Genomic DNA, 68,367 nt, shown 5'->3' with positions numbered 1-68,367 from the left:
ATTTGCCCTGCCACCTCCGTAGTCCAAATTACTCTCATCTCTCACCAGGACTCCTACTTCTGACCCTTTCTAATTCATCTCCCCATACAATAGCTAGGGTTCTTTTCTTAAAATATAAACCAGATCATGTCATCACCCTGCCTAAAAACCTTAACTGCCCTCTCTATACACTTAGAATAAACTCTAAATTTCTATCTATCATCTACAATGTTCTAGCTTCTGATTGCCCCTGCCCCCAATATCATCTTCTACACCAGTGTTTTTCAACCTTTTTTGGGCAAAGGCACACTTGTTTCATGAAAAAAATCACGAGGCACACCACCATTAGAAAATGTTAAAAAATTTAACTCTGTGCCTATATTGACTATATATAAAGTAATTCTCTTAAATAGGAATCAAATAAACACAAAGAAAGTATTTTATAATTACTTTATTATGAAATATTAAGTAAACAAAATAGTGAAAAATTATAAAATTCTTGTCTTGTCTGCACCTACGGCACACCAGGCAACATCTCGCGGCACACTAGTGTGCCGCGGAACAGCGGTTGAAAAACGCTGTTCTACACTGACTCTGTATGTGCCACAGTGGCTTCCTTCAAGTCCCTGAACATGGTTTTCCTTTATGGTTATTTCACCTCTGCTCCCTCTGCCTGGCTTACTTTCCCCCTCACTCTTGCCATTGTTTACTCATCTGTGGATTTCCTTGTGTAATACTTGTTTCCTCAACTAGACTAGGAACAAGTCCATAATTAATCCATGTATATGGAAAGTCTAGTCCAAGGCTTAGCACATAGTAGGTGTTCTATTCATAACTTTTGTAGCTACATATTGGTAAGAACTGAAAATACCAATATATTGTTTTATTCCATGTAAAACACCCAACCAAATTGGTGACAAAATATGGAAATGTAGTTGAATATATTGTTTCTCCAACCTTTTCAATTCTTAACCCCTAGAATCTTACAATGCTCCTCCATATTCTTACTCAACCTTCAGGTTTCAGAGTTGAGAAAGGAAATATAATGTACTTTGCTTTGCTCCCACAGACACAGTTAGCCTTGTGCAAGAATGTGACTTCCACAACAGGTATGGTTGTGTGAGAGGTATGGTTGGGAATAGGTAGGGTGAAAAGAAAGAAAAAGGAATCAGTTTGGGGAGGTGGCTGCCCTATACAGCATGGTCATCATCCCAGCTCACCCACTCTGGAGGTGTTCTTTTTTTAATGTCATACATATCCAGGATTCTCTTCTTCCCACATCTAGGAATCCAAAAATAAATGAGGCTGATGACCTTGGGCTTGATGCCTTCCAAACTGGCAAATATGGGCAGATGGGCTCCCAGTAATGGGAGTTGTCTCTTGCTGCCACCTTAGCCCTTTGGAGACTGTTGTTCACCTATTCCTGCTGAATCTACTGGGTATTTTGTTCCACTTAGGTATCTGTTGTTGCAGATTACAGGAACTAGGATATATACCTGTATGGTCTAATACTTAATCTGCTTAATTATTGCCTGGTTCCCTTACCAGGGGAAAGCCTTTCTTTCATTCTCTCCTCTGTCCATGCTCATATTTTCTGTCTTCCTCCATATCAAGGCCAACTTGCTCTCAATCTCTTTCCATATTTATCTCAATATTTGGGGATCTGCTAAGCCTTTGTGGCAGAGACAGGAAGGATAGATTCAGGGATTCTCTTAGCTAGTGTAAGTTAGCCCAGGGCTCCCTATCATTCAGACCTTATTTTAGTAACTATAAAAATCTACCTGTTGACCCTAGAAAATGGCCTTGATAAATTGGGACCCTGTCTGTACCTTTCACTAAGACTCAAGTTAACACAAAACAAATAATCCCCCCCCCCACACACACACACACACATTTTGGTACAGAGGAAGGGTGTGGAAGGCCTAAGGTAGAAAGAGGAAAAAGAGGAAGAGGTATCTAAAAGGAGGATCTAATACTGGATTTCAGTTCCCACTACTGGGAAATGGTTCATTTCCAATTCTGCATTTCAAGAACAAAAAGACTTTCTGATTATCTTTTTCATTTTCTTTGGATCAGTATGAATCCTTAGCAGTAATTTATGTCCTCCTGTACTTAAAGGATTAAGATATTTAGGAAGTGAAATAACCATATTTAAGGATGGTTACAAATTCAAGACAAGGCATTTCAAATACATTGTTCCCCACATAGAATTGGAGTCACAGAATCTGTAATCTGTTCTGGAACAACCTGGTGGCTTTACTTAACTGTGATACTTTGTTCATTAGTTTATCCATTCATTCAACAGTCAGCAACCACTTTGAACTGTAAATTACAAAGTATTTTCTCCTCCATTGCACTTGATTCTTATGAGAATCCTGTAATAGAGTCCTTTAGCAGAAATTATTATTTTGGAGAACAAGAAACTGAGAACCACAGAAGTTAGTCAGTTGTGGAACTTAAACTGGAACCCAGATTATCAGATTTTACATCAAATTCTCTTTCGGTTCTACCTACTTTAATTAACATGTGCCAAGTGAGTACTATATGCTGTATAGAAATCAAAGAAAACAAAAATCAAATATTCTTGTCCTTGAGGAGCTTCTAGCCTATCAAAGAAAAAGCAGAGATCTAGGCAGGGATGTAGATTGGAAGTAAGCACAAAGGTCCTTCCTTGGAGAATGTTGAGAGACTGTTGTAGAAAATGGGGGTAGAAGATGAGACTGAAAAGAAGTTTGAGGGCCTAAAGTGCTTGATTTATTGACTCACTATTATCAAGTCTTCTCAATATACCTTCCCAAATGATGGCCTTTATTGATGTCACTGTTAACTCTTTTCTGTCCCATTTTTCTTTTCACCATTTTGCTTGGCATTTTACTACCAGGGCCTCCAATGAGTAACGTTGTTCATAGCAACTTGATGTTTAGATATTAAAAACTGCCAGACAACTGTAGATTGCAAAAATCTTGTCTGGTAGTTTTATGCATTCGTCATTATATGTAACTCATCCTTGCAAGATCATAAAAAGGAAATGGTCACAACTCCTGGTACATAGGCTCAACCCGAAGGCAGGTTGGGCCTTGGTGACTAGTGTGCTATGGAAACTCTCTGGATTCAGGGCTGGCACCTGGAGATATAATCTGACAGTGTATTACCCCAAAGTCTGGAAAACTTAGAGTCGTGGTCGGCAAACTTTGGCTCACAAGCCACATGTGGCCCTTTGGCCCCTTGAGTGTGGCTTTTCCACAAAATACCACAGCCTGGGGGAGTCTATTTTAAAGAAGTGGCATTAGAAAAAGTTTAAGTTTAAAAAATTTGGATCTCAAAAGAAATTTCAATCGCTTTACTGTTGATATTTGGCTCTGTTAACTAATGAGTTTGCCAACCACTGACCTAGAGGGTTGGAATGGACTTGAGCTTGAATAGGCATCAGGAGTTATTAGGTGTCTAGTTCATGTTAGGGATGGTGGTGTGTTCTGGAGTCTATGCTGTGGGCTGTGGAAAAGTATAAGGCTGGGTGATCTGTCTGCTCTTGGTGGAACTTGCTAGAAGATATAAAAATCAGGGTCCAAACAAAGCTCTGGCCTGTAGGTTAAGACAACCTAGTGATTATGGTGGTGGGGAAAGCTGAGGATCTAACTGTGCTCCGGGCCCTTGTGGATCTTCCTGCATCATGTATCGGGTGTTAGTGGATGGTACATTGAGATGGCTGTATTATATATATATATATATATATATATATATATATATATATATATATATCATAAATATATATATATATCCTATTCTAATTAACACTGGGTGAAAAACTCTGAGGTTGAGCCTACTCAGGGAGGGAATCAGTGCCTTGCACTGATATTGGAGTGGGATGTGGGATACAGCATGTGAGAAGAAGCTGTAGTAATGTATTGGGCTCAGAATCAGGATATTTGGGGCCCACTCCTGACTCAGTACTCTTGCATTACCCAAACAAGTTGCAGCACCTTTATGGGCCCTTTGTTTACTCAGTAAACTGTGTGCCTCCAGGGGCCAGGGGCCCCTATTATTATATATTTGTTTGTTTCCCCAACATCTAGCACAGTGTGTACCCCATACAAAAACGGCCAATGAATCATGTGTTGAACGATAAATGAGTGAATAGAGAAAGCTGAGCATGAAGAATTAGTCAGTGGCTTAAGGGAAGAGGGGCTTGTCTGAACCATGGTACTTACCCTCACCCCCTAGATTTTGATGTCTACTCTCATGCCTTTGTTGATGAACAGTGATTCAAATAAGGTATAACTCCCCAAAATTCCTATCGTCTTATGAGTCTCTAAAAAAAAACAACAACATTGATACAGTTTATTTTTACATTGTTTTCCTTAGCATTCATTAGTCAAATGTGTTATAAGAATAAAAAACACATCTTCTGGAGCCCCAGAAGGAGCCAATGAAAGTCTATCTGCCAGGAGAGCTCCTGGGTGGCTTCATAGAGACAGTGAAGTAACCAGGAAACCCTTTGACATTTGCAAATGCTATGAAACACCAACAAACAAGATAAGCATACTAAAACCAACAGGGTGTGGAAACAGATCAAAGATTTACAGGATTTGTTTAATCTCATTACGGTCAATATGCTCAAAGATGGTGATGTTTTGTTGGAGTGGAGACAAGTGTCTCCCAGAGTGAAAGGTCTTCTCCAAGAGTGAGTGGGCAGTTCTCACTTTTGCTCTATGCCCTAGAGATGTGGGAAGCTTTGACTTTAGGTCAAAAATCCAAAACTCTAAATTAGGGAAGTAATTGTTTGCTGGTAAAAGCCTTCACTGAGGGTTCTTCCATTTATATTAAGGGTGAGCTTGTGAGATATATATCAAATTAATATATATAAACTCTACACAATTTGAAATATAAAGGAAAAAAATAAAGGAGGAAAATATTCATCCATAATCCTACAACCCTAAAATAGCCTTTTTAAATATTTTTTTGTTAATTGTGTACTATTGTGTATGTGTAACCAGTCTAATTTCTATGAAAAGTATTGTTAAACAGTTACAAATACACTACTTACATATATTATTTGTCCCTACACTATATATATATATACACTTCACCTGTTATTATAAGTATTTCCCAATTCCAATTTTAACAAATTAGTTGTATTATAATTTAACTATTTTCCATCCAACACCCTTTCCCCCAAATAAATCATGATGGGACATGTAGGCTGTTGAAAATTTTTGTTGCTAGATATAATGCTTGAATGCAGATAGATATAGATATAGATATATAGATATATTCAATAAAAGATACTTTTTCCCTATATGTTGAACTGTGCCTTGAAGATAGATTCCTAGAAGTAAAATAACTGGGTCAAAGGGCATTACTATATTTATGACTCTTGAGATACATGACCTAATAGATTATTGAGTCATGCTAACCAAAATGGTCTATGAGAGAATTCAGTCTCACTGCATTTCACTAAGAATTATTTACATGTCAGCCTCCATAGTAAATATAAGGTTTGATTCAAAGATTTTATAACCACTTGGCAGAGAAGCTGGCAGAAGCGGGAAAAGATACTGGAAACTTAAGTGCAGCATTCAAACTAAACACCATTGATAACCGACAATTGGCTAGGAATTAATGAAGTACTTCTAAAATAATGTACAGTTTATCAAGGTAATAGTCCTCAGTTTACCAAAATGAAGACTGAAGCAAAATAAATAATTCAAGATGAACTGGTTGATGAGAATTAATTCTTCCACTAATTTGCTGGGTGATCTTTGTAAACCATTATCCTCTTTTGACCTTCCCAGTTTAGATTATGGGATCTTATCTAGAAAATGAATAAAAATTTCTAGAGTTTTAGTTCCAGTCATCAATTCTTTAGATACCCCAGGGTTATAACTCTGCTAGTCAACTCTGATGAGATCCAAAGTTCTATTGGAGTTGTACAATGAAAGAGCAGACAATCCACAAAGCTCTTTAGGCTTCCGCAACTTAAGTGATGAATTCCCAAATTCTATTGTCCTATTTGGACTGATGAAAAGATTTTTCTAGGCCTTCTTTCCATGAAGGTTTCCACAAAGAGACTTGGAATAAGTGGATTTATAAGGTCACTTGAGTCATCCACCATCATGACAACCTTTGGCCTTTGGTGTTTCCCTAGTGCTCTCCTCTTAGTTCTTTATACAGAAATTAGTTAAATTGCTTTCAATTTAGTAAACTAAATGAATAAATACAGTCTTCCTTATTTTCATGACTCTGTTTTGGGGGCATGGTTGGGTGGGAAGCAAGCCCTCTCAGTTGTTGAGAGGCCTGGCTCACTTTTTGGAGATTTCTGGTATTGAAAGGGAAAATAAAGATAGGCCCCTATTTTCCACTCCCCCCTCCAACTATATAGATAAATTGAGAAGATAGTACAGAGAATAACTATGTGCCCAGTTTTCACTATTATTAACATTTTATTGATATGATGGAACATTTGTGTCAATTAACAAAACAATATTGACACCATATTAACTTAAGTCCATCATTAATTCAGGTTTGCTTATGTTTACCTTATGTCTTTTTCTATTCCATGCTCCCATCTGGATCACTGTATTACATTAAGTTGTCATATCTCCTCAGGCTATTCTTGGCTACTTCACACTTTCCTTGTTTTTCTTATTTTTGTTTGTTTGTTGTTGTTGTTTTTTTACCTCAATGCTTTTGAGGAGTACTGATCATGTATTTTGTAGGATGCTCTACTATTATCTGATGTTTTCCTCACAAATAGAATGGGGTATGGGGAGATCATATAGATATAGAACCCTTTTCATCACCTCCTATCAAAGGTAGATACAATCACCATGGTTTATCACTATTAATGTTGACCTTGATGACCTGGTTGATGTACTCTGTTTGGCAGGCTTGTCTACATAAAATTCCTCTCTCTCTTTCTCTCCCTCCCATACTGTCCTCTTTGGAAGGAAGTCACCATGCACAGCTTACACTTTAAAGTAAGGAGTAATACTTCCTCTCCTTGAAGACAGTATATCTACATAAATTATTTGGAATTCTTTTATAAGGGAGATTTGTCACTTTTCTCCCATTTATTCATATATTCAATAATTTATTTATATCTGTGTGGATTCATGGATGTTCATTTTATACTTTGGCTTATAATCCAATATTACTCTATTTTGTTGCTCAAAACTTTTTAAATTTGGCCATTGGAACTCTTCAGGTGGCTTTGGGGTCTCTTTGAAATATCCTTCATTGAAACTGTTTTTGTTTTTAACAGTTCCTTACTCTATGCTACAAGATGTTCCATTCTAATTTTGTGTATTTCCTGCTCCAGGCCTAGAACTAGAATCAGCCATTTGTCCAAAAAGCCCTGCCTCCAAATACTGGAGAATGTATCAGATCATGATCTGCATTGGTGTGCTCACTGCTACTGCAGCATCGTTTTTTAGGCCAAATGATATTTAAGTGCAAAATTATTATCTTCAACATACACTCAACTATGACATGATTGTACCATTCATAAATTATAGATTTATTAACTATATTAAATCACAGTACCTTAGGAGCCTGTGGGGGATCATATACTGAGTCATATACTGGGACCCAAACACAAAACACGTGTAAAATGATCTTTCCATCCATCTATGTATGAAAAAATCGATGGAGAAACTCTGGAGAGATCATGTCAGAAGTCCAGGCCACAGAAAATGGCCATTTTTCAGGGCTACCAACTACCCACTCCATATCCTCTTTCCACGATAAGCCATGGAAAAATCATAGCCCAGATTTAAACCAGAGCATCCACATTCTGGATCCAGCTCTGTCAGTGATTCAGTATATGAGGCAAATATATTCTGCTTGGGCCTCAATTTCTAATTATACAAAATCAGTAGAATTGGATTGGATAATTGCTAAGGATCTAGTATATTATGTAACTAGCTCCACCTCTCCTTGCCCATGGGGTATGAATAATATTCCAGAAGGTCTAAGCCAGTGGAGAGATGGTGATGTTTCAGAGGTCACTGCTGTTAAAGGCCTTATTTTATCTAGACAATCAGATCTGAAAATTTTTAGACCTTTATTTTTCAAGAATGAAGATTTTAAAATTATAGGAAATATTTTTTTAAATATAGAAAATAGTAATTTTATAGAAAATATCTCTTTCATTGACTTTAAGTTTCTTCTGATAGGTCAAGCTTTTTTTTTTTTTTTTTTTTTAAGGGCAAACTCTCATCTATAATTTCCTCTGACTTCAAATAATTACATTCAATGCAGTGATTGCTGGGTTACCTCTGAGTTTCTTACCAGGAATCAATCAATCTCTCTCTCTCTCTCTCTCTCTCTCTCTCCTCTCTTCACATTAGGATATATTTAATTTTTGCACATGCACAGGGCTCAGTGGCTTAAAGACTGCCCAGTTTACAAGTTTTATCTCCTTTCTATCATTAACTAGGACAGTTTCCAAAAACAAACAAAACTACAGAAGAATTCTAGGGCAGAAAAAACACTTGGGAATTGTCACATCTGATTCTGAATGCTGGAGATCAAAAGTATAAGGTCTTAGAAAATGCCTCTTCCAACTCCTAACATTTGAAATCTTCAAATGGCTTTTGGACCCACTCAGCATAATCTCAGACTTTGGTCTACAATTGGTTAAAAATTGATAGAAGTGAGGATTCTGGAATTGCCTTCTTTACTTAGAAGTTTACAATCTAACCCTTTCCCCGACTCCAGGTACACAAATACACAAAGCTCCTTTCCATCTCTGCCCCCCACCCTAAAATTATGTAAATATGTATTTAGATACATGGGTATAGAATTTTGAACAAATAGATATCATGCATATCATCTGGGTTATTCCTTCACATAGTCAAGGAAACTGAGTCTTGACAAGTGGTTTTGCTCTAGGTCCCATAAGGACTTCCAGGCAGAACGTAATTAGAAACCAAGACTTTTTTGGCAATCTATCCAGTGCCCGCACTTACCCCCCCCCCCCCGCCCCGCCCCCCCCCTCCCGCAAATACACACACACACACACACACACACACACACACACACAAAACCTCATACTATGCCCCTGTGGAGTTACACGTTTGTGTGTGTGTCTATAGGTACATATGCAACCTAGACACCGACATGTAGGAAACATTCACCAAACATCTGTAGTCTGACCACAGGGAACAGTTTAATGACTCGAATTTCAGGCAGTAGAAAGGTTCCTGCGGGTGGAAGCTGAAATAAACAAGAAAAGCCACTGTGGAGATGTGAATGGAAAAGTACCAAGCACTCCCTCCCTCTGCACATTCTTCTGCTCTCCAGCTCTCCCCTGCCATCAAGCCGGCTTCAGATAGGCTTCTGCGTGGTCAGGTGTACAGAGGGCGGTGTGGAGAAGAAAGAAAAAAAAAATTCAGGCACAACATGCAAATCAAGTTTTTCCACTTCCAGCCTTAAGTAGTAAAGACAGCAAAGTACAGCATGGGGCAGAACTCCTCCACCCTGAGTTTACAAACACTCAAGCGCTTCCCTCCTCTCATCCTTTTCAGAGTCCAGCTGCTGCTTTCCTTCATGCGAAGGTTTCATAGGAAGTGAAAACCCTGCTATTCAAAACAGTGATCGAATGCAATAAACAAATGATTACATGCTCCCCCATACTTCTCTATTTTAAGCTCCCGATATTTATTTCCATTTCATGTAAATGGGGAAAGTGTGGAAAAATCAGTGTTTGGGGGGAAAATTCTGAGCTAGGATGAAAAGAAAAAAGTCTTAGAATAATACAGGCTGAAAGCAGGAAGCATATGGATCAAAATTAAACGTCAACACTTTTTCAGAAAGTAAGTGGCTGGATATCATCTTTTTTTTCTTCTTTTTTTTTATGTCTCAAAACTTTCTGCTCCCTATTTCTGAAAAATATCAAGAAAGCTCCTTTTTTTTCTCCAATGATAATAGACTGAGCTTGCTTGCCATAGCTCTAAATGAAGGATTTGAAATAAAATGAATAGGTAAAATTGTTCATGTCAGGTAGATAACATCTCTCATATCCATCAAAAATAGTGTCACTTACGGCAGCACAGGTTGCAAGCATAACCAAATTCAAATGACCATTAATACTCCTCATGATTTGGAGTTTGTTCTGAGAACCACTTTATAATTTACACAGTGCCCTAAGCAGCCTTGCTTCCCCTAACTCTGCCAGAAAACGAGATAACCTCCTCCAGATCCAGATAGTCATATCCTCTGATTCTCTAAAATGACACAGGACATAAAAACACAAAGACCCCCCTTTCAGCTGTGTTCCTGGGGTCATGCAAGTCTACAACTGAGGGCCAGCTTCTCCCGATAGAAGGAAACCTGGGGGAGTTGTGTTATTAATGGGCAAGGCTCCTTTCAGCTTGAAAGTCTGTAATTCTGTAATGTGGTAATTTATAGATCTGCCCAAGTAGATCTATAACAGGGAAAACAATTTCTCTGTTTGGAGCCCCCTTAGAATGAGACCAGACAATGTTTATTCCAACAATAGGTTCCTTTCCAGCTATGACTGAATTGTGAAGAAGATTTCATGAGTAGAACTGAATGCAAAAATCTGTTCTTTCCCTTAACTAGTTGTAACATTAGGACCACAATATTTTGTTTTATAACAAAGCTTATATTTACCCACTAGCTACAATTAGGAACCTATTACTATGGCCAGTCCACCGAGCAAAGGGGCTGCGCTGGTCCCCTATGCAGAGTATTAATAACCAGTAGAGTCATTAAATCATAGGACTGGTTGATACACAGTCCTCCATATATCGCCAGGAATCACACATACGACTCCAGACAAGGAATCTCTCTTTAGAGTTCCTTCAGGATGATTTAAAAGAATTTTAATATATTCAAGTCAATCCTATCTTTAATCCTACAACGGTAGCACTGCCGTAGTGAGGGAGACTCACATGGTGATGCAAACTGGTTATTAACGGGGAGTGATTAAAATGAGAGAAGAAAGAACATGCTGGAAGAAATATAATTGGTATAAAATTTGATAAAGTTTATTCCTAGGAATTGAAAAAAAAATGAGAGGTGGGTGCCCAATTTTTCCTTACTACTCATTCAATAGAGAGGAAGGGGCTTACCTAAAAGTAAATCTCTACCTTTGGAATATTTTCAATAATTTTTTTTCTTGTAATGGTCTGCTTTGACCAATTTCTTTGAGGGTAAACTGTTTGATTTGACAGGGGGGAAAAAAGAAGGAAAGAGAAAGAAAGAAAGAAAGAAAGAAAGAAAGAAAGAAAGAAAGAAAGGAAGGAAGGAAGGAGGAAGGAAGGAAGGAAAGGAAGAAGGAAGGAAGGAAGGAGGAAGGAAGGAAGGAAGGAAGGAAGAAGGAAGAAGGAAGAAGGAAGAAAGAAAGGAAGAAAGAAGGAAGAAAGGAAGAAAGAAAGGAAGAAATGAAAGCAGGACTCTGGAACTTGGTCTCAGAAATAATATGCTGAGAAGCTTTGAGGTCCCTGGTGATGAGGTTAATCATCTCTAAATCAAGCCTGGTGGGGTTCTCTGTCCTAGTGCTCCCTGCAGAGAATTAAAGAGGACTGAGGTACAAGAAGGGTGAATTCCTTCCCAGCCCCCATTCGTGTTAGTTCTATTGCCAGAGGGAGCAGATTTCCCTTTGCTCTGCAGCGCCCCCATGGGGCTAAGATTGAAGTAGCAAAGAGAACTCAGAAGGGACAAGCTTGAATGTGTTAAAAGTTAGGGTTGGGGGAGGGACCAATGAGACCAGAAGGCAACTTTTGCAAGAAAAATGTTCAAAAATCATAAAACCTCGTTGTACTATCAATAATAAGGCATATCCATACAATTCACATTCCAAACCATATAGATACTCCCAAGAGCCCCTAAAGTTCTTATTGCTCATAAAATAAAATAAAAAATACCACACATATAAATACACAAAGAAAACCCCTTCAGTAAACTTGGGGGTGTCATTTTGAATCCAGTAGGATTCATTTAAAACTCTTTAAAAATGAGAGGTAACAAGATGATAAAACAAAAACAAAAACAAAAAAGGGATAAGCCTCTGGCAGAATGAATCTGAGACTTGACAATATCATATGTCTTTAAGGGTAAAATGTTTACTTCAACAATAGTGATAGAATTAGGCCTATGCATATTTTTCAAAAATCTGTCACATGACATGCTTTTCCAAGAGGCTGTAAATAAGTATTAAACCATTCAGATTTCTCAGCGATGGACCTGCATATTTCCTAAGCTCCAGACTGTGTAGAAAAGAATCACCTCCTTCAGACCTCTTCTGGTACTAAAACCCCCAACATAGCCTTTAAAAAAAGGGGGCTGCATCAACCACAGCATTGTGAGCAATAGATATGAACTTCTAATACATTTCTTTTGGGAAAGAGATCCCAAATATCCCAGGAAACAGCCAGCAATCTTTCCTAGCTCTGCTCACATCTCCATTATAAACACAAATTGGAGGGATGGAGAGGTCGATTATTTTGGATGATATCGTTATTGGAAATTAATGTGCGCAGAAATTTTGTGAAACCTTTAAGAACTCGTCTGTAATTTAATGAGTTGCCGGAAGGACTCTCATAGCCAAAGCTCAGAACAGCCTGACCTTTGAAATCTGCTTCTGGTCCAAACATTTTGGGTTAATTCTTGAGGAATCTGAAATATTATTTTCCCCTCACACCCCTTTTTTTAAGAGAGAGACATTAAAGAAACAAGAGTCTCCCTCATTCAGGGATGAGTAGGAGGGGGGAAAAAACCCAACCAACATTTAAATAGGGAAACTGGCAGTTCTGAATAAACAAACCAAGGCCCACAGTGAAATGATTCTGCACTGCATTTGCCTTTAAAAAAAAAAAAAAAAGAAAGAAAGAAAGAAAGGAAGAAAGATTTCCCCTTTCTCCTCCTCCTCCCAACTGAGCTTGAAAGCTGAGAACTGTGCTGCGTGCAGCGCATTATGGTTGTAGCACAGTCTGTTCTAAATACGCGCAGTATCTGTGATTCTGGCATGGCAGGCCTTTAGAATTCCCTCCGGCTGATGTCTTAGAACACAGACAGAAGAGATTTTTGACAACGACCTTGAAACCAGACAGGAGTGGGGGTGGGGGATGGGGAGGAATCAAGACTTTAGGAAAAAAGCAAAACAAAAACAGGTATTTGGCTCACAGAATTTTGTAAAACACATGCATACACATACTTAAATACACACAGGTTTTTGCAGCAAAAAAATGTCCTAAGTGTACAATAACAGAAAGAGTAAACCCACCACTTGCTGTCCTGGAAAGAAACAAACCCAAACAAAACAAATCCTCTGAACAGCACTTAAGTGCAGGAGAGCCTCCTCTCAGTAAAAGTCCAAGGGGAAAAACAAAATTGCACCAAAAAAAAAAAAAAAAAAGTGGGGGTTGGGTTGCTTACATACAACCAAAAATTTCAGCTTCTTTCAGTAATAGCATCGGTATTAAAATAGCACATCTTTAAAAGGCTTGAGAGATTAGGGAAACACACACACACACACACACACACACCACGACACCCAGATCCAACCTTTGCGGGATCCTACGATTTACGTAACACCACAAACTTGCAGAAGGCAAACATCAGAAGCAAAAATCCGAAAACCATCAACAGACAACCACCAAAAAAAATCCCAGCCCATCACATTGACAAGGAAAACAAAACCGGCCCCAAATAAAAATAAAGCAAAGGAACCCACCGAAGAAAAACTGCTTGGCAAATATTTTTCTCGTAGTGCCTACTATGCTAGCTGCAAAGAGCTGTGGTGATTTGGGTTTTTTTTCCCCCTCTCTCTCTCACTCGCTTCTAAACCTGGCATAGACAACAGACTTTTGCCCACGGTTCGGATCTCTCGCTCCCCTTTCCGTGTGATTTAGTTCCAGGAGCTGAGTTTATGGGCAAGAAGAGGAGGAATGAGCCCCAGACCCCAGGAAAGCAAAAGCGCACTCCCCCCTCTTATGTCACCGAATAGCAAATTAGTTCTCAGAATTCCAGAGGCCGAGCTTTGCTACAGCGAAGGCGCCGACGTCACAGAGGGGCTGCCCACGTGACGCTGGCGGAGCAGGCTGTACCACAGTCCTGGGTCCGGGGAGGGGGGTCCCCTGTCCGCCCCCTTTAGCCTGGGACCAGAACCTCCAAATCAGAGGCGTCCAGCCCATGAGAACCCCTAAATATGCCGGTAGGTGGAAAATTATTGTTCTTTGAATGCTTTTAACTGGCAAAAGAAGGCAAAAGTCCCGCAGCTCTGACACAGTGTCCTCCCCTTCCATGCGGCAGTGGTAAAGTCCGAAGCTCAAATTCCGAGAATTGAGCTCTGTTGATTCTTAGAACTGGGGTTCTTAGAAGTGGTGATGCAAGAAGTTTCTAGGAAAGGCCGGACACCAGGTGATTATTGCTGTTGCTGCCGCCGCTGCTGCTGCTGCTGCCGCCGCCGCCGCCACTGTTGCCGCTGGTGCCGCTGCCGCCGCCGCCGCTGCTCATGATCATTATTTTACCTTTTAATTCCTTTTTTTTTCCGCTCTTGCCAAATGCTTTGGCTCCAAGTTTCCTATGTGTATCTATTGATATGAATGTGTATATATATTTATTTATTCTAGCTGTCAGGTGTTAAAATAAATGCCTATGATTAGTCCCATGTCTCTCCCACTCTTAGGATATAGATTTTTTTTTTCTTCTAATGTATTTGTTATTTGATTCTTGTCTTGAGTGAATCGGCCGGTGTGGGGAGGCTTTTTGCCACCCTCCCTTGTGTTGTTTTATTTTTTTTTATTTTTATTTTTTTTATTTTAAGGAGGTGGAGGAGAGGAAGGAGGACAGTTAGGGGGCGGCCGGAGCAGAAAGGACCAGGCAGTGTTTGGGGGGTGCTTGGGGCAAGTCTGGGGGCTGCTGTCTGGCCCCGGACCGCGGGGAGGACGCGCGCCCGCGCTCTCCGCGCTCTCGCTCTCGCTCTCTCTGCTGCTGCCTGCTTGCGTACGGCTTGTGATCTGGGCTGGATTCCTGCGGCTGTGTTTTTCCCCTCTTTTTTTTCTGGCTTGCAAGCTGCCTTCCTCGCTAACCTCGCTCCTGCCTCGGCTTCCCTCCCTCCCTCCCTCCGCCTTCTCCCCGGCCTTCTCTTCCATCCCCTCCCCGTCCTTCTCCGTAACTCCGGGCGGCAAAGAGGGAGACCGCCCGCTCGCTCGCTCGCTCTTCCCGCTGGCTCCCTTCCACCGCCCTTGGTCCTCTAGACTCGCTGCCTCTGAGCTGAGATTTTGGAGGAAAAATGTTGTTGTTGTTTTTTGTTTTGTTTTGTTTTTAATCCCCCTAAAAATCCGTATGAAGTATAGTTTCTACTTTTTTATTTTCTTTTTTTTTCCGTTCTGAGCCGTGATCTTCCCTAAGGAGATGCGAGTGTTTGGGTGTCCCCTTTCTCTGTGTTTTGGGGGAGGTTTGGCTCGCCTGGGGGCGGGGATGTGGAATACTTTGGAAATTATGCTTTCTTGGTTGCAGACCAGGGAGTCGGGAACAGCGCGCGCTCCCTCTCGCATCCCAGGGAGAGAAGCTGCTGGCGGGACCGGGGTTTGGGGGTGGGTGGGAGGTGGTCCAGGGGGACGCGTGTGCACCTGCGGGGCTGCTCCGTGTGCGGGGGCTCCGGGAACCTTCCCGAGGCAGCCTGGCGGAGAAGGAAGGTGGCGGGAATTCTTGGCGGCCGCGGTGTTTTGTTATTTTGGCTACTGCGTGACTCGGTGTTAGCTCCCAATGGCTGTTCCCCCGCGTCCCTGCATTTCATTTTATTCTTCCCGTGGTGCGATCTTTGTAAAAATGACAACGACGGGCCGGGAAGTGGCCGGCGTTAGGCTTTAGATGACCGAGGTCCTTGCCCTGGGCGAGTGGGGATAAAACCAAAACAAAACAGCCCCAGCCCGCGCGTTCCTGCGTGCAAGACCCGGGAGGAGAGAACACTTTGTGGTCCTGGCCGGGCGGCCGGGCGCGGGAGGAGGGGGCGCGGGCGCGAAAGGGAGATCTTTGTGAGTGATTTTGCAAAATCGGAACGTGAGGTTTGGTTGGATTTGCAACCTGTTGGCTCTTTCTCGAGGGACTAGGCAAGGGAGAAGGCGGCGGCGGCGGCGGCGGCCCGGGGCGGGATCTGGTTGGGAGTTGGAGCCTCGGAAGTCGGCTGCTGCTCCCAGGGACCGAAGGAGCCAGGGGCCGGCCCGCTGCCGATGGTAGCGGCCTGACCATGGTAAATTTCTGGAGAGTTATGGGTTATGTTGCCTTGTATGATGCTGTATTATTGGAACTCTGGTGGAAAAAAAAATGGAACTGGTGTTGCAATCATGAGTTTTAAAAGCTCCCCCATGAAAACAAAAACAAGAACACAACACAACAGATTTTTACAAGAGTGAAAAAGAGCCTTTGACTGTTGTATCCCTTCTCCCAATAGCTAAGACTTGGCGGTGGGGGTCCTGACAGCGGAGCAGGGAGAACGACCCTAAACAGTGGGCTGAAAGTCCAGAGCTGTTTACTGAGTCAGTTTATAGTTTCCAGGAGAAAAATCTTGTAATGTTTTTTTTAAATAAGTGAATATCAGTAGATGCATTTTTACTCTCTTTTTTTACTGTCCAGAAAGAAAAAAAGTGGGGCAGGAGAGAGGGAACCAGGGAAAGGGCTGTTTAGAAATACAGTTTGTGGCTCTGCGCGATGCCACCGGCTTCCTCTACAGAGACTGCCAGTTTCCCTTTTTCTTTGCAAGGTGTGTGTGCGGTTTTAATAAATAACTTAAAAAATATAGGGGGTGGGGGGAGGCAAGACCTGTCAGGAGACAGGTATCTATTTTGCTCACTATTTACTACCAAGAGCCTTTGGCACTGCAACAGAATCTCGTAAATCTGCAGCCCAAGTTGAAGTTCATCTGGCCCTAGTCCACACGCTATTCCTGGAGGTAGCAAACATGAGTTCAAAGGAATGAGGTGAAATCACATTCTTGCTTTAAAATATATACTTTTTAAGAGAGAGAGAGAGAGAGAGAGAGAGAGAGAGAGAGAGAGAGAGAGAGGAGATATGTGTCTCTGGGGGAGGAAGACATGGCAAGAGGTTACCAGGAAATGAGCATTCCCTTGCTCAAAGGACTGCAGTTGAGTCTTCAGGCCAAAATAGAAACCTGTAGATGAGAAGTGTCTCCCCTCCCCCATTTATAAATAGTAGTTTCCAATATCATACTATTTGGAAGACTTTCTAATACTGCAGGCTCAAGCATTGGCTGATTCTAAGGGTCTGTTGATTGTGACAATAAGGCCAGAAGCTCTTTGTGAAAACTAGGCAACTGGAAGGAGAAGGCAGCCAGAGGAAGGGGGAATTCTCCAGCTGGCCTTGCCTCTGTGCTCAGTTTGGAAGGGTTTTATCCCATGCTTTCGTGAAAAGACCTTCCAATTACTTCTGGGCTTGGTGGACAGGGGTGGGACTCTAAATTCTTAAGCTGTCCTTTCCTGAGCCCCGAAGAGTTCCAGTTATTGGTTGAGTAAATGTTAGCCATGACTAGATGTCAAAATCCTTCCTTCCCTCTCCTTTGGGGTAGCCACACTCACAAGCCACTTTGTTATGAAAAACTTAAGGTTCAGAGGAGGTGGTGTGGCAGCGCCACCCCTCGGTGGGTGAGACTCTGGGTGCACAAGTCAAAGAATTTGAGAAATATTGTGAAATGACCTTATGAGGAATTCATTTATTTTTTTGGCCTTTAACAATATAAAACTAACTTTTAAAAAAAAGGACTTTGCAGTTGATTTCTCAAATGGGAAGAGGAAAAGTTTATTTTCAGCTAGGATGGTGTCGTATAAAAAGCAAAGTAGTTCCAATCAGAGAGAGAGAGAGAGAGAGAGAGAGAGAGAGAGAGAGAGAGAGAGAGAGAGAGAGAGAAGGAACTAGAGAGAGGGGAAGGTTGCCTAATTGGCTTTAAGCAAGGGAGTTCTGGAGGAGATAGCCCCCGTTCTCTTTTGGACTTGACTTCTCAGGGCACCTGAATTCTGTTGTCTGACGTTTAGATAGGAAGGAATATGTTAGTGTTAAAATCCGCAATGACTGGAAGCTCTGTAGTTTTGCTGGCGGTGATGGTGGTGTGTGCGTGGGGGGGAGGGAGGAGAGATTTAGGAGTGAGGTTAGGGGGTTGATTGCTCGGGGCCACGGTTATCTGGTCTGTGTCTTGGTTTGGAGTCCAGCCAGCCCAAAGTTAGCGTGTGGCGCATGCTGGTGCCCTGCACTGCGCAACTAGTGGGAACAGGAACGCTGCCGCAGGGATCCCAGCGAGGGTGCCGGCTTGTCTGCGCCCCAGGAGAGGCTTCTCCCAATCCTCTTCGACTCCCGCCTCAGATCAGTGGTCCCATCAAAAGACCACTCCCACTCTCCCGGATTTTGGGAGCGCTGTAAGCCTGGGGGGAACCCTGCAGTTGACCTCCAGGGTCCGCTTTCTTTGTGGGGGATCAGGAGTTTATTCTAGGCTTCCTCTGCTGGTCGCCCAGTGCTTGACAGGGAGCTCTTCTAAATGCCATGGAGTGCTATTCTGATGATCTTTTTTGAAGACAAGTGCACCCTTGCTTTCCCTTTTCAATACTTTCAGCCTTTCCGGCTGGAAAAACCAGTCTACTCCAAGAACTCAAACTCCAGATCATGTGTTGTGGTTGCTAGAGGCGTGAGCATCGCGAAGAAAAAAGAATACATCTAGTAAATTAAGTGTTTTCCAGCTTGGCCTATGATGGCAACTCCCTCCCCCTAACAGACAAAAAAAAGGGGGGGGGTAGTTGGGTGTGGAAGGTTGTAGCTGCGCAGTGATTTTCAGACAGACTGACTGAGCCTGCCACCTAGTGATAGGTCTTGCTGAGATTCCAGCTTTGGGCGGTGGGTGGATCGCGTCACTTCTCCTCTCCCCAAGTCTCCCAACCTGGTACTAGGACTGGCAGGGAGGACAGCCTCCAGTGAGGATGGCATCCGACGTCCAAAGTTTGGATAAGATGCATGAAAATTATAAAGCCTCGGGATGCTTGCCCGATCCAAGATTGCTTAGTGATGGGCATCTGCCTCTAAGAAGAGAACAGTAAAAGTAAAAGAACTGGAAAGAACTCCACACTACCTCCATATTGCTATTGCCTCTCCGGCGGGGGGTAGGAGGGGGGGAAAGGGCGATATTCGTATTGGAGGGATGCCATGGGGGCTCTAGGACATACAACTCTTTACAGTTGAGAAAACAGGCCTGATGAGGGGACCTGTAATAGTGAGATACCTACATAATCCAGGCCAGATTTTAAGTCTCTGAATTTCCAGGTTAGTGACTGGAAGTCAAAGGGAAGCTTACCTTCACTCCTTTGAAGTATGTAAAAGAAGGAACAGCCTTCAAAGTGCCTTGATTCTAACCTCTTAGGTCACTAAAGGTGGAAAATGGTTCTCCAGCTGTCTTGGAGGAATTGGTTTATAAATTATGGCCTAAGATTTTCAATAACTAACACGAAACGCCTACAGTTGTGCTGAGGAGTGGGGGGTGGGGGGGCCCATATCTTGAGGGGGTGGGGTGGGGTGGGGAGGCATGTGTTAGGGAGTGACTCAGGCCCAGTCCTGGACATGCGGAGATGCATTCTTGCAGCACCTGAGGCTGATATTTGGATCCTGAAATTCCTCTGTAGCCTCTTCTTTCTAAACTTTGCTTAGTGGCTCGGAGAGAAATCAGTTGTGTGGATGGGTCATAGCGACCGGCAGAGTGTGATCCTCACTAGAATTTGCGCCACAGCCGCTTCCTAGCACTTTTTCTTTCTGAGAGTTAAAAACTTAAGATGGCAAACGTGCGCCGGTGTCCTAGCGGCCCCTAGCGGCGGCCTCCCGCACAGCCGCGGAGACGCTGTGGTCTCTACCGCCCGGTCCGCAGAGGAATCGAGTTCAGCCTCTCTCGCTGGGGGAGCTGTTGGAGGCCGCGCCGGAGAAACGCGCCTCTGTTCGGGTTGGAAATGAATCTGGGGACGTGTTCGAAGAGCGGTCAAGTTTGACTCATCGCCTTCCAAGGACAGTTAGTGCCTTCCATCCTCATTAACGCGAATAAAGACCTTGGCTGACTTCGGTCCAGATCGGGTTTTTTAAAGGCATTGTTTGCTTGGGAAGATCATGCCTTTTCCCTCCCCCGCAGGCCTTTTTTGCAGAAGCCGAGCGCGGCCCAACCCGGATGGCGGAGAGATATCTTTGCTCGGGGACGTGGTTTGCTTGGCATAGTCTGCCGGACCTTTCTGGGAGGCTGTCTCCAGCAAGCTGGAAGCATGGGGCAGCGTCCCTTCTGCCGCTCCTCTGCAGATCTTGCTGATAAAACACATCCCTCTGCTTTATTGCATTTCCTAGAAGTTTGCAAGCTTAAAAGAGCGCTTTTGTCAGAAACGTGATAGGAAGTTAGGACATAACGTCCCCGAACACCTCGGACCTCGGGCACCCAACACGACTGCCCTGCTGAGGCCACCGCAGTATCAAATTGGCTTTCATCTACTGTCGACTCCCCACCCTCCCACCCCAAGAATAAAAAGCTGGAAGAGAGTCCCACACTGAACAAAAACAACTCCGCAGTTTTGAATCCACCACCTACTGTGGGACCCCTGGGGCTGGACCCGCGCTGTTACTTTAGTTGAGATGCTGAATAGAAAGGCAGCGCTCCGCCTGCAGAAACCCAACGATCAGGGTTTCACTGCTCAGCTCTCACCCTTATTAAAATTCCTCGTCCCTTCCCTTACACAGTGCTTCCCACATTCTCCTTTGGATCTCTCACCGAGTTATTTGAGTTATTAGATTACCAATAAGCCAACGGTAGGCCAGGATTGGGCGGGGGGTGGAGGACCGAGGTCTCCTCCCGAGACTGTCGAAACTAGGTCAATGGGAAGGAAGAAGGGGCGGGGCGACGAGGGATGGCTGGTCTCCAGCCCTGTGGGGAAGGCTCCCTCTAGTGTTCAGTAGCGGCGAGACATGCTTACGGGACTCCTAATTCCCAATAAGTGCCTTTACTTGATTTTAACTTCCCTTCCTGTATGCACACCCCCACCCCATCCCATATTAAATGTCAGCCTTCGCTTTCACCAGTATATTCCACCTGGCGAAGGAATGAGAAAGCCTCAAAGCGGGAGGCTGCAGAGGCCCAGTCGTGAGGAAGGGACCTTAACTCCGCCGCTGACTGGCGGCACGGCGCCGGGTGTCACCAAAGCCAGTTTTAAGACCCAGCTGTGGCTTTGAAAGGCTGCGTCTTTCGCATCCCCGGCACCCCAGTCCCAGCTCCCCCACAAAGCGCCTCTTGGAACATAAATGGGAGATGGCGCCAGGGGTTACAATTCCCAGGGAAGCTTTGGGAAGGCGCGGCCACCTTGGAGCGCGCGCGCACGCGGCGGGGTCGGCGTCCTGGCCTCTCCTGAGTCCCAACCTTGTTTCTAACGGGTTTTCAGAGAAATAGAATTCGGAAAAACCGAAACCTTGCCAGGTTCGGCCTGGCAGCTCTTTATTCAAAGGCTTGGGGCGGAAACCCAGCCGAGCTGTATTCCCCTACTTGCCAACGTGGGCGGAAGGGCTATCGGTGTAGGGTTTCTCCAACTCGGCTGGGGTGCGCTGCACGGAGACCCCGAGCCCTCCACCTTGCAGGCCTGGACGCCTCGCCTAACTATCCTCTTTAAAAAGGGAATTTGGGGCCAAGCGAAGGGAGAGAGAGAGAGAGAGAGAGAGAGAGAGAGAGAGAGAGAGAGAGAGAGAGAGAGAGAGAGAGAGAGAGAGAGAGAGAGAGAGAGAGAGAGAGAGACGCCCCAGGCAAATAAATGCCAGACTTGGGCAACCTGAAGTTACGAAATGAGCTTCAGACTAGACCCCAAATCCTGGCGTCTAGGGTCGGCTCTGCTAACTAACTAGCCTAACCACCCCCCTTTATTCTAGTAAAACTGTCCGGAGAAGGGTAGGACTCGGGAGCTGTCAGTCCCTGGGTGGATGCGCGCGGCCGGCGGATTTAGGGGAAAGTGTCCGCATTCCCCGCCAGCCTGGAGGGGAGCGGGGCGCCCCCACCCGCCCCCGTCCGGGTGAATCCCCAGCAGCCCGCGCGGCCAGGCGGCGATCCCTCCCGCGGCGGCCGTGGGGGCCCGCGGCTTCCTGGAAAGTTACTTCTCGCCGGAGTCGGCGACGAGCCGGGAGCGTTCCGTGAACTCCGCAGAGCGGAGACGGACTGCGTTCCGGGAAGGAGAGGGCTGAGCCATTCCCCTCACTGCCCCCTGCCTTGACGGGCGGGCGTAACAGGAAAAAGAAAGAGGCACACACAATGTTAGTTCCCGAGGTGCACGGAAAGTTTTGCCCGAATACCACCACATTGAGGGCTGCCACGGCGGTCCCGCGGCGCCTCCGCCCAGCCCGCGGGCACTCGGAGGCGGATGGGCAGAGGCGGTGGCGCGGCGCCCCCGGGTGGGCAGGCCGCCCTGGCAGCCAGGTACCGTGGAGCGGGGTGGGCTTGCGCCCGCGCGCGGGGCTGGGGTGTGTGTGAGCGAGAAGACCGGGCTGCCCAGGGGCCACCAAGTGTACGGAGGAGGGAAGGGATGGGGTGATGGGGTCTTTGTATTGGCTCGCTGTCACCGGAACCTTCTCTCTCTCTCTCTCTCTTTCTCTCTCTCTCTCTCTCTCTCTCTCTCTGCCTTTCTTCTGAGGGCGCTTAAATTTAAACACCAAAGGGGAGAGAGAGAGAGAGAGAGAGAGAGAGAGAGAGAGAGAGAGAGAGAGAGAGAGAGAGAGAGAGAGAGAGAGAGAGAGATTGAGAGAGAGAGAGAGAGAGAGATTGTTTGTAGGGAGGGGGGGGAGGGCAGGAAAAGGCAAATTTTAACTCTCACTTGGTTGGTGTGAGTGTTTTTTTAACTCTCACTTGGTAGTTTCTGTGGCTGGGGCGGGCTGGATTCAGAGGAGTCCAGGTCTGGGCCCTTGCAGTTGTCACTTTCTCCTGGACAGCTCTGATCTCTTGGTTGTTTTTGTGGCATGAATCTTGTGTGTGTGTGTGTGTGTGTGTGTGTGTGTGTGTGTCGCTGGTGAGTTTCTGAAGCTAGCAGACAGGTTTGTCCAGGGCTTGCTGGTGATTGGTTTTGAGATGTTGGGCAAGGCTTATTCCCTGGAGCCTCCCCAGTAAATCAGGGCTGTTAATGAGGATCAGATACAATAATGGACTGGAAGGAGCTGAGTGGCCTGTAAAAACAAACAAACAAAAAAACAAAAAAAAAACCCAAACACAAACCAAATGCTAGTGGTCCCTCCACACCTGCAGCTCCGAGAGGGAAGTCTGTCACCCACACCCACCATAACCCGCATAGTCATTCACTGTGGCGCCTCCTGAGACAGAGCTCAGTAGGAAGGAGTGGACTTAGCAAGGACATGGACCTTAGTGTAGGTGCATTTATTTTGGGACAACCCAGGCAGAGGTTTAGGGTGAAAGGTGCCCAGCCTGGAGGAGTGTGGCTGATAGCAGACCCAGGGGGAATTGCTTTGTTTGTTTCAATCCAAATCTGGAGTGAATCATTGATAAGTGTCAAGGTGAAATGGCAAATCTGGGCTTCCTGTGGTCCAAAGGTGTGTGACTGGAAATCCACTGGAGAGCTGGCGGTTGCAGCTGGCTGGAGGACAGCCTTCGGTATTACAGACGTGTTTAGGGATCCCTTCCATGAGGGAAGAGGAGCGGGTTTATAAATAAACCTCACGTGTGCCTTCAGCATTCTTTTTCACTGGAGACCAATAATTGAACGATTGTTAGGATCAATTTAGTCTATCTCTCTCTGGCTATTTTGAGTTGGAACAGGGAGAGGAGGAAATAGGTTCTTTTGTCTTTTTCTGTCCTCTCCCTTCCCCCGTTTTCTAACCCCCTATCCCCACTCACTCACATACATACACACCTAACCTTGAAGCCGATGAGATTGAGTGACGGGCACTTGGGACCACAGAGAATTGTCAGAGTGTTTGGTTACAGACTCAAGGAAACCTCTCATGTTAGTGCTCATTTGGTAAGACTCAGCAGCCTGGAATGGGGGCAAAGTGTTTGTGTGGGGGGAAGGAACTTAAAAATGAGATTCACCCACGTCAGGGTGCTGTCTTGCATGTTCTACAGCACGTAGGCCAATTTGGAAAGGGTCAGGAATTTGAGCCAGAAGATCTAGGGCTGGGCTATTCACCATCTATGTGGTCTAACAAGACCTCCCTGGCCTCGGGGCCCCTTTACCTGGAAAATAACTAAGGCCTAAGCTTTTTTTTAAAAGGGAGTGGGGAAGAGGGCTAAGATAGCTTTTTTTTTTTTTTTCTGTCGTTGTTCTGCAGCCCATATACTGTCATAAATGAGAGTCTTCCACCTGTACTTTTAAATTATTTTGTTTTAAAGAAACCAACTTGGAGAAGGTACAAATTTCATTAGTGTCCCTGGCCATTTCTCAGCTAAATCAAACAATTAAATATTTTAACCAGCAGGGGGAAGCACAAACTTGCAAGATTGTGGCAGTATATTTTGTCTTAGACCCAAGCGGGAAGGGAGAGGAAACTTTTAAACAGAAGGCAAAGATCCTTAAGAAAAGCATAGCTAGGCCACCTCAGTTGTATTCTGCAGATTCAGTCTTCAGTGTTTCAGACAGTCAGGAAGTACTGCCTGGCCGTTTTGTCGTTGGAAAACCACTTGAACCCGAGTCTCAGTTTTGTCACCAGAGAAATTGGGATAAAGAGCTTTACCTTGTTGGCCTTGTGGAATCATTCTAAGGCTTTAAAAAGTAATATATTAGCAGGTTTCAAAAGCGTCCAACGTTTTTAGGCCCCTGAATGGTCATCCTTATTAATGCTGATTTTTTTTTTCTTTCTTTAAATGTTTTCTTTCCCACAAATGCACTCGCTTTGAGGTAGTGAACATTGTTTACATTGAGAAAGGAAACATATGTGTAGATGTATATGCAATTAATGTATGTACCATATCCCCAGTACTCAGGGTATAAACATTATCGCATGGCTTTGGGTGCCTGTTGTTTTCATAAGAGCAGAGCTGGAAAACTGTTTCCTAGCTTATGGTAAAACCGCACCAGCTGGCAGGCTGCAGCTATCAAAGTAAAACTAACCACGTGCATCCTAAAATAAGACTATAGTGGACAATCTTACACTCATTAAATCGAATTCTGTTTGTTTGTTTTTTTTCTCTTCCCTGCAGGTTTTAAGCAGAATTTTGGACTGTGAATCAAGGCATTGGGTAAGTAAATTGAATTATATGCCTTAACATTTTGTGGGGAAACTGTTTCTTTTGAATTTGCCAATGCATATGTTTCTGTGGACTTTGCCACTTTTCATTAGATAGGTGAAGGATTGCTTATTCCTTCTCTGTCACTCCCAGCCCTCATCCTGTAGCCCTGCATTAGACTGTCTTAACCACTGTTGTGTCATCATTCATTCCCCAAATTATTTCTTAGTTCAAATTAATTTAGCCACCTACTATCCACTAGCAATGTGCTGGGTGCTTGTTGGAGCATGGAGATAATTCTAAAGCCTAATAGAGGAGAAATTAGATACTGATGAGAATAGCTACAATTTTTCAGAACCTAGGCTTATAGATCAGGCACATATCTCTAATTTTACAACTACATAGGTATTACTACTCTCATTTTGGGAAACCAAAGCCCAGAAACATGGAGCAATCAGCTCCAAGTCACACAGCTAAAAAAAGGTCACGCTAGTATGCTAACTTTCAAAACCTGGTTCTCTCTCCTGTCATACACTCACTGCCTCTCAATGCTGGTAGAGTATTTGGTATGTGGGGAAAACACTCAACAATATTCATTCCCTTCCCCTTTTCTATAAAGGGCTTTCTATGCTGATTTGTTGGATAAAAATTATTCTCCCCATTTTATAGATGTGAACAGTAATGCCCAGAGATGGGCCATGAATTACTTAAAGACCAAACACAAGGGGTCTCAGTTTGCACTTCATGTTCTGGTTAGCTCTGGTTAACTAATAAGATTTTGACTCCTTATTTGCAGGTGAAGACAAAATGGCCTCGCCGGCTGATAGCTGTATCCAGTTCACCCGCCATGCCAGTGATGTTCTTCTCAACCTTAATCGCCTCCGGAGCCGGGACATCTTGACTGATGTTGTCATAGTGGTGAGCCGTGAGCAGTTTAGAGCCCATAAGACAGTCCTCATGGCCTGCAGGTGAGGGTCTGGAAGGGAAAGGTAGATGAATACAAGGGGAGTGATGGTGCTGATAGCGGACGTGGTGGAACATGTGGACCTTCTGCTGGGTTTGGGATCACAACTGATTTGTGTCCAGATGTCCAGCATAGGGCCTGGCTGGGTAGCCCCCCAGAAAGGGAATGAATGCCCACACCTTTCGAGAAAGAGTTTCTGTTCTGTGGGAATAGAGGGAGAAGAAATCAGATACTGTCTCAAGAATGGGTGTGTTTGGAGCAAACATGAAGAATAACTTCAGTTCACATGGGCCAAAAAATGAAAAGTGAAAGAGATTTTTAAAATGCGTTAAGCAAGCTAATTTGAAATAGTTTGCTCTCTTACTCCATAATTGTGTTTCTTTCATACTGTGGCTGTATTTCCATGGGTAAATTAGTGAAAGTGAGCCAGCTATTTCTTCATATATTCAAGTGTTCACAGCAATTTTTTATTACATCATCTCCCTGGATCTTCATAATGGCCTGTGTCATGGATGGCATGATTGCCTCCGTTATATAAATGCTAAAGCAAGGACACTGGCAGGTGAATCAATAGCTAGTAGAGAACTTATTTGACATCCACAAGAAGCACCTGTTCTTTTAATTAATGGTAACTGAGTGCTTACTATGTGCTAGCATCATTCTATACCCTTTATATGTTCTTGCCTCAACCCTGTAAGGTAGATACTATTGTTTTTTCTTTGCAGATAAGGAACCAAGGTATAGAGAAGTATCTTGCCCAAGGCTGCATTCCTTCTTACTGGTGGAAGTGTGGCTCACTTCTGCAACACACTCAGAAAGAGTAGACTTGAGGTGGCAGCCCTGATTTTTGGCTTCTGAGCGCTCTTTCCTAAGCCAGACAGCATGCTACCTGGAGGCTTGACTTGGACCTTCTAGGAATACTAAACTTGTGATAGTTTATGGCATTTTAGAAAAAAATCAGTAGAATGTAAATGTAGGCATCATTTTATTGATTTATCATTACTCAACTTGGTTTTTAAAAAAATACAGTAAGAGTTGTAAAATAAGAATAAAGAGATGGACCAAGGCTTATCTCAAAGATATAAATAAAAAATAGTCACTACAGATGAGTGTTAAAATGAACTCTGATCATCTGTGCAGTTACAACACTAAAAGGAAAACAGGTTCTGGGACTTTGAGAGACACACTTCACACCTCTGATCTTCATTTCCTCATTTGAAAAGAAGGAGAATGATAGAATCTACCTGGCAATGTTGTGAAGAATCCTATATAATAAAAAGGCTAATATGCAAATTGACCAAACAGCAGAATGACTGGTTGCTATGACACACACTGGCCACCAGATGGCAGATGCTCAATCCAGGAGTTGCCCCCTGGTGGTCCGTGGGCTCCCACAGGCGAGTGCAGCAGCAGTGGTGGGAGCCTCTCCCATCTCTATGGCAGTCAGACATTCTCTGAAGCTTCCAGACTGCAAGAGGGTGCAGACTGGGCTGAGGGATCCCTCCTGAGTGCACAAATTTCATGGACTAGGCCTCTAGTAATATATAAAAAGTGCTTAATGACTCACTGGCATTTGGTAAGCACTCCGTAAATGGCACTATTATTAATCGCTGTGGAAGTTTTGGAGGTAGGGTCTGGGGAGAGGGGCTGCACGTGTTGCTGACTGTAATTGAGGAGAGTCTATATGCCTGCTATAGTGAGACATATGTTTGTTTTGCAGTGGCCTGTTCTACAGCATCTTCACAGACCAGTTGAAATGCAACCTTAGTGTGATCAACCTGGATCCTGAGATTAACCCTGAGGGGTTCTGCATCCTCCTGGACTTCATGTACACATCTCGGCTCAACCTGCGGGAGGGCAACATTATGGCCGTGATGGCCACAGCTATGTACCTGCAGATGGAGCATGTCGTGGACACTTGCCGGAAGTTTATCAAGGCCAGGTGAGCTGCTCTACCAGGTGGAAGCCTGGGAGATAAGAGGGATCAGAAGGGATGAGAAATCCTGAACATTACATGCATACAGAAAAAAAAAAAAAATCCTCTATAATGTGCCACAACCTACATTTCATCTATTTTTGTACACTTCTGCCCTTACGAAATCCTGTGCTCCAGCCAACATGACTCCTTACTGCTCTCCAGATACGCCTTGTGCATCCTCACCTCCAGCTCTCTCCCATTCACTTGACATGCCCTTTCCTCCCTCCTACCCTGTAAGGCCACGCTTGGATGCCAGCTCCTCTGTGGATGTTTTTATGATTATCACTCAGCTCTTCCTTCTGCTCTTTCTCTCTATTCCAAAGCCTTTGCCTATCCTTTAGATTTTTCTTCTATTTTAGCTAACTCCCTATCCAAGGGCTGGGAAGTCATACCATTATGTAAAGGTGAGGAATCTGAGAGCCAAAGAAGGGAGGAGCTTTGTTTAGAACCATTTGATTCACTGCTCTAGGGCAGTGGCCAGCAAACTCATTAGTCAACAGAGCCAAATATCAACAGTACAACGACTGAAATTTCTTTTTTAAACTTAAACTTCTTCTAATGTTACTTCTTTAAAATAGACTCGCCCAGGCTGTGGTTTTTGTGGAAGAGCCACACTCAAGGGGCCAAAGAAACACATGTGGCTCTCGAGCCGCAGTTTGCTGACCACGGCTCAAGGGTGATTGCAACCCTTGTCAAACAGAAGGGTTTCTAGCCTCTGTCTGAACCCAACCAAGAGCTGGGAATGCAGTGTTCCCATAGCCACGCAGTTTACCTTGGACGGTCAGAAAGCTCCTCTTTATGGAGAGTTGAAATGGATTCCCTAATCTTCACTCATTGGTTCTAGCTCTATTAACTGTGACCGTGTTTGAATTGGCCTATATTTTGCCCACATAATGACCCTTCCAGTATATGCAACTTGAACTCTTTGTTTCCTGTGGGTGATAATGGTGGCAAGATCATAAGAGCCATCATTTCTGCTTTCTCTAGGTCAGGCCCTGTGCTTGGAGCGGTTAAGTAACTTGCTCCAGGTCACACAGCTGCTAAGTGGCTCAGCTGGGATTGGAAGCCAGGTCTGGCTGTTTCATAGTCAGGGCTTCCTGTACAAGCAAGGCTGCCTATTTTCCAAAGTACCTATGGCTCGAGTCCTTTTCCCCCCAGGGCATCAATTTGTCTATGACCCTCTGCACATGTGGCACCAGGACTATGAATTCTTCCCTCCCTGAGCCTCGGTTTCCGTGTGTATAAAATGTGGCCTGTGGTAACCGAGTATTCCCTTCCTTGCAGGACTTTGTCTGGGTGAATTGAGATAAGGGCTCTGAAAGCTTTCCATTCCATAATGATCCAAAGAATTGCAGATTCACGTTTCTACACATGTATGTGACTTAAACAGGCTCAGATTGTATGGGTAACTTTCTTCTCTTCTCTAGGCCTATTTACCCAACTGTGGGCTAGATTGCTAGACTTCAAGCATTAGCGATGGTAATTGCACGTGTTTCCCTTCTTAAAAGCCACATTTCCTATGTCTGGTTGGCCCAAGCACAACTGTGATTGCACAGATAGTGGCTCTTGGAAGGTCATCTGTTTAGTAGTTCTAATTCGGAGGCCGGTGTTTTCTCTTGCTTTCTCCTGCAGTGAAGCAGAGATGGTTCCTCCCATCAAGCCTCCCCGTGAAGAGTATCTGAACAACAGAATGCTGATGCCCCAAGACATCATGGCCTATCGGGGCCGTGAGGTGATGGAGAACAACCTGCCACTGAGGAACCCCCCTGGGTGTGAGAGCAGAGCCTTCGCCCCCAGCCTGTACAGTGGCCTGTCCACACCGCCAGCGTCTTACCCCGTGTACAGCCACCTCCCCGTCAGCAGCTTCCTCTTCTCCGATGAGGAGCTGCGGGATGCCCGGATGCCTGTGGCCAACCCCTTCCCCAAGGAGCGGACCCTCCCTTGCGATAGTGCCAGGCCAATGCCTGGGGAGTACAGCCGGGTGGCCATGGAGATGCCCCCAAGTGTGTGCCACAGCATCTACTCACCCAAGGAGGTGGCCCCAGAGGAGGCACGGAGTGACATGCACTACAGTGTGGCCGAGGGCCCCAAGCCAGCTGCCCCTTCAGGCCGGAATGTCCCATACTTCCCCTGTGATAAATCTGGCAAGGAGGAAGAGAGACCCTCCTCAGAGGATGAAATCGCCCTGCACTTCGAGCCCCACAATGCCCCCCTAAACCGGAAGGGTCTGGTTAGTCCCCAGAGCCCCCAGAAGTCCGACTGCCAGCCCAACTCGCCCACAGAGTCCTGCAGCAGCAAGAACGCCTGCATCCTTCAGACCTCTGGCTCCCCTCCAGCCAAGAGCCCCACCGACCCCAAAGCCTGCAACTGGAAGAAATACAAGTTTATTGTGCTCAATAGCCTCAACCAGAATGCCAAGCCCGAGGAGCCCGAGCAGGCCGAGCTGGGCCGCCTTTCCCCTCGGGCCTACCCTGCCCCACCGGCCTGCCAGCCACCCATGGAGCCGGAGAACCTTGACCTCCAGTCTCCAGTGAAGCTCAGTGCCAGTGGGGAGGACTCCACCATCCCACAGGCCAGCCGGCTCAATAACATCGTCAACAGGTGAGTGCAGTGGCAGTCTAGGCCTGGGCTCAGGGTTACCCAGCAGAGTTCCAGGTGTCACTTCTGAGGGACGCAGAAGCCATGCTCTTTTCTTGACTAAAATGTGAAGCATATCAGAGGAGTGGGACAAGTGCCGACTGATTGAATTAGCCTCAGTAAGGAAGGCGATTTTTCCACAGCAAGCCAGGGAATTCCCTCCTCTGTACTGTGGGAAAGAAACTACAATAGGTCCGGGAGTGGGGCCCAGGGAAGGGATCCCCTTTGCTTCAGCAGCTGAAACTCTGTTCTTCCTCCCACAGGTCTCTGACAGGCTCCCCCCGCAGCAGCAGCGAGAGCCACTCACCCCTCTACCTGCACCCCCCGAAGTGCACGTCCTGTGGCTCTCAGTCCCCTCAGCACACGGAGATGTGCCTCCACACCACCGGCCCCACGTTCCCGGAGGAGATGGGAGAGACCCACTCTGAGTACTCGGATTCCAGCTGTGGTGAGTCCCACCTTCTGCCCCCTCCGGCCAGGGAGAAGGCCCACCCCTGCCTCTGCTTTGTAGAGCTTGTGTTCCACTGTACTAGTATTTACGCATTGACATTGATTGGGAGAAATTCCTGATGAAGTCCACTGGCACCAGCTGGTCACTCCACTCTTGACCTTGTAGGGAACTAGGTAGACCAAAGCAGAAGATGGAGTGTAAGAGTTCACCTTGGGTAACAGAGAATGAGCAAAGAGACTTGGTAGCTTCATTCCAAAAAAAGGAAGCTTGTTGGGCTGTAACTCCCAGTGCTTTCTTAGCCCCTCTGGACCTAAAATGCTGGGTTGTCCATTCCAAAGAGGAGGCATCTGCACTGACTCACTCCTGCAACTCCCATAGGCCCTAGGGAGTCTTTAGAGCAGAGTGGGTACTCAGGAAATGTTAGCTGAACTAGATTAGTTGAACAGAACTATTAAATTGAAGTTTCTGAATAGCTGTCCCCCTGGCCAATTGCCTTTGTTCTGCACTTGACCTCCTTCTCTCTGGGCCTCTATTTCTACTCCCACCATCATCTGTAGTCTCCCGGTCTCACAAATCTTTGGGAGACATGAAATGCAGATTGGTGCAAGGGTGACCATGTTTGTCATTGGTCTTCCCAAATGACTTCAAAGTAGCATTGCATTTGATTTAATCTTACATTCCTGCTGCTTTTGTTATGTCAGGTGCTCCCATGAAGCAGGTAGGACAGGGGTTATTATCATGATTTTGGAGATAGAGACACAGACTTAGGCTCAGGGACCTGAAGTGCATCTGTGAATGAATACAAATAAAACTGTGAACTGATAAGAGCAGCCAGTTCCCAGCACTCTCCAGAAAAGGGAGAGCCCCGAGGTGCTTTCCTCTCAAGCTGCTGTGGGCCATGTGGGTACCTGCTGGTTCCAGCTTCCTTAGTATTCAAATGTGTCCTTTCTCCTTTGCGACTGAGATTCTAAATGCTAAGAAACAGAAAATCTCCACAGGCCCTTGGCTCGGGGCTCCCTTGTATGTTGGGTGGCCAGGGGCGCTGGGGTGGCTATGGAGGTGAAGGGCCTTGGAGCCCCATCTCTCTTGCTCCCGCTAATGAGAGTGTCCCCTCCCACCCTTTGACAGAGAATGGGGCCTTCTTCTGCAATGAGTGTGACTGCCGCTTCTCTGAGGAGGCCTCGCTCAAGAGGCACATGCTGCAGACCCACAGTGACAAACCCTACAAGTGTGACCGCTGCCAGGCCTCTTTCCGCTACAAGGGCAACCTTGCCAGTCACAAGACCGTCCATACAGGTATGGCCCTGCCCCCCCCCCTCCCCCCTCCTGAGCTTGCTGATGTCAATGGGGTCAGGAAAGGGAGAGGATTCCAGAGAAAGCAGTCTGGGGGCTTGGTACCAGTGGGGTGAGGTAGAGAGCAGGCCCCGTTCTGGCCTGAATGAGGGCTCTGGCCCTGTCACATCTTTGCTTAGTGGCTGGTCCACTCCATGTACCCTTCGTCTTTTCTCTGAGCTTCTCTGTCTTGCTTTTCTTCTTTCGCTAAAGACAGTTTCCCACTGTTGAGGAGGAGAAACTAAGGCTGAGAGACACAAAATAGATTTGGTTTTTGCAAAGCCAGAAAAAAACAAACAAAACTAAAGGCCTCTTGATTTCCTCTAAGGGCCTATTCCTTATCAACTCACATTCCTTTACCAGGTAGCTTCTAATAACCGGATTGTTGTCCAAAGTTGACTCTCTCTTGGTATTTTAAATGGGTCCTTTATCTCAGAAACTTTCCATGAAGGAAGGCACAGCCCTCTATTAGCTTCCTCTGTTTGAACATCACATCCAACTCAGGCCCCACCTCCTTTGCAAATGGAATCCAGCTGTAGTTGCCACAAGCGGAAAAGCACGTTTGTTTTGAAAGAAACTAGAACAGCCTGATGTTATCTCAGTGGGTTGACTACTGAATCAGTCTTATCCAAACGGAGAGCTAGAAGAGCCTTTCCAAGTCTCCAACATTCGCCCCTGGGGTTCTAGAGAGGGAAACTGAGGCTCAGTGACTTTTCCGAGTCCCACTGTTAGATGATCCTGATGACAAAGCTGGTTCCAGGGCTTTCTGGAACTTCACTCTATCGCTGTTCCACACCAGTATTGTTTCTACTCCTTCGTGCTTTTAAACTCTGACCAAGGGGTGCTGTTGTGTGTATGGGGATAGGGTAGGCAGGTCCCTGGATCCTCTCTTTGACACCTTCTAAGGGACAGAAAGTCAAAACAGCCCTGGGAAGGGCAGTTTGCTTTGAAACCTAGGAGCCAGGGACTATGTTGACCTCCATTGAGTATAGCTATCCTTTTCCCTTTTCCCTTGGTAATAGGTGAGAAACCCTATCGTTGTAACATCTGTGGGGCCCAGTTCAACCGACCGGCGAACCTGAAAACCCACACTCGAATTCACTCTGGAGAGAAGCCCTACAAATGTGAAACCTGCGGAGCCAGATTTGTACAGGTGAGCCGGGGGCACGGGAAAGGGCCCCTCAGCCTGGGCATGTGGCTGCCCAGGGGGGTGCAGCTCACCCCGACAGAGCCTCTCACGCTTTGCTTTTCTGTCCAGGTGGCTCACCTCCGTGCCCACGTGCTTATCCATACTGGCGAGAAGCCCTATCCGTGTGAAATCTGTGGCACCCGTTTCCGTCATCTGCAGACTCTAAAGAGCCACCTGCGAATCCACACGGGAGAGAAACCTTACCATGTAAGGGAGCCTTTGTGGCTACTGGTTGACCTGGGAGGGACAAGGATATGGAGTGGCAGGGCAGCAGGACTGTTTGCTCTTGTCTCAAGTGCCCAGTGGGATGGTCACTGGACTTATGGTCATAGCCGTGGATTTGGGCCTGATTTTTCAAAGACACCCTGCTTGGCCTGTGTCTCAGTTTGCTGATATTTAAAGTAGGGGTATTAGTGAGCTGGGCCTTAGGAAAGAGGCCTGAATTACGAATACATAAATGATAGAGTCATTCATTTATTCATTTCAAAATGCTATGGAGTGCTTACTGTATGCCTCAGTGCTGGGCTTGTTGTCTACTGAAGACAAGCTAAGGAGTTTGAGAAGGAGCAGCCAACCACAGCATTAGGGGTAGAAGAATGTGGTGACATAAAATAAAACAGAGAAACGAACATTTGAAGAAGGAAAGGAACAGGTAGCCAGCAGCCTGAAGCCATGCTTGGCCCATCAGAATCATGGTGTTCCATGGCAGGGACTCTGCAGATTAATGGCTTATAAGCTAATTTATTTTTAACATTCCATGAGCTAAGAATGGTTTTTATACACTCAAGTGTGTAAAAAAAACAAGAAGAACAATATTTTGTGATATGTGCAAATTTTACAAGATTTAAATTTCAAAGTCCACAAGCAAGGTTTTATTGGAACACAGCCTTGCTTACTAATTTATGGATTGTCTGTGGCCACTTTTGACAACACAGCAGCAGAGCTGAGTTGTTGTGTTAGAGAATGTAAAATATCCCACGAAACCTAAAATATTTACTGTCTGGCTCCATAGAGGAATAGTTTGCAGATGTCTGCTATAAAGGGGGAAGACACTGGACAGGCAGGCTGAGATATCTCGGTTCTTATTCTGGCCTTGGGCAAGCCCTGCTCCACAGTTTTCAAATTGTGCTCTTTTGGTCACTGAGGTCTGTGGCCCTTCAGGGCAGTATTGAGACAGCAGCCTCTTTTATCTTCTCTAGTTTCCATTTAACCTGAAAAGAGAATATGGCATCACTCTAGTTAGTGATGAGCACAAAAACGAATTGATGAATGGTTAACCCATAGCACAAATGTTAGCAGCAAAATGGGGTTATTTTCATTGTTTTGTTTACCAATCCTTGAATGAATATATTTTTACATGCTATTTATTCTTGGGTGTATTGGTTATTCTCTCAGTACCTTAATTTTATTACTTATAAATTGAGCCCAGAAGAGGACCTAACATATAGAGTTATATTAAGTTAATGGATTTGCTGAAGTGCGCAGAGCGATAGAATGTAGTAAGAGGAAAATAACTATTTGCTATTATAATTATCCTCTAGAACAGCGGTTCTCAAACTTTCTAATGCAACAACCCTTTGATACAGTTCCTCATGTTGTGGTGACTCCCAACCATAAAGTTATTTTTGTTGTTATTTCATAACTGTAATTTTGTTAGTTATGAATTGTAATGTAAATATCTCTGTGTTTTTTTTTTATGGTCTTAGGCTCTACAGCAGTGGTTCTCAACCTATAGGTTGAGACACAGGTTGAGAACCGCTAACAGGGTCACCTGAGACAATTAGAAAACACAGATATTTACATTTATAGAAAAGTTGCAAAGGAGGTGCAGGGAGCTCCTAGGTGTGCCCAGTTTCCCCTGTTGTTAATGTCTTACGTCAGGATGTCACAACTAATGCACCCATATTGATACGTTATTGCAAACTAAAGTCCATACTTTATTTGGATATTTTTACTTTTTACCTAAATTTCCCTTTTTCTCTTCGAGGATTATATTCAGGTTACCCCATAGAATCATTCATTTTACTTTTAAGTAACTCTTACACTAAAACCATTAGCATCCATTCATTGAATCGAAGTTAGAAACAGCTCTACTTGGGGATGCCTTGTTAGCTTACTTAAAGTAAGAAGGAGTCTAACTGTGTTTTTAAGGCATATCTTTAGACTCATTAATTTTCATGATTCAGTCCATTTGTCCAAATGTGTTCAGATTTAATGTGTAATTGTCTAAGAAGTATATTCTACTAGATACTAAGTAGATTATGAAGTTTAGTAAGGAGTTATACTAAGCATTTCCCACCTAATAAGACAAGGCTAGAAATCTTACAGGGGTTCAAAGGGAAGAGGGAGTCTTTTTATTCTAGAGAGATTTAGGGATTCCTTAATAATTAGGGGAGTTTTCATCTGAGCTGCACTTTTGGATAAGATTTGAACTTGTGGAGTTAAGTCAGGGAAATACAGTTTAAGCAGGAGAAAAGTATGAGCCACGTTTTGGAAAGCAGGGAAGGGACATTGGCACAAAGCGGTACTGGTCCCTTAGCAGGACCCCAGATTCAGGTGGGCTCGTAACCACTAAGAGGAAACAGCTCCTGGCTGGCTCACAGGGAGACAGGGCTCAGCTCCTTCTCTGGGTCTTTGAACATGACGTGTTTCTTGGATCAACAACAGCTAACCGCTTACCTCTGGTTTTCCCTCAGTGCGAGAAGTGTAACCTGCATTTCCGTCACAAAAGCCAGCTGCGTCTCCACTTGCGCCAGAAGCATGGCGCCATCACCAACACCAAGGTGCAATACCGCGTGTCTGCCACCGACCTGCCCCCAGAGCTGCCCAAGGCCTGCTGAAGCATGGAGTGTTGACGCTTTCCATTCAAGCCCCTTCTCAGAATCTACCCAAAGGATACTGTAACACTTTACAGCATTCATCCCATGATGTAGTGCCTCTTTCATCAACTAGTGCAAATCATAGCTGGGTATGGGGGGTGGGGGTGGGGGGGAGGTGTGGGGACTGGGAGCCAAGGCAGCTCCCCTTCCCCCACTGCCATCCAACATTAAGAAAATAATATTGCTTCTTCTCCTATGTGCAAGGCAAACCATGTCAGCAAAAAAGCAGAATCATTTTGTACAGCCAAGTGGGGAAGTAGGCAAAAGCTCTGACTTGACTTAGTCTGCAAAATGAGGAATGTATATGTTTTGTGGGAACAGATGTTTCTTTTGTATGTAAATGTGCTTTCTTTTAAAAGCAGAGACTTCGGTATGTTATCAGAGGGCTTTAATTTTTTTAACCAAAGGTGAAGGAATATATGGCAGAGTTGTAAATATATAAATATATATATATAATAAATATATATAAACCTAAAAAAGATATATTAAAAATATGACATTGCGTTAAAGGCTCGATTTTGTATCTGCAGGCAGACACGGATCTGAGAATCTTTATTGAGAAAGAGCACTTAAGAGACTATTTTAAGTATTGCATCTGTTTAAGTAAGAAAATATTTTGTCTAAAATGCCTCAGTGTATTTGTATTTTTTTGCAAGTGAAGGTTTACAATTTACAAGTGTGTATTAAAAAAAAAAAAAAAAAAAAAAAAAAAAAAAAAGCTATGGAAGGAAAAAATGTGTTTTGTTCTAGTTTCCGGTTTGTATATACCTATACAACGTGTCCTACGGTGCCTTTTTCATGGAAGTTTTCAACGATGGATCGGCGAGCGCTCCATCCCTTTCTGAAGTGTAGGCAGACACAGGGCCTGGAAGTTGTGGCTAACAGCCTCTTTGGTAATGTTTGTCTCATCCATCACATTCTGCGTCGTGCTTGTGTTAGAACTGCTCCGGAGACAGGGTTTGGCTGTGTCTAAACTGCATTACCGCGTTGTAACATATAGCTGTACAAATACAAGAATAAAATGTTGAAAAGTTGAGTCACCTCGTTCAGGGGTCTTTCTTTGTGTTGGAATTGGAACTTAAATGGGTCTGGTTTCCTCTGCTCTTAACACAGTGGGGAGTGCTCAGGGCCGCAGGCAGGGGGAGTGTAGGAACCAAGGCCGGGGCTCCATCTCCCAGCCCTAGGAAGGATCACAAACACCAGGCCCTGGTTGTGACCTTCGGTGGGGGGTTTTGGATGGATCTCTCACCTCTCTTTCTGGCTGGTCCCCTCCTCTGTGTTTTTGTTGTTGTTGTTTGTTTTCTACTCAAGGTTCTAGGCTGAGCTTTTGATGACTTCAGTTCTAGCCCTTTTGACACAAGTGTATGTGAGTCCATTCTTCCTCCGAGCTTGGAGAATTTGCCCATTCTGGGATGGAAGAGGGTTCATCTTGCCTCCTGGCTTCATAAACAACTTTGCTTGGGTCTAGACTGGAGGATGGCATGTAGGCCTCTGACCCCAGTCATACATCTCTCAGCATCGGTGTCTTTCTGGTATCTGCTAAGCAGTGGGCAAACATCTATAGACTTGGAACCTTTATGAATGGCTGCTAGCCAGACAAACCTCCATCACTGCAGAATGGTCCATGTCCAAAGAACTCTGGTGGGAGTTCAGCCAGCTCCTCCCATGTGTGGGGAACAATCATTATTCTCTGGGTCCCCATCCCAGCCTGCCCGTGAAGGGATTGGATTATCTAGATCACTTATGATGTCATGATTCAGCTATAAATTCAACCTAGTTTTCCTTTACCTCAAAAAACCCCAAGTTTGATTGACGAGGCCTAGGAACAGTGAGGACCAGCGTGGTCCTGGCCCCTGGCCCAGAGGAGAAAGTCTGTACACCCCCCTGCCTGCGGGCCAGGGACATGGAGCAAAGCCTTTCCTGAGTGCTTGGGTGGCCGGTGACAGGATGGTGTATCCTGGCAGTGCCTTTGCAGCAGGCCCTGAGCACGTGCTGGGAAGCTCCCGGGAGCTGACCACCCAAAGCCCCAGAGAGAGCCTCCGAAAGTCACACTACCCTCTGCCAGCCACATGGCCTTCCAGCTCAGGTTTCCTTTGAAAATGACTTTAAAGAACTTGCCAGCTCGAGGCCTCAGCTCACCCTGCTCTTTGAAAAGGGAGAAAGTGATCCCTCTGCTCCCATAGAAACTTGGCAAAAGAACTTAAAAAACAGACAGCTTCAGGAATGACAATTCACAGGCCCGAGGGAGGCTGGCCCCAGAACCCCTTGGTTCCCTGAGGGACTAGGCGTTTGTTTATATATCATTACTGTTTAATAAAGAGTCTAGGGGGGGCTAGGTAGACAGTGTGGGTGGCTTCAAGTTCAAACAAAAAGGAAGATCAAAGAGTGAGTAACTGTAGCCAATTGACGATCAATAACAAGTAAAAAGCAAACATCTCTAAACAGATAAGCTAGGGCAAAGGGAATAGACAATTTTTTATTACAAAAGCCTGACGTGAAGGCAACATTTCACAAACACATCAACTTTCAAAACAGCAGCGCCTGAGGTCCTTCTCTGTTTTGTGGGATTTTTAAGGGGAGGGTTTCTCAAGACCAGGGTGGTGGTTGGAGGGTAGATCCAGAGAAGTGGGGTGGTTGGAATCAAGCAGAGCAGCTTAGAAGCTGGAAAGGATGGAGGATGATAAGGATCACCTAATTCAAGTCTGTCATCTACCCATGAAAGGACTGAGATAGGAGACATGCAAGAACTTGCCCATTGTCCTCATCCAGTGTCCTGGGACAGAGAGTGGAGGGTGGGCTTCCGCTCCTCACTCCAATCCGAGACAAGGAAGAACAGATGCAAATGTTCCCATTTCAGATATAAGGAAACTGAGGCAGGGACTTGGCAGAGGTCATCCAGCCAAGTAGTGGCTAACTAGTCTGAGTTCACACAACTGGTCGTTGGTGAAACTTCAATCATTTTCTTTTCTTGAGGAAAAGGGGCTATCTTTGGAATCTGGGTCCCCATTCCTCTCTCTGTGCCACTCATAGCAATAAGTGTGTTAAACAGTGATAATAATATCTTGCATTTGTGAGGTGGTTATGATATTCAAAGCACTTTTGTATAAATGATCACATTAATTATCAAAGTCACCCTTCAAAGCAGAGCTTATGGGGGCTGGGAACTGCACGCTCACCTCAGAAATTCCAGGATAGAGACAGTGCCCAAGAGTTACAATTGAACCAGGGGCCCATAAAAACACATCATACTGCACCTGCTCACAGAAGCTGCTCCACCAGAAACTTTGTCTCAGTCCCTGTTGGAGTCAGAACTTGGGCAGCCATATCCTATAGCATGTGACCACTCCCCTGACCACTAATTTGCCTAAGGATGGACACTACATCCAAGGCCGACCAACCACAGGCAGGTTAGAGGCAATGGGGCTGGCAGGAGAGCAGTTAGGCATCAATCAGGCTGGCATGGGAGTGGTTAGAGTAGGGGTGTCGAACTCAATCAGAGAAGGGGCCAAAATCTAAAATCCAGCCTAAATCGCGGGCCAAATGGTTTACTGAACAGTCATAAACTGTCATTGTGATGGAAACGCAGCGGAGTGCAGTGATGACAGCGCGGTGCGGGCCACATTGCAAGGCCTGGCGGGACGGATTTGGCCCGCGGGCCTTGTGTTTGACACATGTGGGTTAGAGAGTGATCAGGCTGGCAGGCAGAAGCAGTTAGGGACAATCAGGAAGGCAGGCAGGCAGGTGAGTAATGGGGAGCCAGCAGTCCTGGATTGCGAGAGGGATGTCTGACTGCCTGTTCAGGCCCAATTCCACCGGAGTAAACAGCACAATTTACTCAGGTGTCCAGGTCTCTGGGGTGTCTGCCACTCAGAAGACCCTTCTATACTCTTAAATTGAGTCTAGGCTCTTGATACTAAAGGCTGATGCATGCTGTGATCCCTCCCAGGTAAGACCCAAAAAGTGCTCTACCCCAAATACTGTAACCACTTGGAAAAACAATGCTCCTCCAAGCCCCAAAGCAACTGCAGGAAGCTTCTAAGAGGCATGAAGGAGCCCAGTCCCCTGGGAGAGTACATGATCCAGTGTCCAGGGCCATGCACCTTCAGTGAAGGAGAAGAAATCCTCCGTGATTCCTAAGGAAGTGGCCTTCTAGAAATACAGGTATGAGGCAGGGGGGCTCTGCAGTCTGGGAAGGGGACTCAGGGATTTTGGAGGCCTGAACTATTATAATACTCCCTAAGTCCCAGGGTTAACCTCTTAGTAAGTGAGGCTGACTCATTCAGCAGCAATGACAGACTTCTGAGCACTTCTCAGAGATGAGCTCCCTGGAGCTCTCCCTGCCTTTTGCACATCAACCAGGCAGGTTAGTGAGTAACAAGCAGGCTTAGGGTCAAAGCCAAATATTACAACCAGAGGGGCCTTAGTGATGATGATTCTAGTCTACAAATGAAGAAACTATGCTAGAGGGGAAAGGGACACTCTTAAAAGGTCGCACCAAGAACTTTGGAAGAGGTCTACGGACTCCTAGTTTGGCTTGTAACATTGTCCCATTCTTCAAGTTGGGAAAACCAAACATGGACAAATATGGAAGCAGGATCTCAAAGAAACAGAGTTACAACATTACAGCTGGTAAATGGCATTCCTGAGGATTCAGGGGCTTTGCGAGGGGTGTGCTCAGAATGGCAAGTTTTTGTTTTTTAAAAAAATATATATTTTATTGATGTTTTACAGAGAGGAAGGGAGAGGAATAGAGTAAGAATCATAGATGAGAGAGAAACATTGATCAGCTGCCTCCTGCACACCCCCCACTGGAATGTGCCTGCAACCAAGGTACATAACCTTGAGTGAAATCGAACCTGGGACCATTCAGTCCGCAGACCTACACTCTATTCACTGAGTCAAACCGGTTAGGGCTGTTTTTTGAGGATTTACCAGGCAGAAGCCTTCTGGGGGCTTTCAAGGGTCTCCCTTCCCTTCTGTGAAGCTGCAGTGCCTCTTCTGTCAAGACAGAGCGGCCCTCCTTGACATGGATGATGGGAGCCATCGCTCTGCAGGTGGTTTGGTTTGCTAGGGCTGCCACCAGTGGAGTGACTCTGACAACAGAAATGTATTGTCTCACAGTTCTAAAGGCCAGAAGTCAGATCAAGGTGTCCACCTTTAGTTCCTCCTGAGGGCTGTGAGGAAGAATGCTATCACAGTCTTCTCCCCTAGCTTCTGGTGGCTTGCTTACAATCCTTCGCTTGTAGAAGCATCACCTTGATATCTGTCTGCCTCTTCACACGACATTCTTCCTGTGTCTCCAAACTTCCCCCCCTTTTTTAATGGATCCCAATCAAATTGGAGTAGAGCCTGCCCGATGACCTCATCTTCACCGATGATACCTACAACCACCCTATTTCCAAATCAGGTCATATTCTCAAGCATGGGGGTTAGAACTTCAACATATGAATTTTTGGGGGATGTACAATTCAACCTATGACAAAAATTGTTTGAGGGAGGGGGGCTGGTGACATGCTCTCAGAAAGTGGCACCATCCTCATCTCTTCTTTGTACTTTGTCCCTGCTACCACTACTTCTACCTGGTGTTCCCTAATATTGAGTCACATAGGGAAATGCATCCTTTCCCAAACATACCAGTGTCTTCGTACACACCACACTGCCACTCGGCATGTCCTTTTTCTCCGACTCTGCCCCACCACCCCTAACCAGGAAGTCTTTCAATATCAACCGTCCATGAATTTCCTCATCCTGGAAACCATCTGTACAGGTTTGTTGAAAGAAGCAGTGAAAGAGTTAGTGTGTGCTTTAGAGTTCCATTTGGTTTTATTGCTCCTCTGGCAGCTGGGTTTTAGGAGGCAGGTCTCCTAGTGCAGTCTAGGATACGGCCACAAGGTGGCAGGGTAAGCCAAGCAGTGATGGTTAAGGTGCCGCTTTACTGGTATCAGATTCCAGGGAAGCAAGGTGGTGTAAATGGGGTCAGTGCTGTTTTTTTTTGGGTTTTTTTTGGCTTTGTTGTTTGTTTGTTTCTTTTGTTTGTTTGTTTGTTTTTCTTTCTAGTTGGCCTTCTTGCCTTTGTGCCTGTTCCCTTCCTATAATCCTCTTCTTCATCTTGGTGAAGCCATCCAATGGAATTGGCTGGTGGCTTTAGGATGTGAATTGAGGCCCGCAGCACCAGAGCCTTTCCTTCCAAGACCTACTTGGGTGTGTAAATTTCAACTCTAAAAGCCATTCCTTTGAGTTTCAGGTTTGCAGTTCTTCTTAGAAACGAGGGGTTCATATCTCAATTCTCAAGCAAAAGAGGTCAACCCAGAAGAGAACTCTAGAGGGAGGCAGGAACTTGTGAGATGATGGTAAGAAGTGTAACTAACATTACAGTCAACAGTGGTTTTCATTGCCAAGAGCTCACCTAATCAGAACCACAATCATGCCAGTTAAGGAAGTGAACATCTCACTTGGTGGATGAAGAATAGATTCAGAGAGGAGAGGCTAGGCATGCAGGGCTAGTGAGTGGCAGGGATGGGAATGACTTGCAGTGAAGAGCTCAAATAGCCCAGAAGACTGAACAAAAAGATGCTCCTATCTTCATGCACCCAGGACAAAGCTTTTTAATTGAGCAACATAGTCTATGAAGAAAGTTTAGGATTTCAGAACTGAGATTCTCTTTCAGTAAAATCTCAAATTCTGCCTGGCCAGTGTTGCTCAGTGGTTAGATTCCAGGTCAGAGCACAAGCCAGGGAAGCGGGCTTGATTCCCCAGAAGGGGGCATGCAGAAGGCAGCCAATCGATGGTCTCTCTCTCTCTCTCTCTCTCTCTCTCTCTCTCTCTCTCTCTCTCTCTCTCACTGATGTTGCTAACTCTCTATCCCTCTCCCTTCCCCTCTCTTTCAAAATTATTAAAAACATATATTTTTTAAAGTCTCAAGTTTTGAATGTAGAGAGGAAGCCTCCAGGGAATGTCCTGCAGCTGCCACCTGTGCCTCAGTGTTGCCCTGAGCTCCGGATGCCTGTTATCAGGTGTGGACTGGCTGCACCATGGGCACCTCTCCACGCCCCTCCCATGTCTGCAGGGAGGAGGGGTGCCCCCTGAGCTTTCCTCTCCTGATCACACTTAGTGACCCTGAGTAGTTGTTATGGGGAGGCATCATCCAATCACTGCTGGCCAGGGCCCCATAGTGAGATCCAGGACAAATAGCTCTGGCCTGGATTCAAGGTAACTGGCCTGGGGCAGGAAGCTTCCTTTCCCTGGCCTTCAGTTTCTGACTATAAAGGAAAGGCTGCACAGGATGGTCTCAAAGGCCCCTCTGGAAGCAGCGACAGTGGCTTTTCTTGCCTAAGTAACTAACTGGGAGACAGGATGGGGGATTGCTCTCACTAGGAGTCCTGGGAGTAGAAATTACTCATCAAAACCAGAGAGTTCTAAATGCTCGAGGCAACTTCTCATCTACTCTTTCCAGAGTTTCTTGCATCCAGGTGACCAACATTCCCAGACCCAGGATTTGAGGCTTCCTTATACCTGTTTCCAGATATTATCACAACTTGGAGGGGGCATACAAAATGACACCAGTTATCATAAACTAACCTAACAGTGCACAAGTGGCCCAAAGTTCCCATATAGTTAACAGTAACTTTGTTGAGGTACAATGTTGTTGTTGTTTTTTTAAAAATATATTTTACAGAGAGGAAGGGATAGGGATAGAGAGCTAGAAACATCGATGAGAGAGAAACATCGACCAGTTGCCTCCTGCACACCCCCTACTGGGGATGTGCCCGCAACCAATGTACATGCCCTTGACCGGAATAAAACCTGGGACCTTGCAGTCCACAGACTCTATCCACTGAGCCAAACTGGTTTTGGCGGTACACTGTTTAAAAAAAAAAAAAATAACATGTATGGTTGTTTATATATGTTCTTTTTTTAATTTTTAATTTTATTGATTATGGTATCACATAATTGTCCTCATCCCCCCATTCCCATCCCAAACCTCTCTCCACATATGCCCCCACCCCCCTGTTGTCCATGGCCACTGGCTAGGCCCATATGCAAGCACACAAATCCTTTGGTTGACCTTTTCCCCCTTCCCCTTCCCCTCCCCTACTTTCCCTCTGAGGTTTGAGAGTCTGATCACTGATACTCTTCCTCTGGGTCTGTTTTTGTTCATCAGTTTATGTTGTTCATGATTTTCTCTAGATGTGTGAAGGGACTGTTTGACATTGAAATTGGGACTCAAAAGAACTGTTTATATATTTTCAAAATCAACTAAATGCAGAAAAACTTGAAAGAGAGCTATGACAAAATAATACTAAGTAACATTGATTGAATGCTCACAGTGTTCCAGGATATTTTTTTAATTGATTTTTAAGTAATTATAGGTTCTCAGGAAATTATAAAAATAGTACAGTGAGATCTTGTGTACCCTTCCATGACCAGTTTCCACCAGGGGCAAAATCTTACATAATTATAACACAATATCAAAGCCAGTAAGTGGCGTGACTCAGTGGTTGAGTGTTGACCCAGGAACCAAGAGGTCACCAGTTCAATTCCCAGTCAAGGCCCATGCTCAGGTTGCAGGCTTGATCCCCTGCAGGGAGTGTGCAGGAGGCAGCCAATTGATGATGCTTCTCTCTCAATGATGTTTCTATCTCTCTATGCTTCTTCCTTTCTGTCTCTCTTAAGATCAATAAAAACATACTTTAAAAAAAAGGCCAGGAATTTCATGTAATTCACAAATCTTATTCAGATTTCTCTAGTTTTACATGTACCCATTGGTGTGTGTGTGTGTGTGTGTGTGTGTGTGTGTGTGTGTATGTGTGTGTGTGTGTGTGGTGTGTGTGTTTAGATTCACAGTTCCACTATCACAACCAAGATACACAACTATCCCCTTCCCAGAAAACTCCCTCAAGCTAGCCCTTCATGGCCATCCTCTCCCCCTGCCTTCATCACTAACCCCTGGCAACCACTAATTTGTTCTTCATGTAATTTAGAAGCCTGTAACTGGCACAGCTGAGCTTAAAATTCAGATCTGGTTCTAGAATCTGAGGCTTTAGTTATAATAGTATAGTATCACTCTAAATAGGTTCAATATAAATGTTTAAAAATTAAATACAGAAAAGGATAATAAAGAAAGAACAACTGTAGCCTCAGAAAATGTCAAATGATTGAAACCATACAGACTACATTCTCTCAAGACAATGCAATTAAGTTAAACATCAATAATAAAAAGGGAACTAGAAAAATTCCATTTGTCTGTAAATTGAAGGAAACTTTACCTCTGGACACCTGTGGGTGAGAAAAGAGGAGGGCAGGAGTTGGAGCAACAGAACCACCCAAGAGTTGATGGATAGGATGTTGCTCAGTGAAGGTGCGATTGTTTCAAGGCTGTAAACAATGGCAACACTACTCTGCTCTCAACTGAGTCCAGGAGGGCAGGGACTGCGTATTGGTTGTCCCAACAGCCTCAGAGCCTCACCTGACTCTTGGCAGGAACAGGGAGTCAATAATGGACTAAAAACAGACCCTGCAGTGGGCACTGCCTCCGTCCCTTTGGATCTGTAAGTATATAAAAGTCAAAAGAAGCCGTGGGACACTGAAAGCAAAAGTAAATCAAAACCGGGACAGAGGTGTGCAGACACAGTCTAGGGCAGGGGTTGGCAACCTTTAAGACATAAAGAGCCACTTGGACCCATTTTCGAAGGAAAAAAAACACCCTGGGAGCCTCAAAACCATTGCGATATTTAAAACAAATATAACACTGCATATATTGTTTCTTACCTTAATGCTATATACCGGATCGTGCAGTTAGCTGTCAATCTGAAGAAAAAAAGGACTTTTCCACTTAACAATGTAAAATATATTTTTGCAAATTAATAGCTAATTAAAATATTTAATTTACCTGGTTAATGGGATTTTTGCTCCTGAACCTCAGTGCACAGTGTCTGCACATCAGGGCTCTAAGACGTTACCTTCATTTTCACACAGGCTTGCAAGTTGTCATCTGTGAGGCGTGATCGATGTTTGTTTTTAATATAGTTCATGTTGGAGAAGACCTGCTCACATACATATGTGGAGCCGAAGATCGACAGGACTCCAAATGCATACTTTTTCATGTTTATATAAGTGTTGGGGATGGCATTCCATGTTTCAAAACAAGTTTGTCCTGTTTGGGAAGGTTTTCAATATCACTCCATTTATGATTCTGAGCCAGAATGGCCTTCTGACGGGCAACATCCTCAAGAGTAGCGGCCAAGCATTTGAACTTGGACACCCATATATCTTTGTCGGCTATATCGGCCAGTTCTATCTCAAGATCAGGTTGACTTACACCTGCAAATGCAGTCATATTCAATAGGAATGGATCGATCGCCAGGGGAGTGACAGGGAAGGATAATGTGGTTTTTTCCTCTCTGAACTCACAGAATCATTTCCCAAATGAACTTTGCATTGTGGTGATTGCAGACTTCAAATATTACAAATTTATCATATCATGACTTTGTTTGAACTCTCTCAAAGAGGGAAAGTGAGACAGTGTACCTCTGTAAATCTTTGACAAACACTGTCAACTTGAGCTTGAATGCCAAAACCTCCTCCAGCATGTGCAGGGCTGTGCCTCCTTTCCCCTGAAGGGTTGTATTTAGTGTGTTTAGATGTGCTGTCATGTCTACCATAAAATGTAATTTTTCCAGCCACTCTGGTTGTTCCAGCTCAGGAAAGGTGAACTCTTTGCTGGCCAGAAAAGTTTTTACTTCTTCCAAAGATGCGACAAAGCGTTTTAGCACCTCGCCTCTGGACAGCCACCGGACCTTGTTGTGGAGCAGGAGATCAGAATATATGCTTTCCACCTCATCCAATAGCAAACGGAACTGGCAGTGCTTTAAACCCTCTGCCATTATCTTATTAACAATCTGAATGATTACATCCATCACTTTTGTGCATTCCGGGGGGAAATGTTTGAGCACACAATGCCTCTTGGTGCAGGATGCAATGAAATGAGAGCAGCATTCTACCCAGAGCCTTCTGCAGTAGAGCCACAAAGCCCTTCTGTGCTCCTCTCATGCTCGGTGTCCCATCAGTAGCCACTGAGACCAGGTGGTTGGTGTTTATTTTTTCGGCACTTAAATAGTCCAGGGCAGCCTTACAGATATCCTCACCCCTTGTTTGGCCGTAGTCCGGGGAGGAGGCGGCACTGCCGACTGTAGAGCAAGTCCCCGTGCAGCTCCGGGAAGACGACAGGGGCAGCGGGGTCCCGAGCCACCGGCAGCACCGCATCCTTGCAGCGCGGCCACGCAGCCAGGATGCTGTCGATGCTGAACATGCTGGCGGGCATCCCCGAGCCCCGCGTGGGGCTAGGACCCGACCGGGGGCGCTCAGAGGAGGAAAAGCGCCTCAGCGTGGGAGGGTCCTCGCCTCCGGAGCAAACCGAAAGAGAGCGCCGGTGAGCGCGGCTGCTCCCTCCCCACCCCGCCCCTGCGCCCACCTCAACAAGTCATCTTTTTTAAAAAAAAACAATTCATCAGGACCCCAATATTTTGTAAATTAATTAGTGAGCCATGCATGCCATAAAAATAATTCATCAGGCCCCCCAATATTCTGTAAATTAAATTAAGTAAATTAAATTTTTTTATGTAAATAATAATTTAATTAATTTATTTATTTAAAAATTTTTTATATAATAGCCACAAATTTCCTACAGTGTACATCTTACAAAAGGACCTGTCTCCCATGCTTAACCAACAACAAAAATTAGTATTAGAGGTAAGTAATACAGCTCCCCGCCCGCCCCCTGCTGTAGGCCCTGCTGGGAGCTGCAGCAAAAGTTCAAAAGAGCCGCATGCGGCTCCGGAGCCGCAGGTTGCCGACCCCTGGTCTAGGGGATAGATGTCTGTGTGTGTCGCTGAGAGCACTTTCCTTTTCATGGTGCCCTCAGACACCAAAACCGCAGCAGTGAACGGGGCTGTCGAGGTCAGCACTTTTGAAATTTGCAAATAGAAAATCAACGCCCAGAAAATGAAAGTGGTTGATCTGGGTGAATACAGATTTGAGATGAGGACCTAAGTCTCCTGGCTCTCCACAGAGACCTTTAAGCCAACAGAGTCGACCTTTTACAGTTCCAGAGAATATTCAGGAACCCAAGTAAAAAACTCAGACATATTTGCAAAGGCACTCTGCTTTTTACTGGATTCACATTCAGAGAGAATCCTAAGTTGCCAAAGCATGACCTCACTTCACAAATGAACCACTGTATCAACGTTTAATAAAGTTTTCTCCTTTAGCTAGTGATTTTCACACGGCAGCAGTTATAATGATGTGACAAGGCAGGTGGGCCCAGCAGGATGCTGCTGCTGAGGTGCTGATGCTGGTGTCAGCAGGGGCGCTCAGGAACTAACACAGACTCACAAACAAGACTCTGTGTCTCATAAATCATCATGTACCAAACTGAAAAAATTATCGATGGTATGTAACATTTTAAAGAATTAAAGAGATTTAAAAACAAACATCATTATTTTTTTTATCAAATATAATATATTTTATAATAAAGTAAATTCTAAAATTTTACCAATAACTTGGCCAAAAAACGAACGTCAGAGAGAGCTAGGGTAAATAGAAAGTGAAACTTCCATTTATTTGTCAATATTCTTTTGTTTGAAGTTTTTTAATGAATTTGGTGGATAATTGCTATGTAGTCAGTAAGCCAGATTGTTTGGGGACAATCCTAGAACTGTCACTTACTAACTATGTCAACCTGAATAAATTACTTTGCCTTTCTGCTGCTCAGTTTACTTATATGTAAAGAAAGGAGAATAGTATAGTAGTGAGCTCATTGAGTTCTCGTGTGCTTAAATCAATTAATTTATGTCATGTAGTTAGAAATATTCATGATACAGAGTAAGCATCTATCACTATTAGCTTTCATTATAATTAAGATTTATTATAATTTTCTTCCCAACAAGTTTTTAAGCTGAGGAAATAATCTGTTGTTTCTTTGCTCAGACCTGGTGCTACAAGAATTGGGTTGCAGCTTCTGCTGTTTCTTGCATCATATAAAGTCTCTTGGAAGAATGACCTGTATTCCCATGTGGAAACTGTGGTTACCCAGGAGTTTGGTGTAGTACTCTGACCTGTTTCCACCAATAGGTCCCTGGACATTGAAACCATTCTGGACGAACCTTAAAGTTTTCTCACCTTCTCAGACTTTGCTTGTTTGCATGGAGCGACACAGATTAAGTAAGTTTTATGCTTTTTGTACCTACATGTCTACTTTATCATCACATATTTTACTTCCTAGTGTAAATTATTTTCAAACTCCTTTTTTTTCCCTGCCTTCTAGCATACATCCAGGTTAAGATTTTCCTGCCCTCCTATATCATCTTTTAAAAACCAGCTAGGGGATTTAAGACACTCTGTTGGAGGTATCCTGTGGATGTCTGTTCATTTGACAAATGCTGATGAACTAGTGCAGACTTAAAAGCATCAGTGGATCTGGTTCATGAATCCCCATTGGCAAAATGGTCCATAGAAGCTTTACCGACAATTTAAACTCATTTAGTACATCTCCATCAAAGAAGAGTAATAACAGGTGAGGCCTGAGAGATGTGTGGGACCTGGATTATAAAGGGTTTTTAGATGTTGTGCAAAGAGTTAAGATTTTGTTTTAGAGGGAATGTGGAATCATGGAATTGTTTTAAGCTTCAATCTGAGCAGATTTGCATATCAATAATGGGCCTTAGCTTTAGGTTCTGATTACTTCTAGCTTCTTGCAAATCCAGACCTCTCTGCAGAAGGAATGGGAAGCACCTTTACTCTATCCAAAACAACTCCATAAAAAGATCTACTGGATCAAGTGTCATGAGAAATGGAGAAATAGTTTATAACCTGGTAAGCAATCAATACTCAAAACTTGAATATTTAATGTTTTTAATGAGTTTATATTGTCAATAAAGCTTCTAAGGGCAATTTCCCCCAAATAGTTTTACAATAAGGCAATGTTAAAACACCATTGGAAAATATCAGTGTGAATTTATGATGGGTCCCCCATCATTAGGTCAAAATAGAGTTTTCTGTGTATGTCCTTTACAACTCATGTTAAGTGAAATTCCAATAACACAGGAGCCATGTAATGTGTGTTAACAGTGGGAATGAAGGGGAGCCCTCCTGTTCTTGGAATTTAGCTTATAGTCACAGGTTCCAATAGCTTCTTGGAATCAGGCTTATAGTCACAGGCGTAGAAGACTATTCTTCCTGGTGTTATCAACTTAAGAAAATTGCTTGTTATCAGAAAGAGAGGAAACCATGGATCCAGCCAAATCTAGCCTCAAAAAAGATATCTAATTATTTAAAAATAAGTTTTAATTGATTTCAAAGAGAAGGGAGGAGATAGATAGAAACATCAATGATGAGAGAGAATCATTGATTGGCTGCCTCCTGCACACCCCCTACTGGGGATTGAGCCTGCAACCAGGCATGTGCCCTGATGGGGAATCAAACTGTGACCTGTGACCTGTGACCTGGTTCATAGGTCGATGCTCAACCACTGAGCCATGATGGCTGGATGAGGGTATCTGATTTTTAAATAAAATTCTACTTCACTCAGACATATCAGACAAGTCAACCACTGTTTTGAGAAGCATCTGTATGCTGGGGCTACAGATCGATCTTGTGTTACAGTGATGCTACTTGTAAATCCCTACAAATGGTAAACTTGAAAAAGACTTTTTTTTTTTTTTGCCCCAAGATGCTTGTGGGAAATTATATTTCCTTCAGTAACAATGGTTGTTTTTTCTCAGGACTGGAGTGGGTTGAGGTAGTACTGTATACACCACCTCAAGACCATGGATTGAAATATCTAAGATGAGGGTACATATAGTTTTCAAAATCCCCCAGGAGATATCTACTTATCTCATCCCCTGCCAACCCTTTATTACTTTTATATTTTAGGCTCCACATTTGTATTCTCTGTATTATTCTAATAAATAAGATTTAAGTAATAGACATTTTACAAAAGTGTTTATTAACCCACATCCCAAATTAAAGAGGGGTTTAGTTCTTTTATCTCCCTTTCCTTTGCTAATTTTGCTTGCAGAATATAAGTTCATAGTATTTTATTTGATAAATGAATAAACATACTTTTATTTTTGAAATTGTCATATAGATTAAAAAACATGGCAGCAATATATAGCAAACCTGCCAGAGTGTGATGTGGCTACAGCTGGACACATTCATACCTTAGTGAGCGCTTAAATTGTGGCTTCTGGAGCACTCCAGTGACATTTGCAGAAAACTGAAGTAGTAACTGTGTTCATTGATTGTTTCACAAGCAAGTTTGTTTCTTTAGAGAAAACAGGACTGTTCAGAAAGATGAATTATAGTAGTCTCTACTTAGAGGGCTCCCATTCTAAATTAAACCTGATACTAGGCCTAAGGGAGATTGCATCATTTGGGCAAAGACAAACAAATAAACCCTGATGATTCTCACCTTCTGTATTTTTGTGTGTTGTTTTCTTCGACAACTTTTTCTGGGAATGATGGAACAGTATTTCTCAGAGATTTACTCCTATCAGGTGCCTCTAAGCTAGGCCATAAGATCCTTAGTTCATTTTATTCCTCAGAATTAAGGGTTCTCCATCTCACTTGAACTGAAGCTGACTGCTAAGAGTGCCCCCATGAGGGGTGAGCAGCCCAGTTCTGAGACCTTGGCCAAGTTATTTCCCATTTCTGAACTTGAGATGTCATAATTCAATGTCAGGAGAGTTAGGTTAAGAGGTAGAGAATTCAATGAAGAAATCAGATTTAAAAAAAATCCTTTCTAGAGCTCTCAGTCAAGGCTATAAGGCACAATTTTTGTCTTTTCTGAGGTCTACAGCCCAAACTTAATTTCTTCATTCCCAGAGAAAAATCCAATGGTCTTGTCCCCGACTTCACATGCAAAATCTACTCGGGTGCAAGTGCCACGGCCGGAATGCAACAGTGAATACTGCTCTTCTGTTTCCTAGCAACCCTTTTCAATTCTGCATGACCTGCACTCTGTGTGCCTCCACATGTCTGGGGACCACTTTCCCAGTTAAAGAGCCATATGATAATTGCAGGTAAAGGAAGCCTTAGATGTCAGGTAGCACATCATCCCCTGTGCAGGTGAGAGGAACGAAGTCCATGGAGGGAAGTAGCCAGATCTTAAGTCCACACAGATATTGGAGCAGACTTGGAATTAGCTGCCAAATAGACTTGGCCTTTTCCCACCTGAGGCTCCCTCCCTCCCTCTTGGGGTTCTGCCTTCATTTGGTTTATGCAAATGTGGGGGCAAATTCCCTCCTAGTCCCCAAAGTCTTTAAATTGGGCATTGGGGAGCTCTGGGCTCCCATTGCCTGGCCTCTTGTAACAGCAGCACAGGCTGCAGGACCCTGCAACACAGAACACATGTGTTCCTCCAGCAGCTGCTTCAGTGTGGCCTGGGACCAGGAACCAAATATGAGTTTTAACAATTCTACGGCTCTATGAATCTAAAATGTTATTGCTGTCTTTGTCACAGCAGGTTAAATTGCATTCCATCTCATTAACTGGTCTGATATCTCCCCAAGCAAAAGGACCTTGTCATTTCTTTCTCAGTCCCTATGCATTAGGAGCTCAACAGTATTATAATAAATGAACAAATGAACTTCATTTTGGAAGGCCTGGATCTGAGTATTGGTTGAGCAACCTAGAGCTGAATAAACCTCAATTTCCTGATCTGGATGAAAGGAGATTAATCCCTGCTTTGGCCTGCACACAGATCAAGCAGTTAATGCCTGACACATAGCAAATGATGGTCCAAGCCCAGCTGCAGGCTTTGCATCTCTCCATCCCAGTTCTTCTTGGCTCCCTAGGGTGACATAGTTACCATAGCACATAATGTGCCTGGAAGGATGATGAAGGAGGGCCACTGAATTGTCTTCGCCTCCTGGAGGCCCCTGGAGGCTGAGGTGAGTTTGGTCTGGGCTAAGCCTCTCACCCTGCTTGCTTCAGTTAGTTAGTATCAACACCCAGCTCTGCTTCCCAAGCTCAGCTCAGGGCCCTGGACCTCTTCCCTTGAGACTTATCTCCTCCCCAGCCATGGCTTTTGGTGCCCCACCCAGCTGCCATGGCAACAGGCTCCAGGGTGACAAAGGAGGTTGCTGGGTCCTGTTTCCTTCTGGTCCTGGTGATGCAGATTTTCAGACCACAGAGACTGAAGTTCTCTGCACCTACCTGGGCTGCTTCTGTGTTCTCACTCAGGTGGAGCTCAAACTCCCCACCCTGCCCACAGGGCCATGTCTACCAGCCTGACTACTTGTGAGTGGAAGAAAGTCTTCTATGAGAAGATGGAGGTAGCGAAGCCTGCTGACAGCTGGGAGCTCATCATAGACCCCAACCTCAAGCCCAATGAGCTGGCCCCTGGATGGAAGCAATACCTGGAGCAGCATGCCTCAGGCAGGTGAGAAGCCAGAAAGGAGGGAGGCAGTCCCTGGAGCACAGCCCTGGGCACCTTCCACGTGGAGACAGAGAGATGTGTGGAGCCTCATCCTGGTGTCAGGTCAAGGTAGGGGCAGAGAAGGAATGCTGGGTATGTGAAAGAGGCCTTGGTTCTAATCCCAGCAGTACCACTGACTCCTGGGTGGCCCTGCAGGTTGTGTTCTGTCTTTGAGTCTCTGTTTTTCATGGTAATTGAAGAACTGTAATGCATTTAATGCTCCCGAAATCTCTGACATTTTAAGTGTTTTCTTACTTTCATAATCTCTTAAAGAGTGGTGGGAACTGAGGTGAGGAGGCCATGAGATCACCAAAGAAAGCCTTAGCTTAGGGATGGGGTGTCTGTGCTCTAATCCTAGGTCTGACCAGTCAGCTCAATCCAATTTGATTTGAATACAAAAACATTCATTGGCCACTTACTATGTTCTAGAAACTGGCTCTGCCAATCCTGCTTGGGAGGTGATAGGTACTGATTTGTACACTGGGCAGGTCACTTTCCCTGTGTGGGTCTCAGTGTTCATATTTGCAAAAGCAGAACCTTAATAACCAATTAAGTGCTTTCCAACTCTATTATTTATCGGTCTGAGCAGGCCTCTCCCCTGGGTCCATCAATTCAAAGACAGGAGGCAACAGCTGGCTGTGTTCTAGGGATGTGGACGCACGGCCTGGATGTCCATACATGTTTATATATGAAGTCCCTCAGAGGCAACATGACTCAAAGGGTAGAAACAGGAGGCAGGCTGTGAGTGGGGAATTTACATTTGTATTCTTGCTCCAAAGACCTATAAATGTCAGAGTGAACCTGTCTTTGACAGAGGCAGAGATCTCTCAGTGCTTCTGTTTCATTTCAGTAAAATGAAAAGGTGGTGATCCTTAAGGTCCCCTTATGCTAGATCTGCTACTTTGGGATTAAGGCTTGTGGGAGAGGAAATAACTCTGGATTTGCTTGATTTAAGAAAGTATGAAAGGAGGAGGCTGAGAACATGAAGCCTCTGAGCTGACTGGTGGAAGGGGTGCAAAGGACTGGAAACTTCAGCACAATGACCCAGGAGTTTAAGGGCTGAGCTCCTTGCCTCAGGATCAGCTGGTCCTATTCCAAGCTAGACCTGTGTCTCCCAGCTGGCCTCAGGCATGGGGTGGGGAACTATTGCTCTGTCCTATTCTGTGCATAGGCTCACTCTACCTCTAAGCCTTTGGACACATAAATCCTGATGTCCCATAGCTCTGGCCAGCATGGAGGTAAGGGCCCTTCTGGCTCAGGACCACTCAGGCTGCTCTCCCTGCCAATCCTGGTTGGGTGGTGATAGGTACTGATCTGTGCTTTGTGGTCTGTGGGCTGAAGGGGTCAGGACAGGCTTGGCATCACCTCGACTCCACAGTGTGGGCTATGTGGTGCTTGGTGGTATCTGGTGGATTGAATTGAGTCCCTCATCAGAAGTCCTTCAGGACCAACATACAGGGGGCCCAGAGAGGGCCAATAATGATGGAAGATTCAGCCCAATAGACCCTTGCCTGCCTGTAAAGCCTTTGGGCCTGGTAGAGGTTAATCCCAGGGATGGAAGGAACTTTCCTGGAGGTAATGAATGCATTCGGCAGGGGTAGATGGAGTTGGGCTTGGCTAAATGAGGCCCAGGCTGCTTCTCTCCATGTTTCCTGAGGTTGGGACTCCAGGGAGCCCAGGGTAAACAACATGGTAAGTGTTCATGTATGCATGTATGTGGAGAGGAGGCCGAGGAGGATCTACTTTCCCATTCTCTATTGCAGGGTGGAGTGGGACCTAGGGGTGATTTGTCAAGGGAAAGAGAGTATTATTTGTGAAGGAGCAGGGACCAAACTCTGCAGTGCTCTTCCTGCTGGCCTATCATCCCTCCACCTGTCCATCCGGTGGATTCTTGGTGGTCTAGGCTTGACACGGTTAGAGGAGTCTCCTCTTCTCCCTGGAGCAGGAAGGCTGCGTGAGAGAGACGTGCTGGTCACCTCCCTATCAGAATCAGAGGAGACACTGTCCCCCTGAATTTCACAAATGAGAAATAAGGCCCAGATTAGGGGAGTATAACTACGGTGCAGCATCCAGGTGCATGTTCTTAGTGCATCCACCAGAGGGCGCGCAGGAGACTGTGCTGCTCCAGTCTCTAGGGGAGCCTACCTGGAGCCCTGAGGAACCCAGAGGGCTGTAAACATTCTGCTTTTCCCTACAGGCTCAGGCACACAGGGCCCTTCCTTTCTGGACTTGTCCAGGGCTAGCTGCCGCTAGGAGAGAGACCCATCTCCATCCCTCTCTCCCATCCTCCCAGGTTCCACTGCTCCTGGTGCTGGCACACCTGGCAGTCGCCCCACGTGGTCATCCTCTTCCACATGCACCTGGACCAGGCCCAGAGGATGGGCTCGGTGCGCATGCGCGTCTTCAAGCAGCTCTGCTACGAGTGCGGCACAGCGCGGCAGGACGAGTCCAGCATGCTGGAGGAGAACATCGAGAGCCTGGTGGACAACCTCATCACCAGCCTGCGCGAGCAGTGCTATGATGAGGACGGTGGCCAGTACCGCATCCACGTGGCCAGCCGCCCAGACAGCGGGCCGCACCGCAGTGAGTTCTGCGAGGCCTGCCAGGAGGGCATTGTGCACTGGAAGCCCAGCCAGAAGCTGTTGGCAGAGGAGGCGACCTACGCCTTCTCTGGGGCCCCTAAGCTCATGCCTCAGGAGGGCTCGGGCTACAGCTTCTTCTCTCTCCGCTGGTGCATCTTCTGGGCCTCTCTCTGCCTGCTCATTGTCTACCTGCACTTCTCCTTCCACGGCTCTGTCTTCCTCTAGTGGACCTGGCTGGGGCAGGAGGATGATGCTTGCAGGGGAAGAAGGGAGGACACGGTCCTGGTCTCAATTCTGCTACAGATTCAATAGATGGCTCCGGACAACTCAGTTACTTTTCTGGACTTCCGTTTATTAGGACAAGAATGAGAGGTTTTCTCTAGTCTAGGAGATACTTAATGGTCCTTTTATTAAAATGTGCAGTGATGGGGAAAGGGAAGAAGAGTACTAAACCCACAGGGAGGGATCATCTCTACCCTGTCTTCTAATGTCCATATTCCACACCCCATTAGGACCCCGTTATGTCCTGTCTTGTCCCTACCTCACTCTCAAACTCGTCTTCAGCTTCTTCTGACCATCTTATCATGGTTCTCCTTGAAGAGGTCAGTGCATCTTCAATCAATATTCAGTGTGTCTTTGCCCAGCCTAGGGATCTTCAGGTGACAGTGGTTGAATGTCTTCATTCAGGGGAGGCCATGGTTAAAGGGAAGCAATGAAGATAGCACCTCTCTCCCAGCACCTCCCCTTTACCCCTGGAGAGCCGGAAAAGGCTTCATTTTTTACTCTGGTACTAGCATCTGCTTGGTTGGAATTACTTAGAACTGTACTGTGCAGTGTGTTAGTCACTAGCCATATGTGACTGTTTAAATTAATTAAAATGTAAAATTTAGTTCCTCGGTTGCAGCAGCCACATACCAAGTGCTTAGTAGCCATATGTGGCCAGTGATTACTATATTGTACTGTGCAGGTATAGAACATATTCACACACATTTCTATTGGACAACACTGGCTTAGAACTTGGAATTCCCACTTAATTGTAGGTGGATTCCTAAAATGAGAGGTAGGTACAAGTTTAAAAGTGCACATGAAGCCTTCTGGGTGCAGGGACAGCCATGGTGGGGACCAGTAGAGATACACAAATAAATATGTAGTATGTGCTTCTGGCTGATAATTGATTGGAATCTGTGGGTCTCAACATTTCTTGAACTGATTTCCTAGGGAGAAGTTGAAATTCACTGGAAGATGATGACTCTTTCTGTGTGTGCATGTGTGAGTACATGTGTGTGTGTGCTTATGCTCTTGGTTTGGGACTTGGAGAATATATTCCTGTGTTCAGAAGAAATGTGTGAGCTGTGGGAACCACTTCTTAAACAGGATATAGTGTGTGACTGCCATCCTGTGTGAAGATACCTTGAGCAGATTCTACAGCTGTCCTGGATCCCGGGGACAGTGAGGGAAAGGACAGATGAGCAGATCTGTGAATGAACTTCCAGGTGACAGTGTCTCCATTACGGGAAGTGATAAGTAAGGGGAAGCATGAGCAGTAAACACAGCACTTGTCTCCCAACCTCTTTTCCTTTGCCCAGTTCATGAGAACACGCCATTAGGGAAAATGCATTTGCTGTGCCCATCCCCTCAGGCACAGCTGTAACTTGGGCAGTTTGACTCATGGTCTGGAGTCATATGACCTGGTATTTGTTATTGTCTGGAACAGGAAAAAGAAACTCTCCTAATGACACCCCACATTGTTCCCTGATAGTCACACCTTTCTGTAGCCCACTGTTAGAGCCTCAGGCGCAAGTGGGGTCTGAGAACTGAAGATGAGCATCAAGACTGTTGTGTCTGGCTAGATGTGTCCACAGAGATGACATGCTTTGGGCACTGTGTCACACTTGCCCAGTTGTGGCAGGGTGTTTCTGGTGGCTTATCCAGTTTCCTCTGTGGACCTACAGGGAGCTGGGCAATTTGGAAGAATCTACCTTTGTCTGGGTGGCCAAAATAGAGGTACAAAAAGATCAGCAGGCTGGAGCGTTTGTGAATGAGCAGGCATGTGAGGTGTATTCCCCTCTGTCAGCTAGAGAAAATGCTCAGGTGGGCCTGGACAGAGTATGTGTCTGTGGGGTGTTGCTCAACTTCAGACACCTGGGGGCTTCTGAGAAGATAAACATCAGGAGCTCAGGAATCAAGTGGTCTCCAGAGGACTATCTGGTCCACCCTGGGAGTCTGAAAGGGACATGAAGGGACAGGAATGTGATGCAGTGACAATATCTGGTACAGACATTTTGTGGGGAGGGGCAGGCATCAAGTGGGTCAAAAAAGCTGAGGCTTCTGAGGTGAGGCCTAGGAGTTGATGGATGAAGAACCACTGAAAATGGAAGTGATAATAACTGGGTGAAATGAAATGAGGCCCAAGAAAAATTCCAAAAGATAAACATATTCTCCCTTTTTATCAGCTCATTCTTCTCATACCTATACCTATTGAACTAAAATGACCTTCCCCTGACTCCACAGCCTAACTATTGCCATGTAATGTTTGATTTCTCCAAAGCCAACTTTCTCAAAAGATTACATTTCTCTCTACCTCTTATTTTTGCCTTAATTCATAGAAGTCTCACTTCCAGGTCCCTGAAACTCACCCCTACCTCATTGCCCAACAACTGCTGGCCACTTTTCTCTATTTCACTTGGTCTTGCTGTTGCATTTTGCATCATCTCATTGAAGGTGCCATGACAGCACTTGCTCCTGGCTCTCCCACTTCCGTTTTTTCTCCACTGTGATAATCTTTCTCTCACCCATCTCTTATACACTGCTGTTTTCTGGGAGCCTCTTACTCTGCTAGTTTTCCCTCAGTAACATATACCCATTCAAGGCTATGTTTTTATATGAATCCCAGGTTGTTATAGTTACTCTAAGCATTTCTGATGAGCGTTAGGACCCAAACCAATTGACCTACCTCTGGGAGCACCTTCAGCATGACCAAAGCTGATCTCATTATTTTTCCATCCAAACTTGCTCCTTCTACTTCTCAGAAATCTGGGAGTTATTTTCTGATCTTCTCTCCCCACCCTATCCCAACATGATGAATCAGTTGCCCTGTCCTCTTGATTGTTCTTCCCAAGGACTTCTAGGATTGGTTTCCTTTCTTTCCTTCCTGTTTACTGATGCCCAAATGCATCATTGGTATGCCTTGCCTCTATAGATTTCTTAATGGTTATCATTCCTGTAGGTTCCTCCCTTGCAGCCCACCCTCCATCATCCTGGGGTGGTTTTCTAATAATCAGATATCGACAGCTCACTCCCCTCCTAAACTCTTCCAGAGCTTTTTCCTGCTAATGGTAACATCTAGTCTCATTAGCCAGGCACATCTCATTTCCTATAAATAATAATACAGAAGGTTTATTGAGAAGGTGCTCAATAAACTTTTGCTATTACAATAATTTACTGTGCATGGAGTGCTGTGCTAAGAGCTTTTTGTGCATCAACTCAATTAGTTTATAAAACCACCCTTTGAGGCAGGTACTATTATATTATCTCCATTTTATAGCTTAGACTTACAGAGGTTTAGAAACTGGTGCAGGATGACCCAGTTATTATAATATGGCACAGTGCTGAGGCTGGAATTCATGGTCTCTTTGATTCCAGAACTTAAGTTCTCAATCACGATGTGATCCTGCAACTTGGTCTAAGCCCGTGCTCATCTAACCCTGATGCCAACTCTCCTGGAACACATGTTCCCTCTGGCTTTCAAGTGTTTTATCTTCGGTGTCAGCTGGAGCACTTGTCCCACATGAAGACTCTTTCACAGCTCTAGGCAGCATTAGGGTTGCACAACCTTGAGGCTACCTTTGCTATTGCCCTTATCATATTGTATTGTCACACTTGTGTGCATGTGTGTATGTCCACCACTGTTGGTTATTTTTCATTGTCTGTCCCAAGATGGGTTGACTGATTTAATTCTTGTCTTGTATGCCATATTCTCTACCACACCTGCCCCCCAGCAAGAATCATCCTGTGTATATTTCATGTACTGTGGTATCCCCCAACCGGAAGTGAAGAAAATACTGACTTTGTGCCAGATATGATGTATAACTTCCCTTTAATAATAACCTATGAAACAGGCACACTTATTATCCACACTTACTGAGGGAAACAGATTTAGTGAGGTGTCCAGTTTTGTAAGATTTGTGAACTAGTTATTTTTTATTTTTATTTAAATTTTTTTATTGATTATGATATCACATAATTGTCCTCATCCCCCCATTCCCATCCAAACGCCTCCACATGTATGCCCTCCACCCTCCTGTTGTCAGTGACCACTGGTTAGGCTTATATGCATGCATACAAGTCCTTTGGTTGATCTCTTCCCCTCTCCCCCACCCTCCACTACCTTCCCTCTGAGGTTTGATGGTCTGATTGATGGTTCCCTGTCTCTGGGTCTGTTTTTGTTCATCAGTTTATGTTGTTCATTATTTCCCCTAGATGTGTGAGATCATGTGATACAGGAAATACACTTATAAAAACCAAAAATGAGACAAGCCATAATGGTTATTCTGAGAGGCAAATAAATCAGTCTGTAGTGAGGGTTTTTTTGTTTTTGTTTTTTGTTTTTTCTGGGTCAACAGTTCTTTTGAGTCCCAATTTCAATGTCAAACAGTTCCTTATGTGTACATGTTAGCAATGATATTTCAGTTCAGGATGGTGGACAAATGGTGCTGATGCAGACCCGACCGTCTCTGGTTTGGTCCTGAGCAACCTTCAGCAATGCACAACTGCTGACTGCTAGTATGGCAAGGCTTCGTCAGCGTCTTCCATCTCTGGACTGTTTCTTTTCTGTCTTCATGGCTGGAGCAGTACTAGTTTTAATCTGTTATGGAAGTCCAGCCTGCCAAGAAATGAAGAATTAAATAACCCTGTTTGGGAAAAACAAATAAACAAAACCTCATAGACTCAAACAACAACATAGTGGTTACCAGAGAGGGAGGGGCAGCAGTTGAATTTGGTGAAGGGGATCAAACATATGGTGATGAAAAACACTTGACTTTGGGTGGTGAGCATGCAATGCAATATACAGATTATGTGTTATACAGTGGTACACTTGAAACCTATGTAATCTTATTAACCAATGTTGCCCCAATAAATTTGAGAAAATAAAATAAAATAAATAAGCCTGTTTGAGCTCAACACATATATATATATATATATATATATATATATATTGAGGATCAGGTCAGATCCTGGACAAAGACACAGTACTTTGCCCAGAGGGAGAAGCCACCAGCTAATATCTAGGTACCAGGTAGACTCCAGGCCAGTATCTAAAAACAGGGAGGGAAGTTGGGCTTCTAGAAACCTGAAAACAAGATGTCTGGAAAATTTGCAAGAATTGTCTGCTAACATGCTGACAGAGGTTCAGGAGAGAGCGCTTATTAGGTATTTGGATAGAAATGAACCATGTGCTCACGAAGTTTGTGGCTGTCAAGTGGAATGAGTGTTCATTCCTCACCCCTCAAAAAACTTGCCTGACTTGTCATGAGAGGTCCCTTACTGTTATTTACTTTGTTTCTGTATATATCCTGTAACTGCATCTGAGTTGAAGGTAATACAACAAGGCAGTGTGCTCTAAGCCCTGAGTGCATCTTTGTGCTGATTTTACACTGTTGAGAAAGCAAATGTGGCTTGCACATATTGGTGGTGGGAGTTGTTTTGCAGAGTACCAGATGAAGGAGACAGTAAGGCATGCAAAGGAATGCTGAACTGAGATCTGGGTACTAGTTCAGTGGTACAGTAGAATGAATCAATATAAACCCATTACCACCCCTAAACATGGCATAGAGTAGATTCTGTAAGTAGATTATACAGTTATATTTCTTCATTTTCACCCACAAGCCAACATATATCTATGGTGCTCTATTTTATTCCTGGACTGACCTAAATTCCATGACCACAGAGATAATCAGACGTAGTTCCTGACTTGGAGGGCTCACACTGTGTCCTCATCATACCTTGGGGCTGAGAGGTTAGAAATGGTCTCTTAGGAGAGAAGTCATGTAGGGAGATGTTTTGCAGAAGTGGTCAGGAAGTCAAGACTGAGGCTGGCAAGGGGACAAGTGCATCCCAGGCTGCATGAAGAAAAAGAAGATGCTTCATGTTTAGGAAGTGAAAGCAAGCAAGTGCAAGAAGAGGCAGAGGAATGGAACACAGAACACAAAAGGAACCTGGGAGCAACGGTTAGAAATAGGACAGGAAAACCAGGTAGGCAGGAGGTGGGTGAAGACAACATTTTTTTAGCTCAAATAAGGAATGTGGAGGGAGCATAATAAATATTTTATAGTCACTTTTAGAACTTTTCTTTAAAAGCAAAATTTTAAAAAGGTAGTGCTGAACAGAAACCCTACCTCAGGTCTTCTATAATATGAACATCTGAACATATGAACAACTTCAAACAACACAGAAAGTTTTGTTTATTCAATGTTGAAAATATGGTAAACTAATTTATTAACCATTGAAAGCTGGCAATTCTTTTCTGATTCCAATTGTTTATGCATGTTGAATTTAATTAAGAATAGTTATAATATAGATGATTTTCATTTTTGTATATTTGTTCCTTGTTTGTTTCCACAATAAGAATGAATTACTTCCTTAAAGTTTTAAATATACTATGTCACTATCTGTTATATATAGTAAATTCATTAAACAAGAGTAAATGTTCCTAGTTAAATAAAATACATTAACTTTTTATTATGTATAAGTGTGTGTGTGTGTGTGTGTGTGTGCGCATTCATATATGAAAATGTTTTCATAAAAGATGAGAAAGAGAAAAGCAGCCCAAAACATCTGGAGGTATGAGGTAATAGTGCTCTCCTGTTGAACATAATTCCATAGAACACCAATCTCTGATAACAGTACCCTGAGATGATGCTAGATCAAGGGAAGAGTAAGACCACTCTATAACTGTGTCTGAATACAGATAGAAGCATAAACATGGTCCAGACCACAAAAAATGACTACACAATCTTCTATCTTGGCCAATATTATGGCTGCTATTAATACTTCTTTAGCCATAATAAATTTTGCCTTTTTTTTTTCTTGTCTTCCCACCTTCTAGATAAGAATTATTGAGATATCTACATAGGATTATCTCTACTTTCTGATGTTACCCAATCCAGAACAAAGCCTACTAACAAGACCCTCTTCCTAATTGAGGCCCCAGAGCTACAGTGTGTTCTTTCTAACATCCTTTTCTGAGATGCTTCATGCTTCCAGGGTGCATCCTCACTCATTGCAATAAGTCAAAAACCCAGTTGAACACAGAACACATATATATTTCTGGTAATCTTTGGCTGTAGGGCACTGACAAATGATATATCTCTTATTCAATGTCTGTGGGATACTCAGATGTCTCAATAAATGTAAAAAATAAAACAAAACTATGCCAAAAGATTCCCCCCTCCCACCAAATGAGGTATATTTAATTGTGAAAACCAAATGGTTAACCAAAATAAAATAAAATTCAAGTTTTTGGAAATTTAAAACAGTGTTTCCAAATCATAGGATAAAATATATACACATGTAGTTTATTTAGAAAATAAGGAGGAAAGCACTACATATAAAAATTATTTCTGTTTTAATGCTTATTAATCTTAAAACTTATTTTATACTGTTAGATTTTTAAAAATAATTTTTTCCATAGAAAGTTATACAACAAACGTTTATTCCACTATTGATTATCTTCGCATTTCTAGAAAATATACTAGTGGCCCAGTGCATGAAATTTGTGCACGGGGTGGGGGTGATGTCCCTCAGTTGGGCCTGCACCCTCTCCAATCTGGAACCCCTCGAAGGATGTCCTACTGCTGGTTTACAGGGATTGGGCCTAAATTGGCAGTCAGACATCCCCCTTGCAATCCAGAACTGCTGGCTCCTAACCACTCACCTGCTTGCTTGCCTGCCTTATTGTCCCTAACCACTTTGCCTGCCAGCCTGCTTGCCCCCAACTGCTCCCCAATGCTGGCCTGCTTGCCCCCAAGTGCCTCCCCACCAGCCTGATCACTCCTGACTGCCCCTCATGCCAGTTTGCTTGCCCCAACAGTCCCCCTTGCTGGCCTGCTCACCCTCAACTGGCCCGCTTGCTGGTCTGCTCACCCCTACCCCAACTACACCCCTAATGCCCTGATCACCCCCAATGGCCCTCCCCACCAGCCTGATCACACACAACTGTTGTCCCATCCTGGCCTGATCATCCACAACTCCCTTTCCCTCTTGTCCTCTAATTGCCTTTACCTCGGTCCTGTCACCATGGCTTTGTCCAAAAGAACATCCAAAAGTCTCCTGGAAGGTCTCTCAGTCTAATTAGCATATTACCCTTTTATTATTATAGACTAGAGATATGGTGCATGAAATTAGTGCATGGGGCAGAGTGTCCCTCAGCTTAGTTTGCACCCTCTCCAATTTGGGACCCCTTGAAGTATGTCCTACTGCTGGTTTACAGGGATCGAACTTATCCCGGCAGTTGAACATCCCTCTCACAATCTGGGACTGCTGGCTCCTAACTGCTCACCTACCTGCCTGCCTGCCTGTCTGATTGACCCTAACCATTCTGCCTGCCAGCCTGCTCGCCCCCACCTTCCCACCCCACTGGCCTGCTCACTCTCAACTGTCCCCCTGCTGGCCTGCTCACTCCAAACTGTCCTTCCCTTGCTATTCTGATCACCCCCAACTGACCCTCACTGATGGCCTGCTCGCCCCCAACTGGCTCCCCTGATGGTCTGCTCACTCCCAGCTGCCCTCCTCCCCCGCGCCAGCCTGACACCCCCACCCCCCCCCGCAACACCCTCCACCTCCACAGGCCTGATCACATACAACTGCCATCCCATCTTGGCTTCACCCCCAGTAGAGTCTCTTACTCTGTGTGGGCGTGGTCAGCCAAGGCAAGGGGCTGAGGGCCATTTTCAGGCTGGCCACACAATCCAGTTACCCAGGCTCCCAGCCCCTCCTGAGTGGTGGCCAGGGTAGGAGGGAAGCTTGGCTTCCTCCATCACTGGGGGCAACCCAAGCATCCTGCTAGCTCCAGCTCCATGGCCGACCACCATCTTTGTTGAGTTAGTTTGCATACTCACTCCTGATTGGCTGGTGGGTGTAGCGGAGTGACAGTCAATTTGCATGTTTCTCTTTTATTAGTATACATTTTTACCCATATTCTTGTATGCTTTCATGAAAATGATATGTTATTAATTCTTTTGACAGATGGGGAGGAATTTCATATATCCTCTTTCCTGCCAACCTCAACTTCCAGTTTTGTTAGAATAATCTAATATTTTATAATTAAATTAATAAAGGACTTTATAACTCATACATTATCTTTCAAGAGTTATTTTAGACATATGCATTATGTTTCATAATATTAATTACAGAATCAACTCTTACATTTTATAGGTTTACTAGAGGCCCTTTGAATGAAATTCTTGTATGTGTAAGGTCTCTAGGTCTGACTGGAGATCAGGGATGATCACCCGAGGCCTTCCTTCCCCTGGCTACCAGCCAGGGCCTTCCTTAGTTCTGTGTCACCCCCTGTCCTTTGTTCTGTACCACCCCCTGGTCAGTGCACGTCATAGTGAGTGGTTGAACTCCTAGTCAGTCAAACTCCTGAGGGAACAATTTGCATATTAGCCTTTTATTATATAGGATTTCTTCTCATTATCTTTATACTGACTCACTCAACTTAGAGTTCTTTATTTTGACTTATTTTCTTTCTTTCATGTGAAGTACTTTTGATATGCAATTGGTCTGCCTGAACTCAGAATGCCTTTCTCTTGTTCTTATCTACCACCCTCCTCCAAAAAATTTTAACTTGGCTGAGTATTACATTTTTTGATCGCAGTCTTTTTCTTTGTGCTCCTCTCAAGAGCTAATAGGGATTATTTCAATATTTTCTGGAATTTATTGAGGCAATTATATAGAGAAAATTATGTTATCAACATAATGTATATTTTCTTTTATACTGTTTGATCTAATGTAAAAAATTATTGAAGCAATACCTCACAAGTCTAATTTAAAAATCGAGCTAGAGTCTGTAAGGTTTTGCTTGTTTATTTGGTTTCTTGTTTCTTGTAGTAATTTTGATCATAGGGGAGATGGAGGCATTTACTCTTTAGATTGTTTTCATCTGTTTGAACTATAATTTTTAATTTCCTTAAGTGACTATGTTTTTGTTGTTGTTTACAGCCAGGTTAGTGGAGAATGTTCTATTAGAGATTATGTCATGCCTCCTAAAATTATGTGGTCTCAAACAAAGGAAGAAAGAACATTCCTATTTTACCCAAGTTTTCTTCATTTGAAAAGGAATCTTGTTGCCAAGAGGGGTAGGGGGAGTGACCTCACTCAGATGTGTCCACAGTACATGGCCCGGGGAGCAGAGCAAAACATTTCTTTGCTGTGTTTTGTTGTAGATCAGGTTGTAAGAGTACTGTTTCTCTCACTGACTGACATGAATACCTTATTAGGTATTGACTTTATGAGGCAGGACCCTCTTGCCTTATATTTCATGCAAACTTAATCAGGAAGTTAGTGCAGTAACCAGATGCTCTCTGTCTGGGGGCCTGGTGCAGTTCCAGAGGTGGGATCAATTTGCTTCCATTGATTTTCACTTGCTCTCATCTCCATACCCTTCCCTCCAAGCTTGAGAATGTTAGCGCTCTGCTCTGGACAGGAAAATGGTCTTTTCCTCTTATTTCTGAAGTCAACTTTCTGTTTGCCTAAGGAGATCCAAAGGTTGGTCCACATTCAGTCTTGTCATGACTGCCACTACACATACATATGTTTCTTAGTGCTTTAAGAATGCAGCATCTGTGGTTTCTAGTACATACAGGTCTCTTTGCAAGATAGATACTTTGCATTTGATAATGCCCATGGTGGAATTTGGAAATATTGGAAGATTTGGGAAGTAGGTACATGGGCTGAGTTTACCACCTTAAATCTAAAGTTACTACTTCTCATTTGCATTTAAAAAAAATCAATTCCTGTAAATTAATTTGAATCTTCACTAAAACAAGATGATTATAAATGAACTAGAGGCCTGATGCATGAAATTCATGTAAGAGTAGGACTTTGTGGCCAACCTCACAGCCCTGGCTGCCTTGACTGCCCTCATAGCCCTGCCTTCATCTGAAAGATTGTCTAGATTAGGGGTGTCGAACTCAATCAGAGAAGGGGCCAAAATCTAAAATCCAGCCTAAATCGTAGGCCGAATGGTTTACTGAACAGTCATAAACTGTCATTGTGATGGAAACGCAGCGGAGTGCAGTGATGACAGCGCGGTGCGGGCCACATTGCAAGGCCTGGCGGGACGGATTTGGCCCGCGGGCCTTGTGTTTGACACATGTGGTCTAGATGGTTGTTCCACTGTTTGGCCGTTCAGTAGATTTGCATATTACACTTTTATTATTATAGATAACTGACATAGATGTAGATGCATATTAGGTGATCTTTAAATAAGTCTTTTTTTTTAAATTATTACATTGTATTCATACATCTCTAGTCTTTAAGCAGACCCTTTTCTAGCTATGGCAGACCAGTTATCTCCTAAAATTTATTTTCCCCTTTCCCATAGTGATAGGGTTTTAGCTCATACCCCTTTGCTCTTAGATATAGCTATAGGACTAAATTCTGGCCTAAAGATATGTTACACAGAAGTTGTATGTGAAAATTTG

At 44.5% G+C, this 68,367-nt stretch overlaps 2 protein-coding genes and 1 long non-coding RNA gene across 8 annotated transcripts; 2 read left to right on the top strand and 1 right to left on the bottom strand.

Moving 5' to 3' along the window:
- Nucleotides 1–9,126: 9,126 nt before the first annotated feature.
- Nucleotides 9,127–14,169, bottom strand: LOC118724931. The gene is made up of 2 exons (XR_004989730.2): nt 13,679–14,169; nt 9,127–9,318 (listed from the first exon to the last, which is right to left on the bottom strand). It is a non-coding gene; the product is annotated as an uncharacterized LOC118724931 (long non-coding RNA).
- A 79-nt stretch (nt 14,170–14,248) lies between these two features.
- On the top strand, nt 14,249–37,643 carry BCL6 (BCL6 transcription repressor). 6 transcript variants are annotated; one of them, XM_036448693.2, is made up of 10 exons: nt 14,249–14,364; nt 25,151–25,189; nt 25,974–26,145; nt 27,862–28,083; nt 29,752–30,720; nt 31,020–31,204; nt 32,336–32,503; nt 33,562–33,692; nt 33,798–33,935; nt 36,425–37,643. In XM_036448693.2, exons 3-10 carry the CDS (start codon nt 25,985–25,987, stop codon nt 36,566–36,568), a joined length of 2,118 nt encoding a protein of 705 aa, XP_036304586.1. In that variant the 5' UTR covers nt 14,249–14,364; nt 25,151–25,189; nt 25,974–25,984; the 3' UTR covers nt 36,569–37,643. The 6 variants fall into 6 exon arrangements, with proteins under 6 accessions (XP_036304586.1, XP_045439751.1, XP_036304587.1 ...); XM_045583795.1 differs by lacking the exon at nt 14,249–14,364 and adding an exon at nt 16,058–16,198; XM_036448694.2 differs by lacking the exon at nt 14,249–14,364 and adding an exon at nt 21,930–22,423.
- A 16,208-nt stretch (nt 37,644–53,851) lies between these two features.
- RTP2 (receptor transporter protein 2) lies at nt 53,852–56,887 on the top strand. The gene is made up of 2 exons (XM_036443767.2): nt 53,852–54,044; nt 56,374–56,887. Exons 1-2 carry the CDS (start codon nt 53,881–53,883, stop codon nt 56,885–56,887), a joined length of 678 nt encoding a protein of 225 aa, XP_036299660.1. The 5' UTR covers nt 53,852–53,880.
- The last annotated feature ends 11,480 nt before the right edge of the window (nt 56,888–68,367 follow it).

This window comes from Pipistrellus kuhlii, unplaced genomic scaffold (genome assembly GCF_014108245.1).
Source record: "Pipistrellus kuhlii isolate mPipKuh1 unplaced genomic scaffold, mPipKuh1.p scaffold_m20_p_2, whole genome shotgun sequence".
NCBI lineage: Eukaryota > Metazoa > Chordata > Mammalia > Chiroptera > Vespertilionidae > Pipistrellus > Pipistrellus kuhlii.
This window is presented reverse-complemented; position numbering and strand designations above follow the sequence as displayed.

Excerpts from the sequence above, each read along its gene's own strand:
- BCL6 (XM_036448693.2), top strand. The coding sequence starts at position 25,985 with ATGGCCTCGCCGGCTGATAGCTGTATCCAGTTCACCCGCCATGCCAGT. Across the intron at positions 31,205-32,335 it reads GTACTCGGATTCCAGCTGTG|AGAATGGGGCCTTCTTCTGC; the intron begins GTGAGTCCCACC and ends ACCCTTTGACAG. Across the intron at positions 33,693-33,797 it reads GCGGAGCCAGATTTGTACAG|GTGGCTCACCTCCGTGCCCA; the intron begins GTGAGCCGGGGG and ends TTTTCTGTCCAG.
- RTP2 (XM_036443767.2), top strand. The coding sequence starts at position 53,881 with ATGTCTACCAGCCTGACTACTTGTGAGTGGAAGAAAGTCTTCTATGAG. Across the intron at positions 54,045-56,373 it reads GAGCAGCATGCCTCAGGCAG|GTTCCACTGCTCCTGGTGCT; the intron begins GTGAGAAGCCAG and ends CCATCCTCCCAG.